Source organism: Perca fluviatilis, chromosome 3 (assembly GCF_010015445.1).
Source record: "Perca fluviatilis chromosome 3, GENO_Pfluv_1.0, whole genome shotgun sequence".
NCBI lineage: Eukaryota > Metazoa > Chordata > Actinopteri > Perciformes > Percidae > Perca > Perca fluviatilis.
In genome coordinates this window covers 14,544,210-14,616,298 of record NC_053114.1, presented here as the reverse complement: position 1 = coordinate 14,616,298, position 72,089 = coordinate 14,544,210, and the positions used below count along the sequence as shown (strand labels likewise).

The 72,089-nt window shown below is 39.2% G+C and overlaps 1 protein-coding gene and 2 long non-coding RNA genes across 3 annotated transcripts; 2 read left to right on the top strand and 1 right to left on the bottom strand.

Moving 5' to 3' along the window:
* Positions 1 to 36,287: 36,287 nt before the first annotated feature.
* LOC120556476 lies at positions 36,288 to 38,272 on the top strand. Its single transcript, XM_039796120.1, has 6 exons — positions 36,288 to 36,485; positions 36,643 to 36,733; positions 36,821 to 36,909; positions 37,193 to 37,315; positions 37,796 to 37,995; positions 38,099 to 38,272. The coding sequence occupies exons 1-6, from the start codon at positions 36,296 to 36,298 to the stop codon at positions 38,270 to 38,272; spliced, it is 867 nt and encodes a 288-aa protein (XP_039652054.1). The 5' UTR covers positions 36,288 to 36,295.
* Positions 38,273 to 38,513: 241 nt separating this feature from the next.
* LOC120556357 lies at positions 38,514 to 42,848 on the top strand. Its single transcript, XR_005638842.1, has 3 exons — positions 38,514 to 38,602; positions 38,731 to 38,781; positions 42,442 to 42,848. It is a non-coding gene; the product is annotated as an uncharacterized LOC120556357 (long non-coding RNA).
* Positions 38,596 to 42,102, bottom strand: LOC120556358. Its single transcript, XR_005638843.1, has 3 exons — positions 41,522 to 42,102; positions 39,519 to 39,602; positions 38,596 to 39,334 (listed from the first exon to the last, which is right to left on the bottom strand). It is a non-coding gene; the product is annotated as an uncharacterized LOC120556358 (long non-coding RNA).
* Positions 42,849 to 72,089: the final 29,241 nt, after the last annotated feature.

Sequence of the window (72,089 nt, the reverse complement as noted above, 5' to 3'; positions counted from 1 at the left end):
TTCACATAACTTTTCTTTAGTGAGTTATTGTACAAATGTGTTGCAGACTTTGCATTCTTTAAGACTGTTTTAGGAAGGAGTGTATTTGTAGGCTGGGCCAGAGTGGTTCATTTTACATGAGAGTAGAGCGCAAACAGTTCTGTTGTCCAACGTCTTCCTATTCTCTGGAACAATCTTTCGTACCATGCTAAACACCCTTTCTGAACTTGCATTGCTATGGGGAATGCATAGTAAAGCCTTCATAAGTTTTGGCAGCGCACCATCTCTGTCATAGCGTCCATCATCCGTCTCTGTTTTTTTTTTAAATACGGGAGATTTACGGGAAAATACTAATACGGGAGGACGGTGGGAAAGAAGGGTAAAATACGGGACTTTCCCGGCCAAAACGGGATACTTGACAGGTATGCATAGGAACCGGTTAATAAGAATATACATTGAATAGAAACTGGGCTGCCCTAACTGATCTCCCAATAGTTTACAATCCTTGTACTGTGTCCTGCACCAAATGTCCTCTCTTTACAGCAAATACATCAAACCCAAGTGTCTAAAAAAAAGACATTTTCTTGTGACTCTACGACCTGCCCCTCTGGCTTGCACTTGTTGTTGCATTCTTGACAAGGAATCATTTTATAATTGTTGTAAGATAGGTTTGGCCATGTCAGTACCAGCAGACATGCTCTGCTTCCATCGATTTAAATTGGTTGTCTTGGATAAATTGTATAAAGCTCCAGAAGGGACATGGGGTTGTGTTTTCACTGAGATTCCTGTTGACAAGTCAGGGAAAACACAGCGTGAAGCTACAGTTGTTGTTTTTTATTTGTATTCCTACACAAGAAAGTCATAGTGCATCAGTACACATAATTACACGTGTCCTATGAGACCAGGTGGTATGTGGATATGAACATTATAGATTATATTTGTCTACCACAAATTAGATATGCCTATTTTTTATCTAGTTCATCCGGTCGACCAAGATAACACATTAAAATGAAGTACTGATTATGTGTTTAAGTTGGTTTAACCTGTACATAAAGCTGAGACAACCTACAGCCACTGCAAGTACTGAAAGCAATGGGGATGGTATTAATGCTACATCCTCTAAAAGTAATGTCTTATTTCTCTTTTCTTTCTAAGTTTATTGTATTGATTATTCATGATTGTATTCCTGTCTTTGTTTTTTTAACTACTGCTTTCATTCCCACCATGTTTCCCTGAGTTTAAAGGTTCAGCTCATTCCAGTGTGCTCTACGGTTTTGATAGTTTCTTTCTGGTATTTATGAGTTGTTGCATTTTGCCTTTTATTGTTATGGTCTATTAATAATGTATTTATTTCAAAGCCCTCTGGCTGCACTGCAAACACTACCAGTGAATCAAATGAATCACTGATTTAATCATTGCAGGGTATGGTATGAATTTAAGTGTTTTCTTCTTCTTGAGATGAGGGATATGGCTCTATAAAATACGCTCATCCTCTGTCCCCTGAGAGGTAGGTACATATTAATGTTACAGAATACACTTTACTATTAATTTTATGTTATTATTTTGCAGTTCAGCAAGTGTCCTGTGGCATATTGAGCATCCAGTCTTTCTGCCTGTGTTACTGTAAAATACCATATCAATGTTTTTGCATGTTTAAGCCCATTTACTAAAAGTCAGATATACTTTGCATTACTGCTGAGCACTTCCCACAACAATCCATGGTGTATAGATTTCCCCCGGCTCTAAGGCAGCCAGTAGTTTACATTGCATTTGCATTTCTGTAAGGTGAAAAAATGCGCCTTGAAGCTTTCTTGACTAACTGTAGGTAATCCATTGTAGTGGAAATCATGTCTGCTTTTATGTTTTTACAAGTTATTGTTGTGTTATGACGCAGCACCGATTTGCCAATCAATTTGCACTCAATAAGTGCATGGCCAAAAAACAACAGTGTAACTAGATAAGGGCGGAAATTAATTTCACTGATTGATTACATATCTTTGCAATGCATGACACCAATGAGCTACAGCTGGATAGGAGCTAAGAAGAAGGCAGGGTTACAGAAATCACACAGATCAATGAGGAGGCTGTGAAAACTTACCCAACACAGGCCGCCTCTCTGTCTTCATAATGAAATGTATATGGAGCCTCAGAAAAGCTACACAGCAAATTCAAATTCAAAGTTAATTAAAAAAAAAACAAAAAAAAAACACTTCACACAGAAATGGGGCTGCATCATATATGAAGCACCTAACAACACAACTTCTAAACCACATCTCCAAAACATGGAGTTACATTGAGCTGTGGGAATGTTGTTGCTTTAGGTTGGCGGAATTTGCACATTGTGCTTTTTGTAATTGGCCTTTTGAACTGTACATGATTGCATATGATTAGACCCCAAACTCCCCCAATGTTTTTAACGTTTGTTACTATTGTCTTATTTGTAATTCATGTTGATTGTGGTAAAGCCAAAGGCAATTTTCCACATCATGGACAATAAAGTTTCTATCCAAGTGCCATAAAACACCTGAACTCATGACCCATATGGACTGCACTGCAATTTATGGACTATGTCTTCTTTTAGCTACTTATCAATTCTTACAATTCATTTACTTATTTATTTATTTATTACTGTGTTCATATGTCTTAATTCATGTTTCACTATGTTCTCTTGTCATACTATGTGTCACCACCAGTGGATGTGCAATTGAATTTCGTTGTTATATGCAATGGAAATGGAGCTCAGCGTAAATTCAGTCAGGGAGACTTCTATTCGTGGTCACTCCCCCTTTTACTGTCAGCAGGGCGGTGGGTGTTACGGTGTAAACCACTTAGAGTCTGGCACTTATGTTCTAACCAATCACGGCTGACTACCGTGTTTTAAAGCTGTCTTCTCTCCTGCTTCTGTCAGTTGTTTTCAGACTTCAGGCGGCCCGCCCCCTCCCCTTTCTCCTCCGCCTTTTGAGCGCGTTCTCGGTCCTCTCCTGGCTGTCGGCTCTTGTTCGTCTCCGGCTTCCCTTGCCGCCACCGGTGTCTGGTCTCCATTGGGGGATGTGTTTGGTTTTCCTAAACCAAAGAATTGTATAGATACCCTTCCAATGGAGACTAATCTCCAAAACTACTTATGTTCCAAATACTTATGTCTATGTACTTGTTTTCTTCTATTAAACGTTTGCATATCTGCAACGGAGTCTCTCCTGATTGAAATAAAGGCACTCTAACAACAAGGGTTGAAATCTAGAAATTTTCCCTTTGAAGTAAACAGTATCTCGTCCTCTAATGGACTCAGGGATGACCTCAATGCAGCTGCTTTGAGAGATTCAGTCTTGCCATGGAATATTCTTCATTACCAACAATTCTCTCCTTAGTTTCTTTTTAGTCCAGCCAACATAAAAACTTCCACAGGAAAATCCCAAGTGGTACACGAGGTGTTGCCGTTCATGAATCCATTTATCACGTTTATCTTGTTGGTAAAGACATCAGTGAAGACTTTGGCCTGTTTGATATTTCTGCAATATTTGGATTTTGGATGTTGCTAGTATTTTTGCGATCTGGAGTTATGTAACTTTATGCCCTCTTAAAAACATACTCTTAATGACAGGGCTGCACTGTAGAATTTGCCAATTATTCAACAGTACACGTAACCTGTTATGTTGCTCCTCAAGTGTTAGACCGTGCGTGTTCTAGTCTCCCCGACACTGTCACATTTATAAAATGACACAACTAACTTCTATCAGGAAACCAAACTTTTCCTTATCAGCGCACAATTACGAAAGAGATTTAAATATGTGTTGTGTCTCGTCAAGTATGTTCATTTTATTCTTGTTCATGTTTAGTGTTTCATGTTAGTCCTTTGTTGTCATGAGCACTTTATGTTAAGTTAAAGTCACTCATGTCTCGTCTCGTTGTGCACTCCCTGTTTTATTTTGTACTCATCTTTCCCTCTCGTTTCAGACATAGACAGTATATAAACTGGACCAACAGATCCCGTTGCTCTGGACGGAGACCAGTGAAGGATATTAGAAGCACTTTTCCGGTGATCGCCAGCTTTACTGCGCAGCCTCCAACTGAGAGAGACAACGTAAATGTGACGTGAGCAACCTGTCTGAAAGTTGTAAGTCTTCTGGTAGCTGTGCCAAGAGAAATCTCAATCATTCCCAATCTTGCAGAGACGGAGGGCATAGGTATATGTAAGGAGATAACATAGGCAAAGGCTAGTTATTGCTAACTAAAATGCTAGTTAACATTAGTAATTAAACTTAAACAGCTCATGTAAGTCGAAACTGCCTGCGAGCTTCTCCTGTACTGTACGGTAATTCCTCTACCATGCGACAGTAAGTCGCTTGGTTATGACACAATCGTTAGCCTATTTTTACAAAAACGTCTGCTACGGAGCCATAACATGAGGTACAAGGTAATGGAGCATTTTATACATTGTCGTGTTTCTTTAGAAATAAACAATGGACAAATAGAGTCTTTAAACGCTTCAGATGTAAAGTTATTCGCTGTCAAAGTGGCGTCAAAATGAATGGCAGTCAGTGGAATGCTAACGGCGGGTGATCGTTTTGTAGCATCAAAATGGCGCCATAGGAGGTTTGAGTTCTGAAGCGAAGCTTACCCCCTTGGTCTCAGACCGTGACTTCCTCCCTTTGTGTGAATTTCCCGCCATTGTGATTGTCTACCCCTGATTGGTTTCATCTGTTTTCCCCTACCTCATGTATAAATAGTCCTCGTCTCCCTTTGTCTTGTTGCCAGTTTGTCTTGTTCAGTCTGTACGATCGTCTTGTCAAACATCCCAGCCAGCTTTTCAGGTTATCAGGTTGTGATGGAAGTTTTTTGATGATTGCTTGATCCTCCAAGTGAGCGTTTTTCTATGTTTGTACTTTGATCCTCATTGTGAGTGTTGTTTTGATTGAACTTTGCCCAGTAAAACACTTCTGTTATACCTACTACTGCTTTAGAGTCGTGCATTTGAGTCCACCAGTTTTGTGTCTGAGGTCGTTACAATGTGAAATACACAGAAATATTCCACTGCACCTTGCATTCAAAAAAAACTTTCAATTACAAGGCATCAGCCTTCCCATAGTATGACTAACTATTAGTGCATACATGGAAAAGAACTTAATAAAAACCATACCGTCTCTTAGAAACATCAGCACATCTGTATGTTTATATTATCTTTATTTAGAAATTGTCCTATGTTAGTAATAAAAAAAGTGTTTTTCCATGTAGCTTGTTATATGTCACATTCCATTCTGTGACAACTGGGAACAAAGCCTCTCTAATCTGTTTTAATTGGTAGTTAAATTTGTATCATAAATTGTTACGGTGCTTTCCTTCTTGAAGATTTATCTGCGTGAACCTCCCTTGAACCAATCCTCCTCTCCTATGGTGCCTCTTTCTCATCTATCTGCTCTCACTTCATCGGAGTGAAAAGTGAATAATGTAAATGTATGTATATATTCTTGCGTGTCTTATTAAACCTTTAGAACATTATGAACTGAGCCCTGCTTCCTGTCGCTTTGTTCTCCGAGCGCTCGGTAGATGATAGGATACGAACCACAAAACAATCGTGATCGGGTAGTTTCATAACGTAGCTCTACAAAACTATAAAGCACTTTCAACAAAACAATCTCAACTGAGGGTTCTTACTCGTTTGTTCTAGAGTTTTCAACCAAATCATGGTCATTGAGATGCTCAATTGTCATGGGACTGTTGATATTTAAACCCTCCGTGATTCTAAGCACCTGAAAGACTTCTCATCCATCATGGCTAAAAAGTTTATCTTGACAGTTCACTGTTTATCTTGGAAGCAGCAGCTGACAAAACAGCGTCAACTCAAGGTCCTCTTGCTTGTTGCTGGAGAGAGTTTGAATGTCTTTCTCAGCTTGTTCAGGTGTCAGAGATGCAATGAATGAGGAATGAAACACAACTTACCATCAAAATGTACTTTACCATTTATAAATGTACTAAGTTGTTAATGCATTAGGTATTATTACTCTAGGCATAAAAGTGGGATTTGGCAGGTGGGGGAACACTAAATTCCAGAGTTGGGGAAGAAAAACAATTCAACATTTTGACACCACACCTTATTCCGTTCTCAAATGTATGTTTCCCTAAACCTACATTGGGTAATTTTTTGAGTTGGTTCTTAGCAAAAAAAAACTTGTTCTTTCACAAATATGTGCTCATTCATGTGTAATTACTTCCACCAACTAATCAAAGTATTCTCGTAAGCGTAGAATCTGCCATTCACAATCATTCAGAATACATACGGGCGAGTCGCTCGAATGACGACAGCCATGTAGCGCCTCCATCTTTAAAATACATTAACCAAAGAGGGACATACCTCCGCCTTTCGCCCTCGTAGACTCAGTGGCACCCTAAAAATTAAAACGACAATGCGACAGGCAAAGCAACAAGACCAAAGTTAATATTGGAGTGGCTAAGAACAGCTGCGTGTAAGGCCGGTTACACACTGCACGCGTCGCGCGAGCGTGTCAGCCGCGTAGCGTGTCAGCCGCGTAGCGTGTCCGTTTATATTTCGGCTCCCATGTTAACAGGTTAGAGCTTACACACTGCCGGCGTGAGACGCGCGCTCGAGGCAGCGAAAGGCCAGAACGTGCGCTGCTAGAAATACAACCGACGCCTATTTTTTCGCGCGAGGCGCGGCGTGTTGGAAGCGTTCCAGGCAAAATAGAATAGGAAAATATGTGTATATGTCATTTTAACCACGAATGCATATTAATAAATGACATCTTGATGTTTGAAAGTCTAGGTTTTGACATCAAAGTAGATATAAATGTAATACAAAATTTCAGAGAAAATATTTTCAAATGTTGCACTGGTCATACAGAACGAAATATTCTGTAACATATTTTGCAGTCAATACTGCCGATGTTGTCTTGCTTTAATCAAATCAGTAGGCTATATATAAAGGGTAGTAGGATAGGCTACGATAACAACGTGAGTGACGGTCCAATATCAGATAGGCTGTAGGCTCTTTACAGCTACACAGACAGCCCACTTACCCATTTTTCAGAGTTTGAATCTGTCGGCGCTATGTCCTGAGATCAGCCCTCCCTGTATCTAGCAGTAGGAGCAGCGCCGCGTCAGACACGCTTCTGGTGTGTAGGACACAGAAAAATCCACGCAGCTGACACGCAGCTGAGACGCAACAGAAACGCCACGCTCGCGAGACGCGTGCAGTGTGTAACCGGCCTAAACGATGGAGAGAGCTAATTTTGGGTTCGGCCACCGTAGGAGGAAGGGCTAGAAAGTAATATTCAGTTGGTTGTCATATACAATGTCACCGCTAGATGGGAGAAATTCTTACACAATGTAGCTATAAAGTTACTTTTAGAAATCACATGACCCACCTTCACATCCATTGCAATTATTTAAAAAAGAAAATACATCCCTTTTAAAGCCGGTTTGCCTGTTACTTCCATTATTTCCTTCTTCCAAAACAGTGGTGAACAGCAGGAGCCCCAGGAGTGGAGTTTTATTAAAACAACATGATGACTGGTGTGTTAACTGCATGTCAAATTAATCAGAGAACACTAGACCAAATGGTCTCGTGTGTGTTGCCCGCTATTTTTAAAAGGAGTTTGGTGCAGTGCTCACTCCACATAAAACACACCGGGGGACCATTACATACTTTCAGCAAACAGAGAACAATGAGGGCAAAACAGCATCGGCGATCAGTTTTAACTGAATATTCTCTGGTCTAGCTCAGCTAAATTAAAAACACAAAAACACGGAATCCATCCGTGTTTTGTTTACTACCAAGCCCGTTTGTAACCGGTACTGACAACGTTATCTTCACTTCATCTGACTTAAAGATGCAGTAGGTAAGCCTTATAGAACTAACTTTCTGTCATATTTGCTGAAACTTACCCTATGTTCGAGTAGACTACATGTAATTTAAAAAAAATAAAATCTGGCTCCCCTGGCACCACCTACAGCCTTTAGTGTGATTTGCAAAAATCCACAGCACCCTGTTCATCTGCACCAATCAAGGCCAGGGGAGGGGTGTCTAACTGCGTGTCAGTCACTGCTCATGCACATGCATTCATTCTCCCTTATGGGGGGAGGGGTTCAGGAGACCGTTTTGGCCTTTAGCGAAAAGGGGGGAAGGACTGAGAAGTTGTTGATGTTCAAATATTTTTTGCTACAGCACCTTTAAGCAGTTTATATAACAGACACTCAACTAACCAGAGATACTTGCCTCGTTCATGGTACAGTCCACGACTGTATGCCGCTGCAGAATGAAATACTGATTTATGAAACTGCGAATCAGATTAATCAAAGGTGGTCGAAGGCAGTTCCGGATCACTCCGGCCAACTTTAACCCCTTGGTACACCTAACTAAACAGTCCTGCAATAAATCATACATTCATTGAGGTTATAAAGTTTAGTGTTTATTGAAATTGTTAGACTTAATTTTATGGTCATTTTGTTTCTAATATGTCCACCATGTTTATATCAATAAGGATAGACTGAATGATAGAAACACCTGTTACCATATCCTGTCTGCCTAAAGGTGCAGTACGTTTCATGGATATTAATGTGAAACTCAAGTCACTTACTGTCACCGACTTCAGACTCGGACACAAAGTTGAACTGAATTCTTGGAAAAAGAAGAGACACGATTGGTGGTTCTCAAAGAGATTAAAGTCTTTCTGAGATATGAATATACAGAAAGTGCAAAAAGTAATAATCAACCCAGCAGGGTAGCTTTCACCATGTCCATCTGAGCAATCAAGGCTGTCATGGAACAGACAAAGGGAAAACGCTCTGTTCATTGCAGCGAGTGTTAATATGTGGAGTCCTCATCTGCCGACACTGACAACAGGAGCTGAGTGCTTTCTCCTTTGAAGGTAAAATTATGCTGCCGGGTGGCAGTGGGTGTTTACATCACACACTGCTGCACATAATGTTGGCCTGTAGGCCCATCTCTCCAATGATTAAGCGTTTTTTTGTTTGTTGTTTTGTCCGAGGCCTAAAATGTGGAATGGCAGACGGAGGAAAGCGGACGTTCAAGGCAGATGCTAAAGCTGTGATAAGACCATCATGGGCAGGGCAGATGTATTAATGGAAGCGTATCAGAGGAAAGTAGCTTGTGGCCATTTTAGAGTTGATTCAGAGTTCAGGACAATGTATGACAGGATGGGGAGAAATGACCTTCAAACAGTTAAAGTTGCACATTAACTTTGATTTCTATTCGACACAAGGTCTCATCATGCCACGCCGCAAAAACATTTTCCCCTAAAATACTTATATAATATCTTTAGCCTGTCCAATTGTGTCTAGCAGCTACCACCTTTATTTATTTTCCATTTAACTGCAGCACAAAAATGCTCCTTCAAAAGTAACTAATTTGAACAACAAATATGCTCCTGATTTGCTACATGCCAAAAACATATTTCATTCACCCTCCAAGTGGGAAAATGTAACCCAAAAGAGGCTCCTTTTAGAGAGAAACTTTCTTTCTTGTTATTTCTAGTCATGTGTAGTTCAATACTCCAATCATTACACATTATGCTACACTGCTGTGCCGAGCCAGGACTGCACACAAAGCAGGAAGCGCCTAAACCTGCTGTGGGATTAAAAGCAAGCTTTGCATAGCTAAACAGTGAGATCCCTTGAAGCTGCCAGTCTTTTCAATGTGCCATCCTCATAAATCAATACTGACATCAAATGTGACAGCTAGAGATTTAACAACTTTGTCCGGATCTCAAAGAAGAAAGTTGACTTCAATGTAGTTACCTTACTTTCCTCTTTAGTGCCTCGCCCCAGTATTACGGAGCTATTGACTGCGTTGACTCGGTGTGAACTGTTATTGCTATTCTTTCCCTAATCTTTGCTCTCTGTATCTTTCTGAAATCATCAGCACTTCTAGCACCTGCAGCTCCTTTTCTTAGGCTTCTTAGTTAATATTATAAACACGTCATCTATTGGAAATCTCTTTCACACGCTCTTTCTCTCACTCCCCCTTTACCCAAACTTGAATCATCCTGTGATAAATATGGTGTGAGGGAACAGAGTCCAGCGGGAGGAGAGGAAGGAGAGCTGGAAAAGATTACTAGAGCTGCTTGTAGAATTTTAAAGATCCATTATCTCAACCTGACCTGATTTAATAAGCACTAGGGGACACTGGAGTATTAAATCTATCTGTGCTTTAATGAAAATTCACCTAAATTATGTCGTTTTCAACTCAAAGTTTTCCTCCGTGTCCACAGGATACAGCCTCAATAACATGAAGTAAATCAGTCTATAGGAGGCTCATAGATATGAGACATTTCCACATCTGAAAAAAAAAAGACTGATTTTCTTTGCTGATTCAGCTGAGTTGACGCAGAGATGATTTTATAAGGATGTATTTTTCCATGTGCCTGTGTCAGCAAAGGTGGAGACCATAAAATAATGGATCCAATCTTTTATGGGTGTCTGGGAGGAAACTTTAATTTTCTTGCATCATTGACAAATCGTGCGTTTTGTCGATTGTCAAACATTTAAATCATACACAAATCAAGCAAGTACTTCCTTGCTGGCTAGTGTCCCGTCACATCTTTTCTTGCCCATTCTCCCTCGGCCTTCAGATCCACAGTATTACTGCAGAAGAGCGGACTGTACGCCCACACTCCTTTACATAAATAAAATAGTCCCGTCTTCAAGCCGTGTTAGCTGACAAGCCATCAGCATATGAATTTCCATCGCCGGGATGCATTAAAGTGAAGGGGGTAGCCTGCCATTTGAGAAACAGCAGTTATTCAAATGTTGCCATTTAAGGTTGTAATAAAAACAATTTATTGTGAAAACCGTTTTATTTCAAAATACTTCTCTGTGTCCCCTGCAACAGAATAAATATGTTTACTATTAATATTACTGGTGTGGAAGTCTAGCGATGGCAATATTAAATTGCAATACATTTTAAATATTCTACTTGTGTATTCGTGATCTTGGACCAGATGTGAAATGGATATGTTGAAAACCTCTATGAACCTAACACTGATTTTCCTCTAACCCATTCAAGTATTTATTTTTTTAAAGTGAAACTATCCAAAAGGGACAAAAGGACATTTAGACTTGGGCCGAATAGACCAGGAGAACTAAAAAAGTGCACTCAGTAGAGTGCAGATCTCCACCAGGTGTGTCTCCCTGGGTTAATTAATTAAACAAACTGGACTTTGGGGTCAAGTGTAGTCAGATCCGGACCCACGTCCAGGATGCAAATATTCCCTTACTGCATTATATTCCATTATATTTTTAAATTTTGAATTGCCACCTGCCTCCAGAATTTTGTATTTTCCTTGACATAAATAAAGACGGTTTCACAATAAGTTGGCGCCCAAAAATGTATCGGAATGCAGGAAATCAAGTATTTGACGCCCCAGACCCCCCACTTAATGTCTCCCCCACAAAGGCCTATTCTGAGGCAGGAAAAAAACGGCATAATGTGGTCTGTCTGATATTAAAGGTGGAGCAGCTATTAATTGATAAATATGAATTAAAATGGTTAACGATTCATGTTTTGCACGACTTGCGTTGGCCATCACCGATCCCACAGGGGATCCATGTGATTATGGAAAACATAGCCCAACCCTATTGCACCTGCACTTACAGAATTTCTGGAATATTCTTTGCCAAATCTCATCTACTTTTATGTTGAATATACTATGTGCTATATGTTGTTTTTTTTAAATAAAAGGATAACTTACTTATAAAGTAAATGAAGTCATGAATCTCGACTATTTTCTAAGCACCCCCACTTATTGGTCAAGCCCCTCCTTAGCACCACGAGAGAAAAAATCCTGGCGCCGTGCCTGGTCTCCAACTCTTCTCCCACACATACAAGAGTTGAATCTTACCCAATCGTCCCTCCCGGCTCCCTTACAGTCAATATGGTGGCCAAGATAACAAAAACAGGGATTTATTCATCTGGTGATTTTATGCCTTTATTGGATCATAACATAAAGGGTATGGAATTAATCTACAGGAGCGCCAGTTCAAAATGAGATTTGAGTATTTATGTCAGTTTTTGAGTCAAGACAAATGCCAAAATGTGGCCTGCAACAGACTAGGTAAGGCTTGATTTTAGCCTATCAGATAACTGGAAATGCCTTTTGCTATGTAACTAATGGAGCACAGCGTTAATTCCTTCAGGAAGACTTCTAAACTTAATCACTTTTCTCTCTCTTCTTAACTGAACAGCTGTTAGAGGTGTTCACTTTTATTTTAAACAATCAGAAGTGGCCGTCTTCTCTCTCTCTCTCTCTCTCTCTCTCTCTCTCTATATATATATATATATATATATATATATATATAGTACAGGCCAAAAGTTTGGACACACCTTCTCATTCAATGTGTTTCTTTATTTTCATGACTATTTACATTGTAGATTCTCACTGAAGGCATCAAAACTAGGAATGAACACATGGAATTATGTATTTAACAAAAAAGTGTGAAATAACTGAAAACATGTCTTATATTTTAGATTCTTCAAAGTAGCCACCCTTTGCTTATTTTAATAACTCTGCAAACCCTTGGTGTTCTCTCAATGAGCTTCATGAGGTAGTCACCTGAAATGGTTTTACCTTCACAGGTGTGCTTTGTCAGGGTTAATTAGTGGAATCTTTTCCCTTATTAATAAAAAAGCAAAGAGTGGCTACTTTGAAGAATCTAAAATATAAGACATGTTTTCAGTTATTTCACACTTTTTTGTTAAGTACATGATTCCATATGTGTTCATTCATAGTATATATTTTAGAATATTTAGAAAAGAAGAACTGGTTGGGATTAGGAAAAGAAGAACAGGGTTGGGTTTAGGAAACGAAGAACGGGGAAAGCAAACATGACTCGCAGGAAAAGAGCTCCGGTCTCTGGGGTACGCGAGACAACAACAAATGATTGGGTTAAGGAAAACAACAACGGGGAAAGCAAACGTCCCACGCGGGAAACTATCTCCGGTCTCCGGGGTGAACGTCCTGTGTTTTTCCCTCAGACACACATTCTTCCTCCACGGGTTGCTATTGGGCAAGTGTGCGGAGTCAAACGTTTAGCTCCACCCACACTGAGCCACACCTCGATCTGTGTACTGCAGTCAGGGCTTACTCACCCGATCTGGCAAACTTGCATAATGTAATGTAATGGACAATTCCGCTTCCAACCTGTAGGGAGACCGAAGCGGGAAAAGTTCTCTAGTGTTGCTTTAAATAGATTTGGATTTTAATATTGGACTTCAATGGACTGTTCTTATATGGACTGTTCTTAAATAGCGCTTTTCTAGTCTCAACGACTACTCAAAGCGCTTTAACATTGTACAGGAACCATTCACCATTCACACACATTCATACACTGTGGCCGAGGCTGCCGTACAAGGTGCCACCTGCTCATCAGATAATCATTCACACACATTTACACTCCGATGCGCAGCATCGGGGGCAACTCGGGGTTCAGTGTCTTGCCCAAGGACACTTCGACATGGGACTGCAGGGCCAAGGATCGAACCACCAACCTTCCGATTGGCAGGCAACCGCTCTACCACTGAGCCACAGTCGCCCAATGCAGCACTAACAGCTATAGTAGTCATATTATTTAAGGAGGGATTATAAAAGCACTGTCCATGAACAAAGAAGAATATCTGAAACTAAATATACATGTTAGCATTTTAATTTATATTTATTTTTATACTTGGACTATTACTGCACCTTGACTGATAGCGTTATAATTTGTCCCACAGGAACAATGTACGTACGGTGTAATTTATATTTCAGTGTAACTTTACATTTTGTCCATATTCAGAGTCCTGAGTCTCTTCTTCCCAATAGCTAAAATAAGATGTGATTTTCTAGTTATTTTCTCCAAACCTGCTGTGGGCTCTCTGTCTCCTTTACCTGCCACTAAAGGGAGTCTGTTTGTGAGGGTGTTTCAGCCAGTAATGGGTTTAGAAGACACCCTAACAGTGTAGCCTATAGGTGCATCACGGACTCCGAACATCTAGTTAAAAACATCCAGTTGTCTTTAACCTCGAGACCTTTCTTCTCTGAAGTGAAGTAGCTCCATGTGCAGGATTACATAAAGCGTATAAAAAAAAAAAAGTGTGTCGCATCCATTTTTGTCCCAAGAGGGTTTTTTTTGTTCTGAAAACCATCCAGTTTTTTCCTGTTGATTTTTCTTTTCTCTGTTGGACAGTCTAAATCACTCCGGAGACATTCAAAGTATGTTTCACTCTGCCAGTTGAATGCTGATGTTTCATAAGCTGTGAATGAAACAAAAGTGACACATCATCTTCTAGCACATGTATTTCCTCTATTTTTTTTTTTTCATCTGTTCATGTTTCCCCATATAGTCCCTTAATGCTGGTAATGGAAGACACTACAGCCAAGCTTCCCACATACATCCAATCAGGGTGCGAACTACGGGGGAGCTAGGGTGAGCTCGGCTCCCCTTAATAAGACATGGGCTCCCCTGAAAACGTGATTTGTGAAATTTTGGGGGGTCTCTAAAAATATTGACAATGTGTCATTTTGACGTGCAATTTCAGTTTTGTGTAATGTGATCATCGTGGATTATTATGTGTAAAACTGCAAAAATATCATTCATTCATGCATGATGGCGATTTAAACCTAATTCACTTCAATAAAGATAACTGTACATGCTATTCTTGTTATGAGCATCAAGGCGTGGCGGCAAAGTCCTTGAAATCTATTCTGCAGTTAGCATAATATAGCCATGGCAAAAAGAAAACAAGGCAGTTTAATTAATTTTGGTTTTACTATAAAATTGTGTAGTGATGATGTTAATAGCACGACCATAATTCACCTGTTGCAAGCCCTGTTAGCACGTCTCCCACCGGTGTCCCAACTCTTGCTCCTCTCTCTCCTGTTAAATTAGAACAGCCAGCAGTGGAGAGACTGGAAGAGCCGATATATATGGCTGTTTGTTAATGATGGAAGCTTGTGGTGAGTCGCCTAATTAAACGGAGGAATTATGGTATTCTTCGGTAGCCTGAGTAACTTTAACCGTCGTTCATGTGAAATCTCAAAGACAGCCTGATGCTTTGTTTATGGACTATTTGTGGCTGGCTGTTTGCTATTTGACCTATCTATTCCTTTCGATAAAGTATAATAGGGTCAATCCTGTAGTGCATACACTTGTAGCTGTTATGTATCTTTGTAAGTCATTGTAAGTCGCAAGCTCAGACACTCCAGGGGCCGGACTTTCAAATAAAGAAAATAAAATTATACCTAATACGCATCTTCTTGTTTGATATTTTCACTTTCTTACTAAATTAATGCTATATTTTTTACATGTATTAGCAAACCCCTAAAACATGGAAAATCCATAATGATAACTAGATAGGCTGCTTAACTAGAAAATGATCTCAGATTAGGGGGCAGTTCACTGAGGAGTGATGGTTAAAGTCTTGATTACTGAAACGTAATCAGTGTCCTGATTGGTGGAAAATGCTTACAGAAAGAAAGGCCTGTTGTCAGGTAAACATGTCACTGTCAAAGAACCTGAAGTGAAAAGTTATGGAAAACAGCAGCTGTAATGATGAATGGACTGATAAGCAGGCTAGCGTTCGTCCTGTATGCCTCATTTGAAATAAGACAATGTTGTTGCTAAATAATACAACCGGCAACATCATCAAGAATAAAGAACGCTGTGTCATTCACGTGCATATTAAGTAGCCACATGTATTTGTTTTGGTCTTATAATACATCCATAGGTTTACCGCTCCAGCGGAGAGGATGGCTCGTTTAGACAGCAGCTACGTTTACAAGAGTTTGTCCAAAGTTCAAGATTGGTTGCAAATTAAGACAAACAGTTAGACTACAAACTGACATCTTTCATTTTAGCTCGTTTGTAAAGTCGCTATTTGCAGAGTAGAGCTGGGTTTGCACAGCGCGGTGGACACGAGTGGACAGCGCAGACAAAGCAGACTGAAATATCGGTTTCTGCCTGTAGGTGGGTATTGATAAATGTAAATGGACTGTTTTTATAGAGCGCTTTTCTAGTCTTAACGACTTTAACATAGTACAGGAACCATTCACACACATTCATACACTGTGGCCGAGGCTGCCATACAAGATGCCACCTGTTCATCAGGTAAACATTCACACACATTTACACGCAGCATCAGGGGCAACTCGGGGTTCAGTGTCTTGCCCAAGGACACTTCGGCATGGAACTGCAGGGCCAGGAATCAAACCACCAACCTTCCAATTGGCAGGCGACCTCTCAACCACTTAGCCACAGCCGCCCCTGATAAGTATTGACTCTTTAATCATGGAGGTTTTATTGTAGGCTACTTACAGTAACAAGTGTAGCGTTAGTTCATCTGCACCATCGGCGGTAAATAATCCTCAGTAACGTTTCCAGTCAGTTACATGTGCTGCGTGAAGTAACGCACACACCTCGGCCCTGCTGTGTGTGTGCGCGCAGCGCGGGCATCGCTGTTCAGAATCCCATCTGTCTTCCAAAATGCAACGCTTGTATCCAAATGAATTGGTTATAAATTACCTGAGGTGAAAATGTGAAATGTTAACATTCACATGCTTCGTGCCACTCTCTATGACGTTTGCTGATGCAAACAGTCACTGGCTAATCAACTAGCCCAACATACGTTTTTACTGGCCCCTGGCCATCGGGCCATTGCTTATGTCGAGCCCTGAACAAGTTGGTGTCCATAACAGGCAGCAAATTATATGCCTATATGGTGTATATTCTAAGATAAATAGTTGTTTTAGCACCACAGCTGCATTTCATAAATGAAACTTCATTCAACAGCGGTAATGTTATCCTGATTGCCTTGACATGCTGAAGTGCCCTCAAATCATCTGCACACTTGATAGAGATGAGTCAAAAAAAAGCACAAAAATAACTCCACTACAGGACAAAGTTCGGGCACTTTGGAAATGTGCTTTTCTGTTCTCTAGTACAGTGGTTCTCAACCTGGGGGTCGGGACCGCCGAGGGGGTCGCAAGATCATTTCTGGGGGTCGCCAGATGGTTGGGGAGAAAAACATGAAATACCATTCTAGACTCGGGAATGGTTTTAACATTACTGTGTAAGTTTGGTACATTTCATGTGTTATATTCAGAGCTTCATTTGGAAACAAAAATTGGTCTGAAGGCGGGTCAGGGGCAGAGAAAAAGTCACAAACGCATCACTAAAGCAAAGCATTATTTCTTTGCATGTATTAATCAGAACATTCACAAAAATCACTCAAAATCAGCAGGGGGAGGCGTGTAGACACAGCAGTTTGCACCGGTTTGCAGCTCTTGAGGGGGACGGAGGTCGCGAACACCAACCTTATTATTCTGGGGGGTCGAAAAGGTTGAGAACCACTTGTATAGTAGAAATTGTTGAGAAAAAATGTTCTGAAAAATGATCAGTGTGTGAGTATCACAGTCATTGGAGCTCTTTATTACAAATCTTATTAAAGTCGGATAATATTACAATGGATGAGAGAATTCAAATGCAGATCTCTCGGTGAGAAATAGACCAACTGTAAGATGCATTAAATGACAAGGGAAATAAAAATAAATTAAAAGGACCCTCGGGTTGGATGGTGTTAGTGTGCGAGTGAGAGAATACGAAAGAGAGACAGACTATGTGCAAATACTGTGAAAAAGATAATATTCCATTATAAGTTTTTTTACTCTAATGCTCACTGATTTGGTTGAATAGTTGGCTCTCAAGTCAGTAATTTGAAGAGATTAAAACATCTCAGAGTAATAATTTTAGACGATTGAGGCAATAACACGTAGGGCAGCAATTAAAAATCATAAGAGTAGAATGTATTTGAAAGTTGCATAAAAAAACAGCCATGCTAGTGGTCCTTTTCTTACGTGGCTAAAAGTGAACTGTAGCCCGAGGATGATGCCAGAGGGAAGGTCATGTTGTTATCAAAATCACAAGTGATTTTCAGTCTGAGAAACTTAAAGAGTAGTCTGGCTCAACGAATGTACATTGCTAGGATCCCAGACTAGAAAGGCGGTGTAGCCAGACCATATTCAAAATGTATGACAATAAATAACTTCAACCAGTGGTACACAATCAGCTATAGTGGACATACAAACAAAGGATCTCCATAAATCACCGATATAACGCCTCAGTCACAAGAACCATCCAACCCGGATGGTGGAAGGAGATGCAGCAGCAAACAGTATTGGCATTAAGAAAACGAGCCGTCTATATACTTGACGTTAAACTTCCGAGATTGCTCGCGCGCAGCAGGAAATTCAGCCGGTTGCATGTAGGCCTATTTTCAACACAGTCTCACTCCCTACTCGTCAAATGTATGACGCATGGTCAAGGACCCTGGCGTCAAGTTTCAACGAAATAGGGGTACCCTTGACGTTATTTTTCGACGAGGGGGTCCGTCAGCTAGACATTCATGTTATTCCCTCACCGTCGGATATCGACGAAAGAAAAAAACACGCCCCTTAACTCGAAATCTGTGACAGTTATTATTGGTATTTTTAGCCCAATAACCGCTGTTTTAATCAACATTATTCACGAGATATTATCATGGTTTATATGTATTTCTTTTAATGTTATTATTTCGGCTGCAGGTTCCCTGGCCGAAATATAAAAAAAATATATATAAAAAATATAAATCAACATAAAAGCAAACCATGGTTTGCTTTTATGTTGATTTATATTTTTTAAACTATAATGCTAGGGAGACCAGGGACAGTTGTAACACTTTTTGCAATTTTTAGCAATACCTCAAAAACCATTTACACTGGAATAACCAATGTGTTACATCATAAACTTCAATCTGTCAATTGCTGAAAGAATGTATTTAATTGGTTTTATGAAATATGTACAGGTTGCAAAATGGATTTGAATACAGTCTCTCCGCTGTTACAACTGTCCCAGTGTACAGGGACGGTTGTAACACATGTCAGGGACGGTTGTAACATGTCTAAAATATACACAATGAATCAATCATATACTCAAAATGGAAAATATTATTTATCAGTCATGTTATTATGACTATTCATTTCATGTGTTTAAGTAGTGATTACATTTTTTTCATACTACATGACAAAAAAGAGGTAAAGCCATCAAATTAGAATGCAATAAAATGATTTCTTGGGTAGAACACCAAAATAAAGTTTAAACATGAACTCAAACATTCTTAACAACAGCGAGAGGGGGGATGGGGGGCTCGGTAGGCCTAGTCCGAGTCACAGTTGTGGCAAGTGTAGAAATCACGTCCATCTGTGCAGTCCTTGTGTGCCCAGGCTTTACAGGACCAGCACTGGAGCCAGACCTCCCTTGGCCTGGAGAAGCTCTCCAAGCACACAATGCAGTATTCATTTTCATCACGATCGAGTCCTGAATTTTCAGCTTCTTCGGTTTGGATTTTTTTTGTTGCTGAAATTCACTTTTCTTTTAGCTGCAGACCTGCTTTTCTCAGCCTCCAGTTGTTTTTTCACGGGAGTTTCTGTTAGGACAGCGGTTTTCCCTTCTTTTCCTGCCCTTTGTCGTCTGCTTTCTTGGCCCAGCTTTTGGGGTGTGACGGGATGGACACGGGTGAAAAAGTTGTGTCCATAGCAGAGGAGGATGGCTCAGGCTCAGACACCATAGGTGTGACAGGGGATGATGCTCTAAGTGGCATGGAGGATGCCACCGTTGCCACAATGGGTGAAGGAGTTGTAGAGGTTGACAGAACCTCTGGTGTCACAGCAAAATATGCAGTTTTTTTTAGCTTGATAAGTTTTTAAGATATAAATGAAAGTTGGTTGGTGATACTGGGACGGTTGTAACGTGGCGTTACAACCGTCCCAGTATCACCAACCATGTTTTCATCTCATGTGAGCTAGCTAAAATGCTAGTTTGACACTTGTTAGCCATTTCTATTTTTAGCTTACAAAACAGTGATTCTAATAATACTTGTATGAATTCATAGACACTTGATCTCATAACAGCATCCAAAAAAGTACATCACAAAGAAAAGTAGTTTTTTTACCTCAAAAACAACTTTTGTTGATAAGGCAGTCAGGAAGTTTCAAATGTGGCTCCCTCTTTGGGAGAATGGAGGGAAACTGACAGAGCACAAGCACAGTGAGTGTCATCACTCTAGGTTGTTTCTGATTGGAGGAATTCAAGGTGTTACAACCGTCCCCTGTTATAACTGTCCCTGGTCTCCCCTACATCTATCAACATTTATTTAGATCTTATCATGGTATTCATTTCTTTATTTTAATAATATTATTTCGGTCGTATTACCGGTGAAATATTACAGTATATGCTGTAATACAGAACATTACGATATGATCCTAGCAGGACGCATTCAAAGCCAATATCCCCCAATGCAATGCGGCCATTCATTTCAAAGAATCGGGCAGCGATCAGCGGGTCATTAACGCCAGGATTGCTTCAATATACAGATATACAGTCAGTGGTTGTGTCACCAGCAACAACACGATGCTCAGTTTTGTTCCAGTAAGTTATGAACCATAATAACGTTTAAACGAATCCGCGGAAAACTCCGGAAGTGACGTAATACGTCCCGCTCAGCGGATACGAAGATAAAAATACATAGGCCTAATATTCGTAATATTGATGTTTTTTTCTAACGTTGTACTTGAGGAGTTAAACAATAAAGATAGTTATAATATTAAAATACAGTTTCATGTATTTGTCTACGTTTAAACGAATCCCGCGGAAGTGACGTGGAAATTCCACACCTCGTCTGTGAAATAATGTTCCACGTTGTACGTGAGAATTTAAAATAAAAATAAAATACTAATAATGAAAAAATTGTGTTTTATATTTAGCACTTTGATTTGCCTTATATATACTATATAAAAAACCTACAGTTGAGTGTTTAGAAATACAGCCTAATGGCTTGTTTGACTAATTTGCATTTGTTTTGAATTGTACTGTTGTGAAAAACAATAAACTATACAAAGAGAAGCATTTTTTATTTTATTTTCCATGCATAGTTATTTAAAAACGCAATTTTCTAATTTTGCAGTTGATGAATATTAATAGCAAAGACTAAAGGAAAAAAAAAACATGAGTATATTTATGTGTGGGACTTAGTTTGATTTAAAATCACACTGCATTATTAGTTGTTTTAAATAAATTACTTTTTTGAAATATCAATTTATGGTAGGCCTAACATATTAATTATTATATTCAGAAGATGATCCTCATATCAATCACCGTGGTTACAGCTTGTAGCCATCCTAACCTTTGTAGCCTTTACTGAGACTACCTTTTCAAAATTAAGAAGGGACTAGTTTTAGGAAGCATTTTCAGGAAATTAAAAGGATAAGCAGATTTTTGCTGAGGATTTTGTTCACAGAGTAAGATGTATATAGCTTTGTTTGGGTATGTATACATATACAATATGTGTTTTGGCATTTTTGGCACACTTCTATCTCAGCCCTACTGCACAAAGACAAAACTCACATCTCAACCATTTCACAAGCTGAGAAAAGGATCATGACATGGGTCAGAGCAGTGGTTCCCAACCTTTTTTCCTTGGTGCCCCCCCTACTCAGGTCTAAGAAAAGCTGACCCCCCCCTTTGAAACTGAAGTTGAGGTAACTCTCGAGATAGAGCTGGGTCAGAGGATATCAGAGGTCATAAATGATGAACCAATCCATTGGCTCTGCTCCTATAGGCCCAATGGTGTTCATATGGACAACATGCACCTTTGGCTGGAAGGCCCGTGTTGAAAGTGTGTGTTATCATTTAGAGCAGACACCCACGGTGAATCAGATGGTTTATGTTATACAAGGCTGCATTACAGAGCATTTTATTATGACTGTCATGAAGGTTGTGTAAAGGAATAGAAACCCGTCTCTCCAGGCAAGCACACAGAATATGGTCTGCTCTATCTTTATTCTCCATGCCAAGTATGAGCTCTTATCCTCTGGCAGAAGATATGGGTAAACTTAACATTTCTAAACTATAGGCCTAATTTGGACCTACCTCAATTAAAACTTTAAATAATGTTGCTTGAGATTGAGGGTGTGCAATAACTTCATGATATGAACATGGTTGTGTTGCTCTTGTCACTGTTTGTGAAAGATGAGCAATAGATTGTTGCTGTGTGATGTGCTTCAGTCTAGCCTATATCACTTTGTTCATGTTGTTTTTTATCGTAAGTATGTCAGCTGTATGATAAAACAATATGTCAAGTCTTATTTGTGAAGCATTTGAACTCAAGGCAAATATCCCTCTGGGGACAATAAAGTATCTCCTGCTAAGTGGTCTCCATGATGTGTAAAAATTAAAATGTTGTCGTAGGACTATACCAAACACATCGTTGGAAAGGTCTCAACCTGGAGAGGAACATATGTCAGTCTGAAGAGGATACATTACTCCTGCTTTGAAATATTGACCTCTGAACCTTGAACCCAGTACATGTATGAAGGCTTGTCATTTAGCAACAGGAGGTGCTACACACATAAGACCAGCTGTTATAGAAAGCTCTGGACATCAGCTGTCAGGTAGATATGGTCACCAAATTGTACCTACTGCAAGCACTGTCAAATATGGTAATAAGCTATTTTCACCTATTTAACGATTTGATTTTTAAAATCTGATGACACCAGTGTGTTCTCCATACCAAAAAACCCCAGGGTGTATCCAAAATTATACACTGCCAACTTCTACTTATGAGAAATATACCAATATACTTTAAAACTACAACTCCCATAAGAAACGCCACAGAAGCTGTTACAAAGCTTGAGCACTTGTGGTTCTTCCGGGGTGGGTGGGGGGACTCGTTCGGCTCCTGTTTCTGCTGTCCGCCGTGAAATGGCTTGATTCCATTTCAGACTGAGGCCGCCCGCCGGCCGGCCGAGCACACAATATATGAGACAAACACATGAAACTGTATTTTATTATTATTGCTGTCTTTATTGTGTAACTCCTCAAATGCAACGTTAGAAAAAAACATCAATATTACGAATATTATATATTGTTTTCTTCGTATCCGCTGAGCGGGACGTACTACGTCACTTCCGGAGTTTTCCGCGGATTCGTTTAAACGTTATTATGGTTCATAACTTACTAGAACAAAACTGAGCGACGTGTTGTTGCTGGTGACACAATCACTGACTGTATATATGTATATTGAAGCGATCCTGGCGTTAAAGACCCGCTGATCGCTGCCCGATTCTTTGAAATGAATGGCCGCATTGCATTGGGGGACATCGGCTTTGAATGCTTCCAGCTCGGGTCATTTCGTAATGTTCTATATTACAGCATATATTGTAATATTTCACCGGTAATAAGACCGAAATAATATTATTAAAGTAAAGAAATGAATACCATGATAACATCTAAATAAATGTTGATAGATGTAGCATTATAGTATAAAAAATATAAATCAACAAAAAAGCAAACCAGCTTCCCTGGCCGAAATAGAGCGAAATAATAACATTAAAAGAAATACATATAAACCATGATAATATCTCGTGAATAATGTTGATTAAAACAGCGGTTATTGGGCTAAAAATACCAATAATAACTGTCACAGATTTCGAGTTAAGGGGCGGGGGCGTGTTTTTTTCTTTCGTTGATATCCGACGGTGAGGGAATAACATGAATGTCTAGCTGACGGACCCCCTCGTCGAAAAATAACGTCAAGGGTACCCCTATTTCGTTGAAACTTGACGCCAGGGTCCTTGACCATGCGTCATACATTTGACGAGTAGGGAGTGAGACTGTGCTGGTATTTTCCGTTTCCTTACGCTTTTTTTGAGTTGGAATTTTAAATTCGGTGGATTTATGAGGATTATTGTTGACTGCTCCTCAGATCTCTGCAGGGTAAACTGATACGGGTAGCTAGTATCTGTCCAATCTGAGTTTTCTCTTGCACAACTATTTTGCAGTGGCTCTGTGCAGAGCCCAGGATGATTCTGATTGGTTTAAAGAAATGTCAATAAACCAGAGCATGTTTTCCTCCCACCCCCGAATGCTATTTGGAGTAGCCAGACCTTCCTTCAGCACGCTTTGGAGGAGGGTCTGGCAAAGTGAGACTAGAAAACGAGTAATAGTGTGTATGTTTATGTGTGTATTCGTATGTGTATATATATATATATATATATATATATATATCTACACTTGTATTCATGTATTTCTCCGAATTATTTGTATATACGACTGGAAGATGTTTGCTAAATAAAAAAAGTTTGTTGTGTCTTGCAATCCCATGTGGGATGGGCCAAATGTTTAGCATGACACAAAAATGAAATGAAATGAAACCAAAAAAAAATAAAAAATAGTGAGAACCTACAGTTTGTAAACGCTACGAGTACATTTCTCAACTGAGAGCTGAACAAATGATGCAACGATGAGCTCATTTGAATTTGTTAAGCTATGCAGTTCTTGTCAAGTGCTAACCCTCCTGTTGGCCTGGGGACGTTGTAGACACTCAGAACGCCAAGTACTTCTTTTAAACAGCTGAGTCTCACCTGGAGGGCATAACACCGTCACCATATATTCCACCCTCCACTTTGTTAGCCCCCCCCCCCCCCCCCCCCCCACCCCACCTCCCCCACCCCCCCCCCCCCCACAAAAAAACAACATTATTCTCTTTTTTTTTTTTTTTTTTTTTTAACCTTGCTTTTTTTTTTTTTTTGAACAATAGACGCCCCATTTGCATGGCCATAATTCAATCATACAGTGAGCTTGACAATTCATTCTTGATCTTGGGAACAATCTCCATTCAGGGTCCACTTACTCGCCTCTGGGGCTTTTGACTGCATCACAGTTTTTGTCATTAGTTGAATGGAGCTGTAAATATTCAAACTTTCCATTTTTGAACAATTTTAGGAAGCGTCTTTTATGTTGGTTGCTCTGAAATATTAACCAAATGTATTTTGTGAGGACAGCATCGGTAACATTTTCGAGGCAAACAATAGGCCTTTTTCACAACTTGGCACAGCAGGAAGAGCACAGGTGTTACTAAAAAACGGTAGCTCCATTTTATTAAAGAGTCACAGTAGGCCATGTGACAGTGAGCCAGCATGCACAACCCCAGGACCTTAAAACTGAAGCAGACAAGTTGGAATTTAGCCTTTGATTTTCTATTATCTACAAACCTGCTGTCGGCTCTCTGTCTCCTTTACCTGCCAGTAAAGTAAGAGATATCTTTTGACATCATTCCTAAACCTTTGAAGAGATAATGAACAACTTTAAAACATGTCAGTGGTCAATGGAAGAAAGTTTGCACCGTACATTTTTGCGATTGGTAATAGCAGAGGGCCTTGGCCTAGCAATAGAAATATATTCACCTCCCATCAGCCTTTTGCATGTCATGTTAGAAAAGCTGTTTTTTAAAGATTATTCTTATGGACATTTCTGCCTTTAATGATAGGACAGCTCACACATTAAAAGGGGAGACATACAGGAAACCATCACAGCTCAGGCGCGAACCCTAGACCTTCTGCATCGAGGAATACACCTCAATATACAGTATGTGTGCCTGCTCTACCAACTGAGCTAACCGGCCACAGACAAGCTGTTTTGACGTGGCTTATGTTGAACATACTGAGGCTATAAGCTCAGTTTAAGGACAATGTAAATTTACACATAGTTTTTTTTCCATACGAGCAACATGATCGGCTTTCCGCTGAGTGACAAAACAGACAATGGCACTTGTAACCTAGCAACACCTCACTGCAAAAATATAAGTCTGCTTTGTGTATATTGTCAGAGATACCAGACACCTGTTACCTAGCAACAGGTCAAAATCACTCAAGAAACAGTGGGATTCAAAAGCTTAACTTTTAATGCCTGATCCTGATTCTCACTGTTTTCCTTCTCTGCCATGTCTGTCACTAGGCAGTGGACAATTTCCGTGATAATAAAACTCAGTTTTCATGGCCGAATCAGGGTTACACAGAAAAAGCAACTTCCAATAGTAAGGGAGAAAGTCTTATTAAAATAATTTACATTAACACAGCAAAATCAGGGTTTTATGGTATGCTGCTGAACTGCTGAATGAAGATTTGTACATAGATAATCTCTGCTGATTCCCGTTTGCATAAAAAATTCACGATACCAGATGAAACTTTATTAATAAATTGGAATTAATGAATTGGAATGTACCAATTGAATAGCTGTCATATACATTCTATCAATTCACACAGGCAACTTTTTCCAGGAAACTGCAAAATTGCAGACCTTCACAAATATAGACTACAATTTACTACTGTAGCAATAAAAGAATAATAAAGAAATATAATGACAGATATTTTAATCTCATGCTGATTGTTCTGCTGACATTAAATAAAACACTAGTCATGTTTCCATCTAATTGTCAAGCGAATTTTAAGAAAACTTTTAAAATGTCACAAAAAAGAAAGAAAAAAAAGAAAATGCGAATAATAAGCGTTTCCATCAACTGGTTTAGAGCGAATAAACTAGTCTACGCAAAGCGCAGTTTCGTCACAAGTTGACGTTACGGGGGGCTGGTTAGCTCAGTGGGTAGAGCAGGCGCACATATGCAGAGGTTTAATCCTTGACGCAGAAGGTCCAGGGTTCGAATGTGACCTGTGATGGTTTTCCTGCATGTCTCTCCCCCTTTCATACTGTATGTCAGCTTTCCTATCTAATAAAGGCAGAAATGCCCAAAGAAAAAAAAGAAATAACAAGTTGATGTCACGCATGGTTGTAGATTGCAAACTGGCTTGCTAAATCAAAGAGTTAAGTTGAGCTAAGTTATTTGGCCAAATGATGAGAGGTAGCATTGTTCAAGTTGGCCACCTGTGCAGTACACAGGGTTGTGGCAAAGATATTTGGTGTCAGCGAGACAACCGTTCACCGCTGTGTATACGCGGTGTGCAGGACCATACGATTCAAGCTGTTGAACCAATTTGTCAATTTACCCGACGTGGCTGAGGCACAGCCTATAGCGCACCGCAACTCCACCTTGTGCCACAAGTGTACACAGCACTGGATGGGACCCATATCCCGATCCTTCCCGCATCCGATGAATGCCGGGACTATAGTCATGTGAGTTACATGTTCGCTACGTCACAACTTATTCGGCAAAGCAGTTTCCATCTCCCATTTTGCGCATGAACTGTTTTTCGAAAAAAGGCAAAAACCACCTCAAGCGAGCGTCAAAACTTTTTTGCGAATTTGAGGAAGTTCTTTTTTCGAATTTTGCCGTTTCCATCAACATTTTCTAATGCGATTCTTCAAAATGGGCATAAAAATACGTTGATGGAAACATGACTATTGAGGAAGTGCATTCGTTGACAAAAGTGTTGCAACAATGCAGCAACGGTTGCATCTGGCCAGTGACAGCAGCCGAACAGTTTTTAGCACCTCCCTGTAAAGCACTCTCTTAGGTATTATTGTATAATTAGTTTGGGGGTTAACTGAGTGTATCTGCTGTAGTTTCTGCTGTTATTAGCAGTAGGCTGCTATAATGGCCTGTGGGAGTAATGCGTCATGATTCAGATGCACTTGTAAAATTCCATAAAGGACATTTTCTGATTCCTGCTCTTGACAAGGACAAATAAATACAAACCTGGACTATAATAAGCCACAGTTGATATGTTTTGATTCTTTTTTTGAGGAGAGGCTGAACATTTGTCATTTTGAAGTAATCCAAAACCTAATTAGAGAGAGCTATTCACAAGGAGCTAGCCAGGACCCAGAGTCCCCACTTCAATGAGTTTGGTATGAGGGATATCTGGGGGATTGGAAGTCAGCTTTTTATGTAAAACAGGATCCTTCTGGGGCAAATTGAACTGAACTGTAATCAATACTCAGAATTGGGCATAACATGAGGAGTAAAAAATGCTACCATAAAGGGTTGGGTTTTTATCAGAGTTAAGGGCAGAAAAAAAACAACAACATCAATTTAATGCAGTGTAGGGATGCACCAAATCCAGGATTCGGGTTCGGATTCGGCCGAATATTGGGCTTTTTGACAGGGTTCGGTTTCTGCCGAACCTTAGAACTTTTTTCCACCGAACCGAACCCGACTCGGCTGCTGCTCGTTAGCTAACGTTAGCTTTCTAATTTCACTCACCTAACATGACTTCTGTAGTGGAACGGCTTCGAATGATGACCAAAAACCCTAGTCTTTTACTGTGAACGTTTACTGTTCAATATGTTGCAGTTTTACACACAAGAAAGTGAACAACTTCGTACAAGCTCCGTAGCTATTTGTACAACTGGTTCATTAGAACAGCCGTTTGTTATGTAACCCTTTACCTATCTTGCATCTGGGCTCAAACCTTTTTTCTACTGAGCCATTGCATAAACACAACAAAACATCAATACAATGTGAGGTAGGAACTTGTTTTTCCCTTAAAATGTTGACCTTTTTTTCCTCCTGGTCTATTTAATGTTGTTGTCTGCTGCTTTTAAAGGGGATGTGAGGAGCAGATGTGATTGTCCATTATTGAAGTTTGCCCCCCCCCCCTTCACCTGCTGATGCTGTATTCCTTCTACTACATTTCTGGCCTCTTTTCTATATTACACTGTGCTGCACCAGAGTAGCTTTATATCACCAGTGGTCACCAAAATGGCTCAAATCTGTTGGTCATACCCATGCGCAATTTCGCTGGGGGTTTGCCCTTAGATATCATCTAATATATACAGTACAGGCCAAAAGTTTGGACACACCTTCTCATTCAATGTGTTTCTTTATTTTCATGACTATTTACATTGTAGATTCTCACTGAAGGCATCAAAACTATGAATGAACACATGGAATTATGTACTTAACAAAAAAGTGTGAAATAACTGAAAACATGTCTTATATTTTAGATTCTTCAAAGTAGCCACCCTTTGCTTTTTTTGATAACTCTGCAAATCCTTGGTGTTCTCTCAATGAGCTTCATGAGGTAGTCACCAGAAATGGTTTTCACTTCACAGGTGTGCCTTGTCAGGGTTAATTAGTTGAATTGTTTCCCTTATTAATAAAAAAAGTAAAGGGTGGCTACTTTGAAGAATCTAAAATATATACTATGAATGAACACATATGGAATCATGTACTTAACAAAAAAGTGTGAAATAACTGAAAACATATATTTTAGATTCTTCAAAGTAGCCACCCTTTGCTTTTTTATTAATAAGATAAAAAATGTCACTAATTAACCCTGACAAAGTACACCTGTGAAGTGAAAACCATTTCAGGTGACTACCTCATGAAGCTCATAGAGAACCAAGGTTATCAGAGTTTTTATTAAGGGAAAAAAAAAAGGTAAGTAAAAAAAGGATATTTTAAAATAAGCAAAGGGTGGCTACTTTGAAGAATCTAAAATATAAGACATGTTTTCAGTTATTTCACACTTTTTTGTTAAATACATAATTCCATATGTGTTCATTCAAAAGTAGCCACCATTTGCTTTTTTTGATAACTCTGCAAACCCTTGGTGTTCTCTCAATGAGCTTCATGAGGTAGTCACCTGAAATGGTTTTCACTTCACAGGTGTGCTTTGTCAGTGTTAATTAGTGGAATTTTTTCCCTTATTAATAAAAAAAGCAAAGGGTGGCTACTTTGAAGAATCTAAAATATAAGACATGTTTTCAGTTATTTCACACTTTTTTGTTAAGTACATAATTCCATATGTGTTCATTCATAGTTGTGATGCATTCAGTAAGGATCTACAATGTAAATAGTCATGAAAATAAAAAGGAAACGCATTGAATGAGAAGGTGTGTCCAAACTTTTGGCCTGTACTGTACATTAAACAGGTTCTCCAGCAGAGTTTTAGAGCAGAGGAAGTGTCGCTGACCAAAGTTGGCACAGTCCCATTTTTTTCTGTGCAGCTTTCATTCTCAGATCTGCTTTGTGTCTGTAAGCTCATAGTATATAGCAGAGTACTAGATACTCTCTAGAGGACAGCAAAGAAACCATGCACACCTCACTATCCACAACTCCCAATACATTCCGTTATTGTATATTATTTTGTGGTATTTTTAAATCGCCTCTCAGTTTTAAATACATTCTGCAGCATCAGTAGTAATGGTACTATTGGGAAACAAGTTAATGGTCCTCTGGTGTGACCTACACCCATGAACACTTCTAAGCCTGATCATTCTCTTTGCCCTTACAAACTTTTAGTACTTCTCAAGGCATAGCTTAACACATTGGTTGGTGTAATTAAATATCTTGCTGACACTAAAAGCTAAATGCTGACTGAAACAACCTGACACTAATATTCAGTGATGCAGAAACAGCTTCTCCTTTTCACATAAAGCACATTAATAGACTTTTTTTTTTAAAGATTGCCAGTGACAAAGAGGACCACTGGAAATAATCAGCCCTTTACCTCCAGTTCTGAAATAGTTTCTCAAGGTGGATACAGTCTTCAGGAGGAGATTAAAGATGACCATCCGGCCAGTGACAGCAGACGACCAGTGTCAGCACCTCCCTGTCAAAAAATGAAATAAATTGCCAAAGTGCTGATGCTCAAAACATTTTCTAAATATTTGGTCCTTTTCCACTTAAGAAACTATTTTGTCATTTACTACTGTGAACAGGATGTGTAAGAAGAGCATCCATAAAGACCCTAGATATGTCACCCTTGATATAAAAGTAACTTTAGAGAGGAAACTTACGGTAAGTGACTTCCCACTTTTCGTATCTTGGAGAATATGAATCATGCATCACATTGCCTTATCCATGTTTAAATGTCAAAAAGATGGAACAAACTGTAGTTTATGAATGAATAATGTTTGGAACAGTGACATATTGCCCAGAGCACATACACACAGCACTGTAAGGAACAAGACTTACAGAATTTTAAAACCATAAAACATATAAAAGTGGGAGAGTTCAGTGAGTTCAATGTTAACGATCAATGATGGTATTTTAGTTGAATGAAATTGATCTTTGAGTGGAACATGTTTAAATATGTGAGATCTTGAGATTTTAAATGAGATATATGATGATGTATTTGCTATGCCTGCTATAGAAACTGAAAGAAAAAGTATTCCCTGTCATGCAAAAGATGCATTTTGGTTTATACATTTTTGGAAGAAAAGTAAAGGTAAATAATATAAAGTTTTATGTCACATGCCACCAATTTCAAACCTTGTCATGTGATGAGGAAACTGTTCTTACCAATTCAACCAAAGCCAGAAGAAAACAAAAACCAAGAAGACCTGAAACTCTGAAAATAATTTAAAAAATATATTTATTTGGTGCCGTAGACACAAGTCCTCCAAACCATACAACCACATAGCTCATGTGTTCCTACCCTCTAATACGACCCATAGCAGCGTTTCGTAAATTAGTGCCCTCCTAGCGGTGGCAGGAAATAAGAGCTACAGGATTGTTTTCCGTCCTCATACCCGGGGCTTAATTTGAGCCGGAACATCCGGCACCTCTGACGTTGGATCCGGAACCTTTTTTATTGGATCCGGCAGCTCCTGTGTCACTATGAAAAATGAATCGCCTAAATGAAAAAGAAAGTTTGTGTAGTGTTCAATGTTGTTATCTGTCTTGTTAGTCTTTATTCCCCATTGAAGTTCCACAAAAATCTTGTGTTTGCATTTTCGATGTGTTTTGAGGGAAATTTTGAGGGTAAGACAGAGGGGGGAGAAGGACGGAGGGAGGGGAGACACTTCAAGTGACACATGCGCGTGTGCTCTTTGAGATTGCTGTTATAGCCTCGTTTCACTCAGGGGAAAAATGTCAAAAACACAACAAAGTTTGCTTAACGTGTTCAAATACACTGGCCAGTCAGATCCCAAACAAGCAAAAATCGTTTCTGCCGATCAAGAATGTGGAGACATTACATTTCGTACCCATGCAGTGCATGTTCTGAAATTAAAATAAACATTAGCCTGATGTAAGCTACGTAGGCAGTGTAATTTTTTTTTTGTTCCATTACCCCCGTTTTGAGTCGCTGGATTCCCGACCTCCCACTTTACAAATTAAGCACTGCTCATACCTAAAAGTGAAACAGTCACAGTTTGGTTAGATTTAGGTACATTTTGTGGTTTGGGTTAAAATCAGTACATCAGTCTGTTTACTTTTCTTTTCAAATGGTACATGAACACCAGTCTCCTGGGTGAAAGTCAGGTGTTTCTTTGTTAACGGACTTTCTGGACTTCTTAAAACCACATTACATGACTTCCTGCTTTGCTCCCGTCATAATTACTACGGCCACTAGAGGGCGCCGCCTAACAATAAAACGTAAATATGGGTCGTAATTTTTGCTTGTACCTATGGGGGCATTTTTCGGGGAGGACAGTCTCTGTAGACATGTTTGTTTTTTTCTGCTTTGCTACACTGATAATCAACTTCATCACTCATACTTGTCTTGTGAGACCCCTGACCCTTAGGTTGGCAACCTAAAATCAGACCGCTTTTACCATATAAATAAATACTGTACAGTTTATACTCCTGCGTGCCTTCTGTATTTCTGGGTATTGGCAAAAAAACCACTGTTCTCTCGTTCACAACCAAGGGGGTAAGCTTCGCTTCAGAACTCGAGCCATCATGGCGCCATTTTGTTGCTAACTGGCCATCACCTCCTGTTAGCATTCCGCTTACCACCATTTTTTTTTACGTCACTTGACTGAGAATAACTTCCCAGGTAGCAAACAGACGTTGGGCCAACGTCAATATTGGTTGGTTACGTTGGCCCAACCTATACAACAGAAATACAACGTTGGGCCAACGTTGGCATGGTCAGCTGCGATGGCCCGACCTATCTGACAGAAATACAACGTTGGGCCAACGTTCGTATGGTCAGCTGCAATGGCCGAATTACGTTACTTCAAAATATATGCTAGCAGCATTTCATGTTTTATCACTCTTCCCAGTAAACATGGCGAAAAGAATATTTGTCTGGCTCGTTTTTATGACGTTTTTTCCAAGCAATACAATGCATCAAATGTGTGAAATCAGAACAATGTATTTATTAAAGATTACAAAGAAATGACAGGACATCATATGACAAAAGATGGATGAATAAAATAATATAAGAATAATAATTTCCTCTACATTCACATTTTGTGTAAAACTGAAAATGTAACATAAGGGGGTAAAATGAGGTAACATGTTCAATCTTTCCTTATTTTAAGTACTTTATTAAAGTTTATGCAAAACAAGTTTACTGTATAAATACAGTATAAGTAATAACATACAAAAACAAGATAAAACATGTGCAAATCATTGCATAATGTGCAAAATATAATAATATGCATTGAATGCGTTTTAAGTCCAGAATCTTTCATTAAGTGCTGTGACACAGTGGCTGTTTATTACAGTCTGCTGTAAAAACGTTACATCTGGTTTTAAATAAATTTTCCTGGGCTAATCCCTTATCGAAAAAAAAAGCTTTGCTACAGACAGCAGCCTCATATCTGCGCCCAGTGTGTTGACAAACAAGTCACCAACACCGACACTTACTTTTTAAACTGGATTTCCATACAATACATTTCAGAAACATTTACTTTTTAATCATTGTTTTATTTGTCTGACAAGTCATCTAAACAAACCTTACCCAGCAGCAGATCCGTTTGACATGTAAAACACCGTATGTAAACAATGTACAGTTTATTTATGTAAACACCGTATTTTATAGGTATCATACCCTGTCCTCGCTATATTACTTACACAACATGAATACCATCTAAACGTCTGGATGCATCGGACCTAAAGATGAGCGCGAGCTCATTCTTACAAGAGAACGGTGAGTGTGTGATATAGAATTGTATACCGTTATTTTCCGTTATCTTCTAACCGTTAGCCTCCACTTCAGCCGTTAACGTTAGCCCAGCCAGTCCAAGGTAATCTGCTCGATTAAATATATTGTTTTGTTATATAGCTATTTGTTTCAATATGTAATCAATCTGTTATCTAGTAAGGCTCGATCTGTTATATGGCTTCACGTTAGCAATCTGATGTAAATTTCGCCTTATAATTTAGCATACCGGTAATTTAGCGACAGCTAGCATCTACATCTAGCCTGCTAGCTTCTAGCTAACAGTTAACGTTAGCTAGCTATCGAGCCATAGCTAGGTAAACATAGCTTTCGTAGGCATACGTTAGCTAGATTAAACAGAATCGAAATCAGCTGTAATTAACGTTAGTTATTTGTTTGGCAGCATACTTAGCCCTACAGAGATAGCTACGTAACTACACACTAGCTATGTCTGCAAACATTTATTCAGACAGAACACTTAAACGTCAGGCAAAGCGGAGGGCTTACAACGTCCTTAGTGAGGTTCATAGTGAGGTTAACGTCAATGCTGAATCTGACGCAGCCGACGTAAATATATGCCTGGCAAAACGCCGCTGATGATGTGTGGTCAGACGCTGTATCTGATTGGCCCATGTCCTATGAATCAGACGAGTTAGAGACTGAGTTTAATGTTGACGATAACGTGATTGGTGAATTTTGGTCAGATGCTCTAACAGAAACTGACTCAAGTGATACGAATCTGTTGAGTCTGCAGAGTGTCTTGGGGAGGAGGGAGCTCAGAGGTTGGGCAATAGAACAGCCAAATACCACAATGCCACCTAAATGGGCTCTTGGGCATCCTGAGAAGATATCATCCATATCTCCCGAAGGATGCCCGCACTCTTTTAAGTACTCCAACAAATTATGAGGTCCAGCAGATTGCTGGTGGCACCATGCATTATTTTGGAGTTGAGAAAGGCATTAGGCATGTGTTAAACCAGATAGACCCTCTCCCAAAAGCCATTCATTTACAAGTGAATATTGATGGACTACCTTTGTTCAAAAGCAGCAATCAGCAGTTCTGGCCCATTCTAGGCTTGGTAGAAGAAGACAAAACAAAGCAACCATTCGTCATCGCTTTATATCTTGGATCTAAAAAACCAGAGAATGTCAATCTGTTCCTGGAAACATTTGTGAATGAATATGGAAAGCTTAAATTAGAGGGTGTGGATGTAATTGGCAAATGTGTAGATATTAAAATTTCCAATTTTGTTTGCGACGCAAGTGCGAGGGCTTTTGTAAAAACATTAAAGCCCACAATGCATACCACGGCTGTGAAAAATGCACACAGGAGGGAACATGGGCGGAAAATCGCGCGACTTTTCCTGAAGTTGATTCACCCTTAAGGACAGATACGTCTTTTATCAATAAAGATGATGAGTTTCACCATAAAGGGACCAGTGTTTTGACAGGGGTTGGAATTGGTATGGTTACCCAATTTCCATTAGATGTTATGCACCTGGTTTTTCTTGGGGTTATGAGAAAGTTGATAGGTTTTTGGATGAGGGGACCACTTCCAACTCGTTTAGGTGCTCATCAGATAGGCCTAATTTCTGCAGCTCTTATGTCCTTTGCCATGACACTCCCCAGAGAGTTTGCACGGAAGGGGAGATCACTTGTTGAGGTAGATAGGTGGAAAGCAACAGAGTTCAGAACTTTTCTCCTGTACACTGGTCCAGTGGCACTGAAAGACCATCTGCCAAATGTTCTATACCACAATTTTATGCTTCTGCATGTAGCCATTCGGATTTTATGCTGCCCCTCACTGTGCCTCCAGTACTGTGATTTTGCTGAAAAGTTACTGATCACATTTGTTGAGCATTTTCAATCTGTTTATGGTAATTACGTTGTGTATAACATACACGGGCTGACACATCTTGCCAATGATGCAAGGCAGTTTGGTGTGCTGCATAATTTCTCAGCTTTCCCATTTGAGAACTTCCTCTACACATTAAAAAAAATGATTAGGACCCCTACGCAGCCCCTTCAACAGATCATCAGGAGATTGTCAGAAAAAGCAAATGTCAGAACTAAAAAAAGGGTGTGCAAGGATGGTTTTTACCAGGAACATAAGAATGGGCCTTTTCCATACAATGTGACATCTCAGCAGTTTACACAGTATAAGCAATATGTAAATGGTGGATCTTCAATTAGTTTATCAGAGGGAGACAACTATATTCTGTTCAATGGAGATATTTATATAGTGAAAAATATTTTAAAAGACAAGGAAGCATCGCATCTAGTCTGTCTTAAATTCCAAAACAAGTCATCTTTTTTCACCTATCCCATTGATTCATCGAGTCTTGATATATCCTTTGTGAAACAACCCGGGCAGTCATTGACTATTGTTCCTACGCAGACTGTTTCAAAAGTCCTTCTTTTACAGTATAAGGATGGGTTTGTGGCATATCCTTTACTGCATACTGCTTGATTCCCCCCCCCCCTTCTGCATCTGACAAATGTACAGTACTTACCAATCATAACGAATAGTAATAATAAGATTTAGAATAGTTTAGATCATTTCCACAGTTAGGGAAATTAATAGAGTTACAATAAATGTATATAGTTTGTAACACTAGATATTTTTTTAATTTTTTTTTTTATAGATGTATTCAATAGTTGTTTTTACTGAAAAGAATGAGACCGAGGTTATACCAAGTGACTGGCTGAGCATCGACAAAAAAGTTTCCTTTTGGCCCCCATATAACGGTACAAGATGTAGAAAAGCAGTTGAAAAAAATGAAACTCCTGATGAAGAATGGGACGAATATGAAACTGAATGGGTGGCTGAGTATGGTAAGTTATTGAGTAAGTATTAAGAAATATAGAGAAATAACTATTCAAATCTATTGCTCAAAATTAAAGATGCTCCTTGTGAGCTATGCCTAGACAAGCAGTTCTTTTCAAATGTTCAGATAATAGGTTTAGTGATGTTGTTTGTTTCTATATTTAGGTTCCTATGAAAAAGCCAGAAGAAAGCTGGTGAAGTTCTGTGAAGGCAACAGTTTGGAGTCTACAGATGAGGACAGTGTACGGAAAAGAGTGTATGTTTCCACTATTCTCTGTTCTCCTTTTATAGCCTACTGCTTATTTGCAGTATAAAAATTGATTACTCTTAATGTGTCCAACAGACCATCGGCAAAATATGTAAATGGATTTACATCTGGTACAGCCTCAGGAAGACCTCCAGTGCAGGCCTCAACAAGCCGGCTCCACACAGGTACAGACGAAAACATTCAGTGGTCATTGCACCAGCCTTGAGGAATTATTTCCCCATAATGGTCACCAAAGATTCCTTAAATCCAAATTAAAGATTTGGGAATATCGTCCCTAGAGTTGTAGATAGAATGTAAATAGAATAATAATTCCAAGGGGACGATATGTTGAAAGGAACTTTTGAACAATAGTCACTTTCCTGTTGTATAAGATTGCGGCGAAACTCTGGATGGAAGTAAATAGATTGTACATTCTACTGATTCTGTTTCTTACTGTTTCATATGCAGAGACAATGGAAAGACCAAAAAAGAAATTCTGCAGTAATGGAGCCAAAAGCCTGACCTTGCCAACCATACCTCTATTTGCACCATCAGCACCTGCTGTGACAGTCCCTGAACCAAGACAAGATGGCACGTATAACTATTCCAAACCTTTTACAATAGTTTACTTGGAGTTTTTAGCAATTACCCTTTTAGTCTATAACATGAATTAGAAACTGTTCAAGTAACAAAAATAAAATGAATGTAACCAAAAAGAACTTTGCCTGGCTAAGTTTTACTATTTTCAAATGACAAACCCTTTTCACAACCACAATTAAAAAAAAACTTGGGATGTTATGTAAAATGTCCAACTCTTGTAAACCCATATTTAGGACATAGACAACATATCAAATGTTGAAAATGTCAAATTTTACTAATTTATAGGAAATGTAAGCACATTTTGAATTTAATGCCAGCAACATGTCTAAAAAAAAAAGCTGGGATGGATACAACAAAAGGCTGGAAAAGTTATGTTATGATAAAGACAACAAAACAAGAGACACAGTCTCTCTCTTTATACGTTCAGTTCTGTATAGTTATAATGTTGCATCTTATGTTTGTCTTATTCAGAAAGAGAACTCCGGCTCTATCAGATGCTGGAAGAGATAAAGGGTCAAGTCAGGCAGAATTCGCTCCTCCTTCAGGCCATACTGAGAAGAGAGAATGCAGCTGAAGTTGTAAATGAGGAATTTCAGTTTCCTTTAAGGAGCATGACAGGCATAAAAGATCTGGAGGATAGGCTGTCAAACAGAGACACACAACGTTCTCTAGTAAATTCTAATGATGTTCTGTAACTTCACTTAAAATAATACTAACATATTTAGAGACCTAGACCTGATTTACTGCTGCTTAACACATGATTTGTTTTCATAGACAAGATATCTTACCAGCTTGGGTGGAACATCTGCCAAAGACATTGTCCACAGAATCATGAGGGAAATTATGACCAATGAGTTGGCCAACAATTTTAATTGGCCAAGGAGAGGACAGAAGAGCCCCTTTTCTGCGCTCTTGCTGGCAAAAGTTGTCATAGGTGATATGTTTTAAAAAACATTCAAATATTCAAAACTTAGACATAACTTTGAAATAGCAAAAGAGAGAAACAACCCCTTACAGTCTCACATAATGTGTCATTGAATGAAATACAAGTCAATGGAAGAATGCCAATGAATCAACTAATCGTACAGAACTCTACAAAATACAACTCAGATGATCTGTCGTACTACTTTCTCTGTTTAATTTTCTTTAATTTCATGCTGACAGATGCAGCCAAAAACAAAGGCACAAAAGTGGTGGAAGCCGAGGAAAAAATTAAAACCTGGCTGAAGTACAGTGGAGACCGAAATGGAGGAAGAAAAAAAAGAGCAACAGAAAAAGGTACACAAGGCCTTTAGTAAGGCCAAGTAATGGTGATGTTTTTTTTTTTGTAAGACTGATCAAATACCTTTGCAAATGGTTGGAGTTTTAAGTAATTTACATTTTGATAATTTTTTTCTTCAACACAGAAAAGCAGATGCCTCCCCCTCATGCAGATTCCAGCAGCTGCGAAAGTGAATGTAAGTGTCTTCCAATGATTGTTTTTTCTTCCTCTGTCTAACCTACCATTAAACAGAGGCGTATTTCATCTTCACTAGGCATACAGCCTTATCTTCACTGCATGAAGATGTATAAAATATGTGCTACCCCAACATGACCAAACTTTTTTTGAAAATGTCTTGCTGGCATCAAATTCAAAATGGACGTTAAAATGTACCATGAAATACACTGTTAGACTTGTTATGTAGATATGCGGAGTCACTGTAACTACCCCCTTACAATACCATAAGTGTACATGTTTTTTACAGTATGATGCCCTTACCGCAGTTCCATTGTACAGTATGATACTGTAACTTGTATGAAAAATGTGGTGTGGTTGTTTACCACAGAGCTGAAGTTGATGGGCATTTGGTTGGGGAGGGGAAGGAGGAACAGTCTTGTTTAGAAGCTTTAGAAGATTTGTGAAGGATGATGGAGGGGCCGAACCCATGGTACTTCTGCTTGCTGATCCACATCTGCTTGGGGGTCTCCAATCCAGACAAGAGTATTTATGCTCTGGTGGGGTGGTCCGTACTGAAGAGAAATGGTCATGAGTTTATCTCATCTAACTGTTAACCGACTAACAACTTGTGCAAAAACATAGAATATGACAGTATACATTTCTTTTGAGCAGGCGAAGTGCGTTAGCTGCACTGTTCTGTCTGTGAACATTTTTCTGATGTGTGAACTATAGTACATCACACAAGAAAATGCTTACCTAGTTTGATGTCTTCCACTCAAATTCGGTGAGCCCTTGGAGGAAGGTGGTGACTTGGGCGATGCTTTTCACTTTGAAGTGGTTCTGAAATAATACTTACTATGAACATTGGGCCTCATTCACCAACCGTTCTTACGAAGAAATGTGTTCTTAAACCCTTCTTACGAACTTTTTACGAAGATTCTGGCATTCACTAATGTTTTCTTAACTTGGATTTGTTCTTAGCTAAGAACAAAATCTACGAACACTGAAAAGCACTCTTACGCACATTTGAGTGATGACAATTTGCTCCAAATGATTGCTTACTGCATTTTATTTAATTCTACAGTCGTTTACAATGATAGTATTGTACTGTAATGTATTTCTGATCATTTGTTGAAAAAGAAATCATATTATGCAAAAAACACACTAACACTATTTGGTGATTGATCGGTATTTATAGGGCCAAAATGCAGTGGTAGAATGTAACAAAGTACAAATTCGTCCTAACTGTACTTAAGTACATTTTTCACGTATTTGTACTTTACTTAAGTAGACTCAATAGTGCATAGCCTACTTTTGACTTTTACTTTGTTACATTTTGCAGCAATTATCTATACTTTGTACTCCACTACATTTCTACAATGTCCCGTTACATTTTCTGATCAGTTTCCCCCCTGCCAAAACGTCTTCCTGACTGTCACACGTTTGTCTCACCAGTGAAGTTTTGTTGCCGTAGATACGGTATATATGGGGCACCGCCGATCCAAGCCGGCTGTGGTGCTGCAGAGCCCGGGCGCAGCCTCGGTAATACAGCCCCGGTAAAAGTGAAAACGTTTGTTTTTATTATTCCCGTTTTTAAATCATAGTTGCTATATCTATTTCTCACCACAGCGTTGTTTACTCCTCCGCCAGGCTGCGTAAGACGCGTTCATATCTTATTTATTTGGCTGGACCTCTTCACATCTCCCCATTTGCGCTGCTTCACACATTTTATTTGCTTACTTGCATGGTTAAAGAAAATAAAATACATCCATGAATAAAACCAACCGCATTCCGATTCTAACACATTTCCGTTTTATGCTGGTTAGGATAGGAACTTTTTTTAAAAAGCCAGGCCTTGTTTGTGGTAGTGGACACCTTATAATTTTACTAAAGTAAATATGTCTCTTGTTATTTGTACTTTGAGATTCAGTACTTCCTCCACCGCGGCTCCGACAATCTCCGAAAACCTGTCTCCCAGGAGGTGCACAGGAAGTGTCATGTCCTTATATGGGTATTTGCGGGGCGTTTTCTTATGCTAATTAGGAACAACTGGCACGCGCTTTCAGTTACAAAGACGTGGGATTCATCAATCCTAAAAGAACACAGATGCGAACAAATCGTCTGTTTAAGAACACGTCATGAATCCGACGTAGTCTTTTCTTAGAAACCTTCTTAAGAACATATTCAAGAGAAAACTTAGGAAGATATTGGTGAATGAGGCCCATTGTTTACCAAACTAAATATTATTGCCACCAGCATATAACAACAAACAATACTAAGAATTGCATTCATTTCTCAGTAATAATTAACATAGATATATGTTACATTGTAACATATTGCTCAGTAACAAACTAAGAATAAGCCACATCTATTACAGCACACATATCCTTGATGGAGCAAACGGTGTAATACACTTGTAATAACTAAGCACGTGGCTCCACAGCGCTGGTCCGTTTATTGGTGATTGCACGTTACTAGCAAATTGCCCTAACACAACCTGAATATTAACACGTGGCTACACAAGTAGGCCTAATAAAAAATATATCAGCTACGCAATAAGAAACACAGCAAGAGCAATATTATATCTATAATATATCTCTCTCCAAATAAATGTCATGTCGTAACACGGACGAAACTTTCGAATCCACATAGTAGCCGAGTTATTGAAATATGAATAAACGTACTTTTAACATTTACACAGATAACGAGGTAGTAAAACCCACGACAGTTTAGCAAAGTACTGAATAGTTTAAACTTACGTTCTCACGTTACACACATCACTTCAACAAGTCTGAAAATGGGAAAGAAAAGATAAAGAAAGGTCCTTTTTGCAGCTGCTGCAGTCTGTGCCTTTCTTCTGTCTGAGCGCGAGTGATTGGCAGGAGATCAAAGCGATGACTCTCATCACTGATTGGTCAACCATCTCAGGAGCGAGAGCAAGTGTTACTATGGCCTTTTTTTTACACTGACTGTTATTATACATATGAAATAATTAAAATGTATATTTTTAAGTGCATGCATGGGGTTATAAAACACAATAACAAGATTAAAAAAAATGCCATGCATTAGTATGCAGGGAACCAGTATGATGTAGATAACTCTTATATTGTTAGAATAACAGATGTATTACAAGTTAATGACATAATATATAGCTAGATAGCTAACAACATTATGTTGTCAAGAAAAACTTAAAGCCATATAAAAGAGTCCTTTAATCAATTGTTTAACGATTGGTCAAATTTAAAGTTAAGCGGCTAGGGAAATAAATACATTTTACTTTCCCCCCATAAACCATGGTAGCTATACATTCAACTCCTAACACCATATTCTTTGAGTTACACAATCTTTAGCTTAGGTCTAAAAAAAAAAACCATACAGTAAATCACTGTAAATCAAATTTTAATACCCATAATGCAATGCATATTACAGTAATGAACCGGGAAAGAAAATTATGGTACTGTAGAAATTACAGCAAAGTCTAACAGTGTAGTCAAATGTGTAATTTGTGTAGTGTGTAAAAATTTCCTTTTCGCAAATGATCACATTCTGTTTTTCTGTTTGCTGTTTATATATTTTACACCACACCCCAATTTCTTTCTGTTTTGGGTTGTGTAATTAAATAGAACGACACATCTTAAATGTTCTAAAAAGTTCCATTATGTTTGTTGTTTTTTTACAGGAAAAGATGCTGCTACTTCTCCTCCTCTGCTCCGTCTTCATCATAAGAGCCACACACAATCTAATTTGCTTCAAATCTGCAAAAAACTGCAGAATACAGAAGAGAATCTGCACATTTTCTTAGTTTTCAGCTGGGATTTTTTGGCCTTCTTCCGCATTTTCTTTGCCGCCTTTTTGGTTTCCTTGTTGTTGATTTCTTTGACTTTATTTTTTACTTATCTTAGCATTTTTCCACTGACTGCCTTTGTGTTGTTGTTTTTTTCAACTATTTTGTCAATCGGCTCACATCCTGTGTTATTTATTTATTATGTGCTCAAGTTTTTCCAACAACAGCACCACAAGACGTGAACTGCATTAAATTGTAATGTTAATTTTGTTACCAATAAATAGGTTTATTTTTATAACCAATTCAGTTTGTCCGTTGTGCCTGTCGTCTCTTAATGCGTAATGAGAAGGCCATGTCACAATCTTAAAATTTGAGGTAAGGTTGGTAAAACCTATTTAAGTTTAAGTTTGCAGATTTACTATTTATGAAGTTGGCAGATGGTTAAAATAGGCTATATTTTTTAATTTGTTAGAAGATCTGCTGACAGTCTAAAAAAATGGTTGACCCAAAGTTGGCAAAAGGTTGGTAATGTAAATTTTTAGGTTGGCAGAAGGTCGGCTGTCTAATGGTTGGCCCAATGTTGTTTTAGTTTTTTTTAAGTTGGTAAAAGGTTGGTAAAGTATTTTTAGGTTGGCAGAAGGTCTGCTGGCCATCTAATGACATGGTTGGCCCAACGTTGGCCCAACGTTATTTTAGTGGTTTTTGGGTTGGCAGAAGGTCTGCTTGCCATCTAATGAAATGGTTGGCGCACGTTGGCCCAACGTTATTTTAGTGGTTTTTAAGTTGGCAACAGGTCTGCTTGCCATCTAATGACATGGTTGGCCCAACGTTGGCCCAACGGGACAAAATGTCGTTGGGCCAACGTCAGCACCCAACGTTGGCCCAACACAACAGCAGACGTTGGGCCAACGTTGGCCCAACGTCTGTTTGCTACCTGGGTTTACATCCGAAGCGTTTAAAGACTCGATTTGTCCATTGTTTAGTTCTAAAGAAACACAACAACGTATAAAAGGCTCCATTACCTTGTATCTCACGTTATGGCTCCGTAGCAGACGTTTTTGTAAAAATAGGCTAACGATTGTGTCATAACCAAGTGACTTACTGTCGCACAGTAGAGGAATTACCGTATAGTACAGGAGAAGCTCGCAGGCAGTTTCGACTTACGTTAGCTGTTTAGGTTTAATTACTAATGTTAACTAGCATGTTAGTTAGCAATAATTAGCCTGTGCTTATGTTATCTCCTTACATATACCTACACTCTCCATCTCTGTAAGATTGGGAATGATTGAGATTTCTCTTGGCACAGCTACCAGAACACTTACAACTTTCAGACACGTTGCTCACGTCACATTTACGCTGTCTCTGTCAGTTGGAGGCTGCGCAGTAAAGCTGGCCATCACCGGAAAAGTGCTTCTAATAGCCTTCACTGGTCTCCGTCCAGAACAACGGGGTCTATTGGTCCATTAATATATATGTCAATGTTCACAACGAACTGTCAACCTGTTCTCAATCCCGACTCGTCAAATACTGACGCTTGGTCAGTGGCATCAGAAACAAACTGAAATTGGATTGACTTGTGGGTTGGTAAATTTGCATGTAGGCCTACTGTCTGTTTTCCAATAGATCATACCCTTTGATCAATTACATATAAGATGTTTGTGGCCAGGGCTGGACTGGCCATCTGACATACCGGGCATTTTCCCGGTGGGCCGACGGACTTTTATGCCCGAATCGCCGATATAAATAGGCCTTTTTTTTCTTTTTTGGCCGGGCCGACCCATAAAGAACTCACAGCGGCCCATTGGTTAATTTTCTTTATTGGCACTGGCCTGACCCAATCAAATCCAGGAACCCCCTTCCCCACTCCGGGCCGCAAATTTACGAATCCCACTATGGCCACGCCTCCCGACCCTGAGACACGAGCTGTAATAATTATGCTGGAAGTTTAGCATTCACATTAAAATGGACAAACGACCACCAAAGTGCAAGGGAGGTGCAGATAAATTAGAGGAGAAAAAGATTAAGAATCTACAGGCGGATTCCTCAAAAATTTCGGACATGTTTGGGGCTGTAGTAGCTTCTTCAACATCAGCATTACCTGAAGTAGAGGAAGGAGGAGAGGTGGCTGGCTATAGAAGCAGAAACAACGATGTCAGGGAAGAAGCCGAGGAGGAGGAGAGTGACCATGACAGGGCCATGGGAGCGAGTGAGGAAAAGATGGAAGAGAGAGTAGATGACGATGTGGTAAGGAGTAGGCAAATTAACAGGGACTCTCAGGGAGGGAGGGAGGCTGTGTGTGTGTGTGTGTGTGTGTGTGTGTGTGTGTGTTCGTGTGCGCGCTTGCGCGTCACGTCATAACAATAACAAGCAGTTTGGCTGTAACATTAAAGTTAGTGGCTGTCAGGTAACCTAACTGTTTAAGCTTACATTGAAAATGCTAGCGGTTAGCCTGTTGGCTAGCTGCAAAGTCTGTGTGATCTATAAAGTCAGTGTTGATACAAGCATCAGTGTTCCTTGAATGGGTTAATTAGCCTCTTTTGTATTGGTGCTCTTTTCCAGGGCATATACTACTCTCAGCTTTACTGTAGCTTTTGGGAAATTAACAGTAAACTGTTTTTAAAGTTGCTAAGCCAATATTAAGCAAAATAGTAATAATAACAATATTGACAATACATTATCAAATATCACTAATAAAAAATTATAAAAATACCATAAATATACAAATCATAACTCTAAGAATTAATGAATTATTTAAGTGTATGAGCAACAGATAAGTCTTGAGTCCCCTCTTGAAGGATCCAAAACGATCACATGAACGCAGAACACTAGGCAACTCATATCATAGAATGCACGCATATTTTAAGAGGACTGTCTGCAGGGAATGTGTCTGACCAATCACGGTGGGTGTGGGCCACCTGGTCTAAAAAAGCCACGGCTGATTTTTTTGTCCCAGTCCAGCCCTGTTTTTGGCCCTCGCATCGTGAATGGTGAATGAATGATTCATGTCTTCACATCACAGAGAGCTGTGGTTGTTTGGTTTTTATCTGACTTTGTGTTATCCCCCCAGCAGCTTTGGGACTTGCACATACACATCTATAGAATGAGTTATGGCCCCTGCTTCAATGATCAAAACCTCTGATTCCCCGTTAAGCCTCCTTGACGTGCCGTTTGCTCCGACCGCAGCAACAGGAATCACATTAAAGAATCACATTTTTAAACATTTCTTTCCCCCAAAAAGCAAATAAACAAATCTAGTCTAATGGAGATCAGACTGTAAAGAGCCATTTCATTCTAGAAAAGCATTTGCATTTGTTATGGACACATTTAGATGAGATTTCTTCAGCTCTGTGACCTCCATATCAACAAAGGTCCGCTGCTGGGAATCCACAGTCACAACCAAAGGCTGTGCAGATATTTTTCAGTCTTGCTATACATACTTAAAGAGAGATACTACATTTTAAAGGTTTGACAATGAAAAGCAGCTGAGATAAACAAAGGGAACAGCATTAGCATACAATAAAAAGAGACTGAGCATCTTAAAAATGTCAGTTTTTCCTTAACAAAGAGAGATAGCCTTGTTTTCACCATGATGACAATGTAGAGTTGAATTATCTGATGAGTTTTGACATGGTTCAACAAGCCAAAGAGGCTGGAGAGTCATCACAGAGGAACTAATTTGAGGATTCAAATGAAGTGAAGACATGAAAATCATAAAAAAAAAAAAAAAAAATGTAGTCAGGAGGTTTTCACACAGCAAAACCAATCCACTGTGCACATATCATGAAAATGGATTCCAGAGTCTTTGATATCATATCATCTTTCATTAAATTTCCAAAATTAAAGCAAGCAATTGCCTTTAAGCCCAGCAGCTGATTGTTAATGGAAATTAAAGGTGAAATGTGAGCTGGAATGTAAAAATCTGAAACTCTCCTTCAGCAGTGGGGTTTAATACTGCCAGAGACACTATTTTTCATGAGTTCACAATTTTCAAGCTATCACACCTGAATGGTCCATCATAAAGAAAAATAATTGGACTGACCAGAATGTAAACCTGCTGTGGATGTGAGAGCAAAGAGAGAATTGCTGCTTTAGTTGTTGTTGCCGTCTCATTTCATCTGACCAGTGAATTATGACATAAGACAGAGGCTGACCTTGGCTAATTATTTAATCCAAAACATACTTCAAACCACTCTGTGTACATGTTCAAACCGCTTGGGAATGCATAGCCAATTTATTATTGTAGTGCGCAGAAGCAATCAATAGATTCATGTTTTCCCCCCTCCACACATTTTACTGTCCAATCAATTTTCAGGCAGATGCGCCTGCAAAGGTGCTTTTATGAAAGCAAAGATGGTCAAGGTGCTTCTGTTTTGAACTTCAATTTGCGGGCGGTTTAGTCGTGAGACGCAATGCTTTAACAGCAAAAACAAAACAACAGAAAAAGAAAATATTCATGAAGCATGACTGGAATTTATTTGTTTGAATTCAGTAAAATGAGGATGCTATTAGTTTTTTGATTGGAATACATATTCCTGCTGTGCTCCCCATAATAATAACCCCACACATGATTATGAAGTCTGAAAACAACAATAGCTGAAGGAATTCATTGTGTGTGAATTAGCTCTATGGCTAAACGGAACACTGAATGAGTCAATTAACAGTACTAGGGCTGCCACGAATGGCGTTCTTTATTATTAATCAATCTGCCAACCAATCTTTATATCTCAGAAAATTGTGAAAAGTGTTCATCACAGTTTCCCAGAGTGTAATGAAATTAAATCATTATCATTATATTATTTCAAATCTTGAGTGAGAAACTGGAACAAGTGAGATATTTTCTTGACAAATGGCATAAACAATGTTTGTTAATTTTCTGTTGAATGACATTTCTTCAGCACTACCCTGCACAGTACATACGGTGCAGTAAATGAAGGTATATTTAATAGATGGAGCACCTCTAGTGTGGAGTTACTCCACAGTAGTTTCCAGATTTTGATCATGTTGAGGTTTTTATACACGGAGCATAGAGAATCCTGGTTACTCATATCCCTGCATATGTGATTCTAATATTATCCAGGTCTCTGATCATATGAGCAGGCGTCTCTTTGACTCCTCCGCATCCAGAAAATGTCATATTTCTACAGAATACATTCAACAGTTGAGGATAAGCCCACTTTGGTTGCTGGTTGCATGGACTGCTGCACTAACTAGAATATACAGCATTTAGCAACAATATGTTTTATTTGTCAGAGTTTACCTTTCATTTCAGCATGTAATAAAAGCTTCTTTTTTTTCATACAGCATTTTTATGAACAAAGTTACAAAGTGCTTGTAAAAACAATAAAAAAAATGTTTTAAAGGTATAAACTAGTAAGTATCGCTTACTGTTTGTAAACACAGCGTTCAAAGTTGGCCTCTCCTCCCCGACTCTAAAGCCAGAGAGAGAGAGAGAGAGAGAGAGAGTAAAGGTAAAGCGCTGAACAAAGCAGTGAATCGGAGGATTACAACATTCTATTCTGATGGTTTTAAAGTGGTTATGTTCTAGAGCACAAATAAACATACACACACACACACACACACACACACACACCTCTAAAGCTTAACACTAGAAGTTAAGTAATTGCGATATTGTATTATGTATTGTGTTAGGATATCTTAAGAAAAACGTAATAACACCGAAATGTACATTTTAACGAGTTTAATTATACATTTGAGTAGTAATACGTGTTTCAATAATTCATATCATGGCATAGTAAACCGTAATTATTTCATACATTCATATCCCGAAAAATAGGGTGTGGAAATTCATTCAACTTAACTCATAACAGCCAAGTAACAATTAAAAGTATCTTATTTGAACATTTAGCTATAACCTAACCTGGCACTGCCTCCGTTTTGGCGTCTGCTGCGGTTTTTTTATTCAGCAAAGTTATTACACATATAAATTTCAAAACGGTCAAAATCACCGTCATGGCCGTTCTAGTGTTAATCCTGTCTGTTTCTGTGTGCGTCTGTGTCAGTTAAACTTGTGCGTCGGTATGAGAAGCTGAGGGGCAGAGCGGCGGTTGGTAATGAGAACAATCTGCACAACCTGCGTACTGTTAATGGCTGGGGGTTACACACCCACATGGGACCCAAAGGCTCTTTGCTGGTGCCCATAAACGTCCCACACTTACAAAAATAAGAACAAAAGAGAAAATACTGTACAGGCAGAGGGTAGGGTCTCTGCAGATACAGACACCACCACACACTTCTACAGTGGGTCATAAGTGAGGATTAAGAGGGATTGTTTGTGTCCATACATTGTTTTTTTTGGGATAATACCGCATTTTATACTACAAATATTAAAATACTTAATCATGATTAATCGCATGATTGTCAATAGTTAATTCACTTTAAAAGGTCCTCAACCTCAAAGGTACTATATGCTCAAAAAATATGCTGAAAGCATCACATGGCTCGCTCTAAATGATCCCTTACGTAGTTGCGATGCAAATTATTTTAAGCAGACCGTAGTTGTTCGTTATCTGCGGGGTTAAAAAGGAATTTGCGCTAACCCTTTTATTATTGTATTGATTTTGACATCCCTATGTTATGCCTTATCCTAAGGAACCAGCTGCACCCATGGCAGAGAATGGACAGAAACCTGGACCAGTGCTCAGCTAGGCAGTGTTGGGTACATGAACTAGTTCAAAGTTCAGTTCACAAATTTTAAAATGAACTAGTTCAGTTCATAGTTCAAACTTCAAAATTTTGAAATAAGTTCACAGTTCCAAAAATGAACTACTTCATAGTTCTTTTTTTCCATATGTTGCTGCGAGCTATTATTTTTCAAAATTATTGCTACACCCCATATAGAACCACAGACAGCAATTATTTTGCACTGAAACTATGCATCAGATTTCATCTTCATATCCAATCAGTTCAACGTGCCGTTTCAGGTTTGCTGTGGATGTGACTGAAGTGCGGATTTTCTTTTTGAAATTTTCTTTTTTCCCATTCTCACCGACCTTGTCATAAAACTTGTTTAAATGATCATACGACGCTGCTTCGTCGCCTCCATGCTGCTTTTTGTTTTGATGACGCATGCTGCGGTGCGACACTGGTGGCTGGTGTTGCCAGATTGTTTGTTCTTTCCGCTACATATTAAGGCCTGTTTACTGTGTGTTTTAGCCGGTTTTTCGCCTGGAAGGCTCTATAGAAATCTGGCACCCTATTGAACGAAGTTAAACTGAGACAGCGTGCCGTTCACAGACACCAGAATGAACGACTTCACAGTAACGTTCATCAAGCAGTAAGTTCAGTTCACGTTCGCCCAAAATATGAACGAGTTCATGAACTATTGTTCAATGAACGCGTTCAGGCACAACACTGCAGCTAGGTGCCATGATAAGGGCCAATCCAGGTTTCTAAAAGCAGGATCTAATGTTTAAATGAATGATATGAATCCAGGATACAATACTTCAAAAACAGATCAAAATCCGGAAACCAGGGTGCACAAAAAAACACACCCACTGTTTTTTCGTGTGGACCATATACATTAAAACCAAGACTTTCTCTGATGAACTCTATTTTTATATTCTGGCCATGACATACTGTCGACAGGTCATTACATTCTCAATTTATGTCATTACTTACCCATAAGATGTAAATTAAGTTTCATTATATTGCAGTAATGCCATCACTAATTGTCACTGATGACTCCAGTTTGAGGACATTAGGATTTTATTAAAACGTCAGTGAAGACAAACACTGTACATTTGTATTTCTGTGGAGGGTAGACGGCAGGCAGAATCTATTCATCGCTTATTCTGTTTCATAGTTCATAGCCTCACTCTCTCTCTCTCTCACACACACACACACACACACACACACACACACACACATGACTCCACCTTGACTGTCATCAAACATGCTCTTTCTCAGCCATCTTTTATTGTCTATATTCACTGTCAAGCTGCCATGACACGGTCTAGTATGATGCACTTTAAATATGCATTGCATGGGCGTCAAGTTGAGTTCAACGATTTCAACGTGATGTGAGAGCTGCAGCAGAGACTAAGGAATCTTGAACAGTATATGTACAGCTATAAACTGATCAACAACTCTGAGCTTTAATAGCTAACAAGACTTCAAAGTTTTGAAGGCACGTGTGTCATGCAGCAATGGTTCCCGTTTTATTCTGGGATCAACAACAGTTTGACTTTTTGTGCGACACTAGGCTTGGTGTTTCTTTTTAATCAGGGTGCAGGTTCCCATAGCATCTGCGGCACCTAAGCGGCTGAGAATAGCAATGGAAAAGGTGTGATGCTTGCCTGACAGCAGGTTAACTCAACTCATCTCGAAAATCCATTCAATCCTTTTGTGTTTGACATCTAATAAGCCCAGACTTAAATTAAAAGCCCATTATAATGCTACCTAATCAGGCTTTGCAGTGCTCTCTGCATCACCCTCCATCACACTTCCTCCATGAGGAATTAGACTGCGCTGTAAGAGTGTAGATTCCCTACAGTAAGCACTGCACAGTTTCACAGTTAACTCCATTAAAAAGTTTCAGGACTAGATGGAAGAAAGATTAGATAGTTCTGTAATGGAGAGCCACAAATAAGACAAGACTCACTACTCTTTTTGCAGCATACCGTACTTGCTATTTTTTTATTTTATTAAACACACTGGTTGTTTTTGTTGCTCATTCTGGCATTATTATCACATTTACATCCAGTATGAAAAATAAATCTGCATATCTTATCTGCATAAGGAAAAGGTGTAAATGCATGCAGAACACATTGTGATCAGCATGTGATCGGGTTTGGCCAGGCTAAATACTCCCATCATGTTGAAACTCTGCCTCTTCTCTTAATATAGCAAGTCCACTGAAAAACTGCAGACAACTACTTCCTCAGCAAAGAAAAATAAGAAGAGCTTATACAGCAGCATCGCTTCGGGAGACTCTCACGGGGGCCGCAAAGACGTGCATGAAGAGTGACCATTAGGGGTTGCTGAGTTACAGCAGCGCTGGTGCTAGCGAGTTTCTCCGCTGTCACTGATTTCTAGCCCTCCTTACAGAATAAATAACATTAGCCTAGTTAGCAAGCTATAAAAAAGTAGCCTTCAGTTGCATTTTGCTGTCTCCATCTGTCTCGTGACCCTCCGCCTTCTCATGTCACAAAACCCACTGAGAGTAAATCTTGTGTTTTGCATGTTATTATCGTACTGTTGGTGATGTGTCTGCCCGCCTGCGCGTTGTCATCCATGGCTCTCTAAACCTCTGTGCGTCACCGCTGCCTGGCCAAGACGGTGTCGGCGGCACAAAGGTTGCGTTCCCAGGGAATAACCTTATATTTTTAGGTTCATAAAATGTACCTGAATTTGATGATATGTAGGATATTACTGCAGTTATTTATTTATAGTTCCTGTAATCTTACGTTGCAACATATGCTGTATTAACCTTCGTTGATACTAGCTGGTCTGACCAGATAGAAGGGGCCACCAGGAAAATCCAAACCTATTACACAAATACTAGTACGCCCATGCAGATAAAGACTGTAGGCAGTGCCTTTTATTAAGCATCGCAGACTACTGTAATAATGTATGTTTATTTGAGAGCTAAGGCTACTGATCCTTATGTAATGTTTTTAAAGTTCCAAGGACTCCAAAGACTGTACCTACCATTAAATAATCCTTTGAATTACTTTTTGTATGACAGATTAGAGAAGCAGAACTGTTCGAGGACAAATCTGCTCTTCTGTTCAGGAGCGGCTTTGATTAGGTTAACAAAAAACGTAGGGTAAAACAATAAATAATTGAATTGTTTTACCATATTTCATTAGGTCTCTGAATGAGAATGCAAAACTCGAGTCCACCTCAGGACCTTGTTCCAGTCGATTCTCCATCAGATTTTGAGTCGTACTGAGGAAATATTTTTCTATGAGTTTCTCTTGGTGCAAGACAGTGATGACAAAGTGCCTCTAAACCTATTGCTTTGAAACACATCAGAGAAAAATAATGCTTTGTGGCACATCTAATTCATCAATGCACCACTGCACCCCATTTTTGCCAGCTTCAGGTTTCCTCTGCAACAATCAATCTGCAGAAGAGTCTCTCAACATGTTCCGTACCAACTCAGTCGATTATCTGTCAGCTCAACTTATTAGCAACACTTAAGCTTCAAATGAATCATTAAAAATGCATTTTCATAATTCAGCTCGCAGAGGACTCTTGACCCACATGACAACATATTCTCCAAACATTACCTCTCCTCTTGTCCACAATGAGCGCCCCTTAAACTCACCTCATGCCAGTAACCAATCACAGACGTGTTAACTTGAAAACACCGCAGCAACCACTCTGACACAATGAATATCCTTGTTAAACCTTCCATGTTCTTGGGCTCCTGGCTGCCCGCCTCTTGACACCCTAAATCATTAAGGGTTTCCACCATCTCGATGCCGCACTGCCTGCAATCATTCGACCCTTCTTGCCACATTACAACATTTGTCTTTAAATGAAATCCAGGGTTTTGTAGAACCGACCAATAGAGAGCCGAAGTCCCGCCCCTTCCAGTGGACCTCATGGGACCTTAACTCAGAAAAAATATGAACGGTAGAGAGGCAAATTACTTTGTGATCCTGTTTGAATTGAGCCATGGATTACAAATATGATGTTCGTCAATTTAAAAGATAATTTTTCAACCGAAGAAAGTCTCAGTTAGCCGTAGGTTTGTCATATGACCACTTAGTTTTGTGTGAAACCACTCAGTGAACTACATCTCACACAATCTACCTCACCTAGCTTGATGCTCGGCTTGCTTAGCTCTGTTAAACAACACATGTAACGTTATCTTAACTGCTGTGTTTTATCCAGTGAAGTATTTTCAGCAGATAAGCAAAAGAACAAGCGAGATCCTCTGCTCATTAGAGTAACGTTACATCCCCGGTACGATACACACAGACATCGAAGCTTCAGCGAGACGTCATCCATGAAGTGTGTAGTCTTTCTAATTACGTATTTGCACAGTCTTATACTTCAACAGTTTAACAATGAACTGAGACTTTCTTAAATTGACGAACATCATATTTGTAATCCATGGCTCAATTCAAACGGGATCATAAAAATAATTATTATCTCTCCATTGACTCTCGTTCATATTTTTTCGAAAGATAGGTCCCATTGGCCGGAAGTAGAAGGGTTCTCTATAGGGTTGTGTCAACCGGTTGCCAGTTTTGTATTCACCGTATGACTCTGGTGGCCTGAGGTTTCCTAACTTTGATTATTATTTTATGCCATCTCATCTTACACGGCTTAAATCATGTTTTTTAAACACTTCATATTCATGGAAAATAATACAATCCTTGCACATTTTTATGTATAACTTGGAACGTTTACCACACATTGATTTCAAAGAAAATCACTCCAAATCATGTTATACTGAGTAGCCTCCGTATTTGGAAATTGTCTCATAAATTGTTAGGCTACAAAAATACCCTTTCCCCTTTCTCCCTAATTCAGAGAAATCCAGGTCTTTTCTGCTGTGCGGACGATATGTTTAGACTTTAATATGATAAAGGTATAAGGGAAATGTTGCACTTTCATTCACTGAGCTTAAGCAGAAATATAGAGTTCCTTCTTCCCATTTGTTTAGATATTTTCAAATAAGGCACGTAGTCAATTCAGAGCACGACTCTTCAGAACCTTAGCCATCAAAGATTGATGTCATAATTAACAATAGGAAAAGAACAAGGATAAAGTTATCTTAAAGATTTATAGTGCCCTTATTTCGAGCTCAATGGTAACTACAGACTACTACTACATTTGCTCACTGTTTAGGACAGAAGTGGGAACAAGCTCTTCATATGGAAATACAACCACAAGGTTGTTTTTATTTGCAGGAAAGTACTACCCTGGAAATCCAGAGTTCTCACAAGAGCACAATGCACAATTTGAATTTGCTCAGCGAGTCATGCTGGCATTGAGTAATGATGCTCATTAACTATGCCCTTGTAGCTGAGTTGCACCAATCAAATCGGTGTATCTGATATAGGCGGGCCAGAGGCGAGCTAATCAGATGACGACAGTTTAATCTACCAGTTAGCTCCGCTGGTAGCTAAGCGTATGGGGCTCTGGATACGTCACCCTGTGTATTGTTGTGATTGGTCGTAGTGTTATCCAATTTCGTGCAGTGAAATTTTCAAATGCATGCTTGGTGCCGCCCCTCGAGTTGGGCCATTTTCATTACTCAATGCCAGACCCTTAAAGGTCCCATGACTTGAAAATTTCACTTTATGAGGTTTTTTAACATTAATATGAGTTCCCCCAGCCTGCCTATGGTCCCCAATTGGCTTGAAATTGTGATAGGTGTAAACCGAGCCCTGGGTATCCTGCTCTGCCTTTGAGAAAATGAAAGCTCAGATGGGCCAATCTGGAATCTTGCTTGTTATGAGGTCATAACAAGCGAGGTTACCTCCCCTTTCTCTGCTTTGCCCGCTCAGAGAATTTGGCCCACCCATGAGAGAGAGACATCATGGCTTTCAAATGAGCAAACTCGCAGTTGGTCAAGGCCACACCCCCACCCTCCACCTTGCCCCTCTCTCCTCCTCAATAGCTACAGACAAAGAAATGGCACGTTCTGAGGAAAGCTCATTGTGGGACTGGCTCTAGTGGCTGTAATTCTGCACCAAGGCTGAATTTCGGGAAAGAGACTTCAGATACAGTATTAGGGGACCACTAAGGTCTATATAAAAGCATCCAAAGAGCACCATGTCATGGGACCTTTAATCTTTCGGATTTGGGTCTAGATTTTCAGGCTAGGAAAGAACATAAATACTTTCATAATTTAAGACATAAACTAGCACTATTCAAAATAATGCATAGGGTTTATTATACTCCAGAGAAATTAAATAACATGAACATTGAGATACCATTCCTCTTTTGGCGAAATGTAAAGGTACTTTTGTCACGTGAACAAGTTTCCTTATTTTGGAAATTTGTGTTAACATGTATCAGTTGCTCGATGGTGTTTTAAGCCTCCAACGTCGCCTTCCAAGGCAGCTAACCCTAACCTTAACCCTAAACATAACCATTGCTGCGCTGCCTGGAAGGCTACGTTGGGGGCTTACAACACCAAACACCGTATCAGTTCCCGCTTTCACCTCTCAACTACTTTTGTTATGGACAGCATTTATTATAAGAGTAAAGACAGAACCTAATGTCGGGGACTATGACAACAGTGTTATCTGAGTGCAGTGTTGTTTGATCTGTTTGTTGGGTTTGTTTGTTGTTTTGTGTTTTTATTTTATTTGAAATATGAGGAATGAGATTTATGTATGAAATTACTTCACATTGTTAACTTTAAAAATAAAATATGGCTGTTTGAGACTGACAATATGGGTGTATTGTACAAAAGGGAATTGTGCTGCAAAAGTGAATTTAAAAAGAAAAGTAAACTAGTGAGTGAGTGTTTTTTACTTTACACAGGTCTTTGCTGTAAGGCTGGGCTACATTATATTGTACAGTTTTTTTTTATATCTATCTAACTTAATCTCTACAGATGAGCAGGAATAATTGCTGCACTACATCACTAACAGAACGTATTGTCTAACACAAATCTCTGGCCCCACCTCTCCCTACCTCTCCTGCTACACTGCTACTACTGGCTTTTTATTGGCAAAAACAAAGTCTAATTTTCACATTAATTAAACCAAGTAAGAGCTAGCTAATTCAAACACAAATTCAACATAAATATCAAGAAAAAATGCTATATATAATTAACAAAATTTTGTTATCTGTATTGCATTTTTGTTTCTAAAAAGATATGAAGCTGTTTGTTCACTACAGCACTGTCCTCTACGGTGGCCGACAGGGGCAAATGCCCTGCAACTTCAGGAAACACAAGCAAATTAAGAAAACAACTTCGTTAATTTGACAACACATGCGCAGCATTCAGCAAACGCGATGCAAATACACAACACAACACTCTTTTTACTATGCAGCCATACCCGACTCTAATAAAAAGGCAGAAAAGGGGTCGAAAATCCAGCTGATCAGCTGTTCCCTCTAGAGGTCTGGAGAACTTCCGTTGTGAAATCTGGATGCAGCGTTTTTCTTTTGCATTTGTTTTCGGGGTTTGTGTGCTTTTCTTTTTGCATCGTTCTTTATTCGCATCGCGTTTATGTATTTGGTTGTGTTGTGTATTTGCATTGCGTTTGATGAATGCTGCGCATGTGTTGTCAAATTAATGAAGTTGTTTTTCTTTTTGCATCGCTTCTTTTTTCGGGGTTTGCTTTTCTTTTTGCATGGTTTTTTAAATGCAGCGCGTTTTATATTTGGTTGTGTTGTGTGTATTTGCAGCGCGTTTGCTGAATGCTGCGCATGTGTTGTCAAATTAATGTAGTTGTTTTCTTAATTTGCTTGTGTTTTGTCTATTTGCATGTGTTTCCTGAAGTTGCAGGGCATTTGCCCCTGTCGGCCACCGTAGTCCTCCATTGCCGAACAGCTGAAAATGAGAGTGGAAGGTTGGGAGTGTTGTAGTTAATAGTTTTTGACCCAAAGCAGAGTTCAGGCCAGCAAGTGAGTTTTGAAAGCCAGTAATCCAGGATCTGGCAAAGGAATTGTTTAGTCATTGGTATTGACACAACACGGCTTTCAAACCCTGCAGATGTAATATATTAATTTGCTTTTGTCCAAAGGGGCAGCAAAACATTATGCCCCATCTGCTGGATGTTGAGTATATTTAAACATACAGTATTTACAAATGTTTCACTCATCAAGGATGCACTGTAAGTTTACAGTATGTGATATTTGTATATATAAAGTTACGAAGATAAATCTGCCCGTGACTCTTAACACACTCATTTTCACTTGGAAGTCTTTAAATACAGTTAAAGGTGCAAAAATGCAATGAATGACTTTAGGAGGCATTAACTGGTGACACATTTTTCCAGTTTGGGACTTTCCTCCTCATCAAGGGTATTGGGTGTGGAAGGTGCACTCTAAAGACAATCTTCCCCTCAAAGCTGTGCAGTTGATAAATACACTAAAATCAGTCAATTTGAATTGTGGAGCTGTATAATGTATGTGTTTTTTCTTTTGCACTTATTTCCTTTATGTTTGCACTGCTGTTGTATGCGGTGTACTGTCACAGTCATTCCATCTGTACTGAGATTAATTCTACCAGTGTAGCCATGTGGTAATGAAAGAAACTTCAACGTGAAGACTTCATGAAACAAAATAAAGGAGCACACACATATTTAAGTTAAAAGTAGAGTATGAACTGAATAGTGGTCAAATTATATAGTCCTATTATTCAAATTGCAAATTAACTATAGAAAAGAAATACAACATAGCTTTTAGTAAACATTATGTATCTATCAAGTAAGTAAGTATGAATTGTGATGTTCTACGTCATCACTGCTTAAACTGGTCAGAAGTATTGATGGTCTAACTGCACCAAATGCATCAAAGGCTTAATGCCTTTTTTCCCCCCTCTAAACTTTTGTGACACATTATATTATTATATTTCCTTTATTTGCCAAGTACATTTATACATACGAGGAATGTATTCTCTGCATTTACACTGCTCCTAATTAGTTAGGATGGGCTATCCTAACTAATTAGGAGCAGTGGGCAGCCATAGTCTGGCGCTCGGAGACCAACTCCAGTTATGTCAGTGTCTACGTCAATGGCAGGAGTGACCTAGCATGCATGTCATATAAATTCTCCAAAAGTAGAAATACTCCAGAAAAGGGCCAGCACTTCATTTTTGTAATTTGGTCCAGCGCTGGAGTGTACTTAGTTACGTCACATCTCTGCCAATATGTGCAGATGCTTCAAATGTAAATAGAAATATCAGTAAATGAACAGCAGGCTAAATATGCTCTTTGGTTTTTGAGCAAGCATCCTCAAGGAGATCACGTGTGATCACCCAAGTTGAGAGCAGGTTTTCTGTCAAAACAACCAAGAGGAAGACATGTGTGACCCCTATCTCTTGGGCTCTTTGAAGCTCAGAGTAGATCGAGTCAACATACATGTGAGTTTCAGGTTTGTATTAAATTATAGGGCTCTCATGAGCATTAACAGGCGCATCTCGTCTCCCATGGCACCGCACTGCAAGTGTATTTTACTGCATGGAAACAGCTCTATCTGTTTAATTATCCTCCTCTGAGGCATCAACACAGCTCAACTGCCACCCCCACCACTCATGAATTAATGATGCACATCTCTGGTTGTTATTAGTAAGCTGCACTGGGAAACAGACTGGTTGTTGTTAATTTGAGATTCAGCTGAAAATAAAAAAAACCTGAGGTGGTTGTTGTTTTCCACTGTAGTGACTGTTAAAACAACAAATAGACTCCTTCATTCGAATCAACAAGATGTGCAGCCCTTCAGCTGGCAATGATCTTGTCTTAAAGGTTGTCATGCTGGATAAACATGTAGTGTGAATGAAAAGCGGAGTTAATTAATAACACCATAGAAGTATTGTGGTTCAGAAGTGTTCCTGGGTTAATTGAGGACTATTTCTTTGTCAATGTTTGTGAATGTGCGCATGATTGAGTTTGTACGTGCACAATTACAATGGCTATAATTAATGCATGATGATGTTGTTAGTTGTCTTTTTGATTTGAATTTGAAATGACAACTGTTGAGGTAAATGATGTCAACATGCAGGACTGTTTCTTCTTTAAGCTTGAATACACACATTTTAAAATTCTCAAAGGAATTGCACTTTAGTCCTCTTGAGACTTAGTTGGTCAAGTTCATACCGAAACACTTGCCATTCTTCATGCTGATTACACATTAAAGTTAAAGCTATAGTGCGTAGTTTCTGTCGCCCCCATGAGGAATTCTCAGTAATGACAACAACAATGTAGGCACGTCAACATGATACAAGCCTTACGTGATCGCGCACGCGCCCCCACCCCTCCTCCACGCAGTCGCTAGTAGCCAAGGAGGACAGGAGGATTAAAAAAAACACGATGGACTCTTCAGAAGAGGTAGTTATCGTCACCTCGAGTTTCTGCGCACGAAAGTCACCGGACAAACACTGGAAGTGAACTTGAGGACCTGTATTGCTAAAATGAACTTTGGCATTAACTCCAGTAACCACAGATGCCACCAATGAGTCAGGAAGGTCCTGAAAACAATCAGCTTCTTACCTCGAGGAATAGGATCCAACATGAACAAATTATTTTTGGCCAAAGTTATATGAGTTTATGTTATTTCACATCAACTATTTCTATTTTATTTTATTTTTCCCTGTGCTCCTACTTCTTACTGGTTTGACGGAGGCAGGCTCAGTTGGAAAATGTCAAAGTCATGAATCACCACCAATTAGCAACATTTGACAGTTGTCACACAGTCCTGATGAAGCCCAAGAACTTAGTTTTTTAGAGCATAAAACTCTAACAGCTAAAAAGGTTTTTATCTTTGATTGCTGCTTATTAATAATAATTAACGTAATAAAGAAATGCTTAAAGGCTGGGTAGGTAACCATTTCCAATATGCAAAAATGGTCAACAGCAACAAATTACTTATGGGCTCTGAAAAAAAGAGCAAAAGATTTGTCATCTGTAGCTGCTCTAATCCTGTAAAAAATGCCCCCCCAATTACTGCCTCGCGGTCCGCTTGAAAAGAACCAATGAAATGCCTCCTTGCTCCGCTGTGCATACTCTACCCCTCCCATGTACGAGCCTGAGATCAATGGCGTCGTCGCCACTTCGCTAGCAAACATAACGGTAGTTATGTTTGCTTTAAACATTCAGTATGATAATATTAGATGTTTGCCTAACGGTGCTATGAAGCAGAGATGCAGCGGTGCCCCTGCACGTCTGTGTGGGTCGGAGCCCCGAGGGCGGGGGGAGGGCTTAGACGGAGCCCAGAGGAGATGCTAATTTTTTAATCTTGCCAGCTTTTCAACATAACCAAACATGCTTTTAAGATTTAAAACCAGGTTTTAGGGGGCTTTAAAGAAGACATTAGCAAGAACAGGTCATCTACAATCAAAAGAGCAGTTATGAGCAGTTCTGATGATGTTAAAGAGGTATTATCACGTTCTTGTTTCTTGATGCTTTCAGCAATTGTCATTGTTGCTGTGACTTTCCTGGGTTTATTACCTTGAACACAGCTCTGTGTCAGCTCCACCCAGTGATAGGTTCAATGTTAAATGCACACAATGTCACAGACAGGCACAGCTTGATAAAGTCTAATCGATTCTTTTTAATTCACCTCTTTGTTTACATTTCAGAAAGCAGCACATTGCCCCATCAAGATTAGGTCCAATTGAGCGCTACCATAGAAACTGCAGTCCTTCTATCATCTTGATCTAGCACAGCACTCCTTTGGCTTATGAAAAGGTGTGGAGTGATACATTTGTCAGGATTGCTTGGTCACTCTTAACACAGGCAGATCTTATTCATTACAAATCCAGCGTACTTTAAATAAAGGAGAAATTACTAAGGCACAGTGTGAAAAAGACCATCACTTTAAGCAGATTGGATTGGCTGTAGACATTGTCCCCTTTTTAAACAAGCAAAGAGTTTCATTTTATTCATACTCATAAAAACAACCTACAGACAACACATTGGTCCACATATTGGCAAATAAACAAAACAAACTATTGTTTGTCTGTGTCCACAATGATATTGGACCAGTGAAATTATCAGTACCAACATTGTCAGTATACCAAAATGTAGGGGCAGGGGTGTTGGACTAGGAGTGGAAATGGGACTGAGTACCCAGGGCCCTCATGTGAGGAGGGCCAAATAGATGCTAGAATGAATAGGTGGGTGCGAGGAGGGGCCCATAGAGAATGCCTTTCTAAAGGGGCCAGAATTTTGTGCTATGCCCCTGTATAGGGGCACATAAACAAATAAAAGTTAGATTTGATCTTTTTTGTAGGAACATTTTGACCAAATAAGTCAAAACAAACAATGGAGATACTGATTTCTTAAATTGTAGAGATAGTTTGACTATTTTTTTTATTTTTTTTTAAAGCAACACTAGAGCACTTTTCCCGCTTCGGTCCCCCTACAGGTTGGAAGCGGAATTGTCCATTAATGTCTCAATCGAACTACAGATCCGCTACCCGATCTGGCAAACTAGCATAATGTAATGTAATGGACAATTACGCTTCCAACCTGTAGGGGGACTGAAGGGGGAAAAGTGCTCTAGTGTTGCTTTAAAGCTCAGTGTTTCCTAAAACAGCTGGACTGTAGTCTTTAGAAAATATTGCTCAAATAGGAATATAAAGTGCATTTGTTAGGGGCTATTTTCAGCTGTGGATTAATAAACAGTTGGCGGTCTAGTTAGGAGGTATTGTCATTGTTGGTTTTGGTATTTAGATTAGATGAGATTTACATCATTAACCCACACACCTGATCATTTACACTTTTGAGTATCAGTTTTTCTATAGCTTTTATGCAAATTAAACTATAATCAATAAAGACAGTTTATCTACATGAACACTATTACCAATAAAGTATTAATTACTTAAAAAAAATAAAAATAAACATGACCTGCAAGAATATTTTTTGCCATTTTGCACTGACTTTAGCGACTCTGGGGTAGCGAGGCATACACAGACAGTAGGGGTCCGTGGTATTAAATCCGCTTTGAACTGATACACTGAGCTTCTCCCTCTCTCCATCTGTATGCATTCATTTATGCCTTTTACTAACTGAGCTTCTTACCCAGAGTCCATGTGCTTTCTATCTTCACAGTTTTCCTTGGATGCGTTGGTTCAAACAGGTACTGTTAAAGGTTTCTATCTGTTAAAAGGACGTTTTTCCTCACCGCTGTCGCACCAAATGCATGCTCTTGGGGGAATTGTTGTAAATCATAGATTAGTCTAGACCTACTATATTTGAGATAATTTATGTTATTATTTGACACCATTAATACAATTCAATTGTCCCTGCTACAGAGCTTGAGTGACTAGGGCTTTTCTTCCCTATCATTTCACCCAGATATAAGTAGCAGGGAAAGGAAAAGGCTAAATTCACTCATGCCTATCTATTTTTCTGTGTGCAAGACACATTACAATTCAAGGCTGAATTGGCAGCCTGTACCCTTGATTACTTGTTCTAATTTCAAATACACTGCAAATCCTTACAATTAGAGCTCTGAAGTTGCACTTGAATATTAAAAACCTGGTGACTTTCCACTTCCCCAGGTTATAGGATGTTCCACCACTCAGCGTGAGTCTGTCTGGGTCACTTTAATATATTCTTACTTCTTTTTTTTGGCTTCACTTTAATCCACACAGTGACAATGTCACATTCATATACGTGAAAGTTAAGAAACATGACCTTTAACCAACAAATTCCTTAGATGCAGATCATCTAGGGACAGACTGTTACTGTGAAATGATAGAAGTAAAAGGTCAGAGCTAATATTCTTGCAACTGATTTTAAACTCCTCTGTTACTTGTCGTTATAATGAAATTCACCTAAGTTAACTCCTCAAAGTGTAGACTTCTACCGGGGGGGGGGGGAGGGGGAGGAAGGGGGCCTCCCTCATCCTATTGATCGTGAGAGTTGTGGGGATTCTCCAAAGCATTTTCACAGCACTTTTCACCGCATCAGCACTGCCTTGGGGCATCAAGAGTGAAAGCAGCAGACTAGTGTAGCTCTTGAGGAGCAGGGTGGAGGAACTTGATACAGGTGAAGGGAATATAATGACTTAGCTTTTGACATACCAGGGAGACTGGAGCACTTCAGGGCCCGGTAACAACATCCCGATGCCTTGATCCCTTGTTATAGACCATCGATCCGATATCTGAGCTTCTGCATGGAGTTTAAAAGATGCCAAAATGCATTGTTAGTTTTCTACTGTATCCGTTTCTCACCGTTGAAGCATCATAATGGTTCTGCTTATTTTATATTTCCTTTGTTTTTACTGCACTGCAAAATGTGTATTAATTAATTATCACATCTTGGTGCCAGTGGCCATGCCACAGATTTTATTTTGCTGGTGCTATGGAATTGCTCCACTTTTCAGTGAGGGTGCTCTAAAATTTAGGGTTTCCCATCTCTGCTGGTTGCCACAGTTTAATTCCTACTGCAACACACATCTGCATTAAAGGCAAGGCGAGATATTCAGTTAAAGAGATACAGATGTAAGGTTTAAAAGCCTGCCTACATAAACAGACCTGTGATTATAGCATTTTGCACAGTTATACCACAGACAAGGCTTGCACACAAGCAGCAAGAAACAGACACAGGTTTGTGCACATGTCAGCCTTATTCTGAAATCACAAACTCATGCTGCCAGTTACCAACAACTCAACTAATGAATCAACAGTAAAAGAAAAAAAAAAATAGTATCAGGAGCGCTTCTCGTATCCTTTTTAACCACCGGTGCTCATGGAAGGGAATAAAGTTAATGGAGAGGAGCAGGAGTTATGACCAAAAAAAGTCATAAAAAAAGGAATCAACAGTTTTCTGTTCCATAGACCTAATGTTGTATGAATGATCATTCCAATATAGATAACTGTAAGCAATCAGGATTTGTGCCTCAACTACTGAATGCATTAAATTCGTAATAAATGTAAATGGACTGTTTTTATATAGCGCTTTTCTAGTCTTAACGACTACTCAAAGCGCTTTAACATAGTACAGGAACCACTCACCATTCACACACATTCATACACTGTGGCCGAGGATGCCATACAAGGTGCCACCTGCTCATCAGGTAAACATTCACACACATTTACACTCCGATGGCGCAGCATCGGGGGCAACTCGGGGTTCAGTGTCTTGCCCAAGGACACTTCGGCATAGAACTGCAGGGATCGAACCACCAACCTTCCGATTGGCAGGCGACCTCTCTACCACTTAGCCACAGCCGCCCCTAATAGGCAACAACGAAAAAATATCAAGGACTCATAACCATTAGACATCTTTATAACAAAACAATGCTAATATCATCTAAAACAATGCTAGCATCCAAAGCAGCAATCCATGTCCCCTTCCCTTCTCATCTCTATCCTCCAGCTCAAAGCACTTCTCTAACCTCTTGTGCTACCAACCACCCAAGTTGCCCACCTATTTTTTTCTACCTGCCCACCCTAATATAACAGGCTAGAACCAGCGTTTCACCGTAGCAAAACGGTGCACACTGTTTTGAGAGTGAATGTGCCCCTGACCTATACTCCTTCCTGCACACCTGTCCCTCATGTCCTCATCACGCCACACCTGTCCCTCATTAAGCCCTTTAGTGTATGAATAAAAAACACTCTCCCAGTTGCCATATTGTGTATATGCTTTGTGTTCCAGCTGTTTTCCCGTATACCTGTCTCCTAACTGTTACCAATGTTTTTGGCCTGCTGTAAGTTTTTGACCAGACTTCCTGCCTATCAGAGTTTAACATTGGGGGTCTGTCCTGCGCCATGAATCTTCAATACTCATCAGTTTGCACTCCTCCTCAAATCCTTTTCTAATGTAAAAGTGAAAAGTATTTTTTTTGTTTTGTTGAAAATAGTAACAATAAAGCTTGAATCTAACCTTTTGAGTCGTATTTGCATTATGTACGTATTATTATAATTATAATAAAATATCTTGTAAGTAGCCATCAAACATGTATTTAAGACATATTTCGATGTAAGGAAAACAGGCAGTGTATATTCACTTTATTTTGTAAGAAACATTATTTCCTGTATACCGTCATATCCACCTACCTCAAATATACAAGCAACCGGCTATATTAATATTTCTTCATTTATTCCAGCACCATTTGCACTTTTGCATTCCTCTATTATCTTACTGTCTACAATCCCCATAGAGCTGTTGGTTTGCATGTGTGTATGTGTATGTACATATGTATGCCTATGCATGTGGATATGTATATACACTTTTTTATATACAAATTTATATCTGTGCATAGTAGTCAAATGTTTACCTCATGCAGCTTTGTTTTTCTTGTTTTTAGTCGTATGTCCATTTCTGTGTGTATACTTTACAAAAAGCTCGAGTCAAATTCCCTGCAGTATGTGTTCACAATTACTTCCCTGTTAAAGCTGATTTTGATTATGTATTATTATCTATTATTATGTATGGTTAAATGTTGATTTTTCAATCCATAGCAGCAGCAGCAGCAGCAAAAGGGATGTATATTTGTAGTTGTATCCACAGTAGTAGTTATAGCAGTATTATTTAATGCAAGAGTGTTAGTAGTAGCATTAGTAAAAGCCAACTAGTGAAAGTAATATATTCACAGTAGTTACAGAAAGATAGCAGAAGAATTTCCAATAAAAAAATGTTGTAAGTCACATTAAAACTGCAGGTCTGAGTCAGTCACCCTGCAAAGAAGCTAAATTAAGCTTCATATTCCACCATATAAGATTAGGCCTAACTTTATAGTGGATCTCAATAACACAGTGTGTTAATTGAGACTGTAAAAACAGGGCATTATTAGAGTTGAGTAGAGATGATGTAAAATAGTGCTTAAAAATACATAAAGCTCAAGACAAAACCAGAGTAATCAGTGTGCCTAAGATTGGTAAATCCATGTCGGAAATAGATTTGTCGCCTGCTGCTAAGGGTTTAAACATTTATTAAATAATTCTTCACTTTGATAAATGGATTTAAAGGGTTATAAATGACAATTTAGTTTTTCTAGAAATAACTTTAGAGCAGACAACAAGATTCTCACATTTAGAACAATTATCTCCTGACATTAGCTAGACAGTCATTTACTACTGGTATCTTGCAGCTACAAGTTGGCACTGAGGACTGCTGGCAAAGCAGTTAAAGGAAAAGCTTGCTGACAAATACAACAGGCCAAAGGTTAAATAAATCATTTTTGGCAACCAGGACGGAGCATGAAGACGCATAATCACCAAAGGAGACTAAACATTTTCACTTTAGAACAAGAACCAGCCCATCGTAGCCCTGGAAATATCAAACCCAGTTTATCAATTAAAATGGCATGATTAATCACATCAGAGGGTGGGCTTAGGTCAAGCAGCACTACCACTGAGCACTTACTGGAGAATGCATTTATCAGATGATAATTAATAGCCTAGAGAATTGTGGTTTCAGTGCAAAGGGTTTTACAAAAGCCTCAACCTTTAGTGCTACAACCTGCACGTTTTGGAGGTGAAGACCTTTTTAAATTAAACCAGGACCTGTAATTTCAGGTGTCTCATATTCGGATAAAATCCGAGTTTTCTCGGGTTACATGCAAATGTAACAGCCTGGAAATGCGAGATAGAAATGATCACTCAGAGAACGATGTTTTCTCTCCAGTAGCTCCACCGCGAATTGTTGTATTTAAAATAAATGCTAAAAGATATTTGTATGTACAATTACTCGTTTTACAATTACTCGTTTTCAGGTGAACATATAGTATATAGTATATAAACAAAAACTTACATATACACTCTTAAATATACTATATATATATATAATATATATAAAAAACATTATTTAAACATTCATTTCTCTGTAAAGTCTCTTACTTACAATGAACAGTTTCCAAAAATAGCAACACAATTTACGGTCATTTTTACTACACACATCCATATAAACTTTCAAGTTCTGTGTGTGCCAGTAATTTAGAGTCTGTGCATACATACACCATGTGCACCTTTCATGTCCCACCTGTGCCACTCTGTAATGGCCGCTAGGAGTCCCGTTAGACTAGGAGTCACGTTAGACTGGTAATATTTCACTAAGCACTTAACATGAATATACAGCTTCTAATACATTTAAAACAAAACCAATATGCACAAAGAATTTCGCTAACACATTTCTTGCAGTTCAAGCACATAAACATTCATTTTCATACCTGGAAATGCGAGATAGAAATGCACAACTCAGACAACGCTGTTTTTTTCTCCAGTAGCACGACCGAGAATTAGGCATCGCGCTGAATGCTCCCGCGTCCAACCTTGCAGACATAACTAATCAATCACGGATCACTTTTCTCAAAAAGGTTAAACTAACAGATCACAGGTCCGAAATCTTTAACAGGTAGCTATAGCTTACATATACAAATGTTCTCAAATAGTATTTACTATGTTAAACATTCTTGAAAGGAAACAGTTTAACAAGCTTTTAATATTGTATTTCAAATAACTCTATTACACAAATCAGGGTAAGCACTTGTCCATTCCAGAGGGAGGTGATCAGCTGAAGCTGTTTAGTAAGTGCCACAAACCCCAGAAGAAAAATATACACTCTTTAGTAGTTTAGTTACAACAATAACAGTTTAGCTAGCGTTAACAACTATCCACTCAGCGAATGGATTAATCATATTTATGAATTACATGCGAGTCAAAAGTTTTACCATCTTCACAGGCTCTCATGTATGTCGCTCCCTCAACCATACAGATCATTCACTCGTTGCACCAATCAGGGATCAGATAAACACTTCGGTTCAGTATGACCGTTGAAATCTCTGGAGACCTATATCCCATTGTTTCAACAGAGACAGAGAACAACGGCTATTTGAGTGTAATGTAATTGTAACTTGAGCTGCTGTTAACGCCCTGTAGACAATATTTCCACAAAGTGCTTACTGATGGTATAGCTTACATATGCATATTGGAGAAACAGATTTATTTATTTTCAATATCTGGCCAATATGTGTCTTTTCAACAATCAGATTTCAATCTGTCTTGAATGCTTCTTCATAGTGATGGTCAAATGAAGCTTCGTGAACCATTTTCTTTATTTTTTGAGGTCACTAGATGGCGCTCTCTGTTCGAAGAAAAGGGTTAAAGGAATGGCAATTCAACGTGTTTTCAACCCTTTGTTGAAGAGAGAGCTCCATCTAGTGGGCTCAGGAAAAAGAGAAAATGGTTCACGAAGCTTCATTTGGCCATCACTACTTCTTCGATGCATACGCAGTTACACAATGACATAACTAAATGTAAAAGGGATTCAAAGAGAAAACGAATGAAAAGAGTGGCATGGAACAGTTAGTATAGAAACAGAGAACTGTTGACGGCTGAGCAAGAAACTGCCTACTCCAGTATATCTCATAACCTTTAAGAAGGAGCCAGTAAGGGTAGAGTATCTCAAAAAAAAGAGTGAGTGTCTAGGCAACTGTGGTCTTTCAGTAAAGTGGATGGAAAGTGTCTCAACAATTCAGCTTGGAAGTAAATTATGAGGAAACAGTAACCTGATTTGCACAGTTAATAATTTCTCAGTGTTAACAATCAGAGCAGCAGAAACACCTGTCGGGGCTTCTGTGATCAACAGAAGTGAATAAAAACGTTGAGAGGTAAATTCACAAACATTTAATCCAAGTCCAGATGATCTGATTGTTGATTGTTTCGTGGATGGAGCAGTAACATGCACAGCTGGGTGAAATCATTAACAGATCCATTGTGGGGGAGACTGCACCATTTGCACTCAAACTGACAAAGAAGAGACAATTCAGTGGGATGTTCATTAAAGATATGAGAGCACACAGCGTGCTTATGATGTGTAATGGCTGCTATAAAAAGGGATAAAATAACAATACACCAGTGATCAAAAAGAGAAAGGGCCTCTCCCCTTTAAAAGTATTAAGACACGGAACAGAAACGAGAATTTGGCACGGTTTTTAATTTAAACACGGCATATGAGGATTTTATTTAGTGTACACTTTACAATATGCAGGGCCAAAGGGACTCAGACTGTCAGTTGTTTACACCAGCCTATAGGCACCAACAAGTAAAAAGAAATGGGCAAAAGACGAAATGGTAGGCTTGTTTTATTAACCTATTTAAATGAGCTGAAAGACATAGTAAGTATTTATGGTTACAGACACTAATATCTGAAATAAAACCAGTAAGTCAGCACTGAAGGGATAAGGCTGGCTACTCGCCCTTTACACTCACTGCACTGTACTGTCACAGGCCTGAGGCCAGTGTCCCACTGTTGATAGCTGCTTCCCAGACAGTCCTACTCCAGTGACCCATGAGCCACATTACTTACAGTAGATTTTCTTTGAGCCACACCACTGACTAGGCTAGTTTCCCACAACATGCGACCCTCAGGATAGACCGCACTCCCAAGAACAACAACAGCATCATCGAGTTTCAGCCAGTGCCCAAAAAATACGTCTTAATTATGATGGGGAGCAAAGAAGGAAGTACAGTGACGCTATTATAAAGCAACAAAGCCCACAAAGGAGGAAGGTCAGGGTGGAAGAATGGGTCAAAATATTGGACTGTAACACGGTAGATAGGTCAAGTGGTTCAGTTCAGAAATCTGTGTTGTTCTGGAGTTCATACACAAACAACTGATTTTGGTTTTTAATTTAGAAGGCTTACTGCTCAGCAAGCTCAAGTCCTTAGCTGTCTACAGACAAAAGCATTGCAGCCAGCCTCACACTGGACAGACCAGAGTGATCATTATGCTGTGTGTCAAAACTAGCATTAACAATTAATAATAATAGGCTATATATAGTTCTTATATACTAGTTCTTATATACTAGTGCCCCTACAGCCAGAGGAGCAGCGAGAACCTGCGAGAACAGTATCAGTGTTTACATATATGCCAGACAGGTGAAATCACCCTTTTCAGAACCTGAAATTTCATTCAGAACATGGCAGTTTGTTCTGACTGAGGTGTTTACATGAGGCTGTTTTACTTTGATTAGGTTGCTATTTATCGATTACTAATGGAACAAAATGTTCCACATAAATGCTGCTGGTGTTTGACCATAGCGTCACTCTGTTAACTTTACACATTTTCCAGATCGCCTTGTGGCCTCAAAAGCCCTAGGTTCACTGTGTGGCAATGGGTTTGTGGTAACTTGGTTAATTGTAACTTCATGTGGGAATATGTACTACTAAAGCATAACATCAACTGGCGTGATAAGGTACTGCATGTGGGGCCTGCTTTATTAACCTCTTTCCAGGCTCTGTTTCGAAGAGCAGCCCTTTATTAAAATCAAGTTCCAAGACCTTCATGTGCACTCAGGATGTTTGGACATAGCTAAAGAAAAATTCGTAATTAATTTGGAACATTACGCTTTAATGAATTCACTGGGGTCGAATCAGTGGTTTGCACTTTTTGTCTTTTTACTATTCTCACAACCCGCCGTACTATTAATTAAAAGGCACCCATGACAAATGAAAACAAAAACATAAAACAGAAGGTTTTCAAGATGTAAAGTTATTTGATTGAATGTGCAAGTGTAGTTAAAGATAACCACATCATCCTCACATGACTAACGCATTAAATTAAGTTTCAGACATGCAACACATATCTTAAGTTATTTCCATTAGGGTGCAGTGCTGTACAGAGGTTGTGAACGTGATAGAATTCCAACTTGTGCAATTTCATGTCGCTGATAACAGTGGAGTGCTCACCAATTTTCTCTTTTCATGACACACTAGGTTTTCTCTGCAGGATTTTCTGTGTTCTGCCCCAAGCAAGATTTTAGCTTGGCAATTCAAGAGGAAATGGAAACCGTGTATAGAATTTCAGCTCCCTCTTTCTCGCCCAATAAATCTGTCGCTGTAATTTCCATGGGACTCTTCTTTTGTTTAGTGATTTTTTTATTATGTGTTTCCAACCTATTGTTTAACTACTCGATTTCGTATTAATGTCGCCACATGCAAATGCCACTCCACCATTCTATAATCTTAAGGACTCTGCAAAAAGGTGCACGCTCATTATCCTCCTAGTAATTATGTCACTTAGAATTACATGTCTTCTAATAGTCCAGGATTTATCACTGACAAATTATCTAACCCAGCTTTGTCTTCATGCACCTTGAAGCACATAGTGTGGTCGTCTTCTCTACCTCACTTTTACCAAAACATGTTTTTTCTGTCCTCAGGTGATTTTTACAGCCAGCCCTAAGAAGATCATCCCCTTCCCGACAAAGTCAGGAAAGAGTTTCTCATTGCTTTCACATCCCTTCCCTTAAATAACCCTCATATAACACTGCAAGGTCCCATCTCAATCTGCTGCTCCTTTCTGTATTGTGTCCCTGGAAAGTTTGCTCTCAATGCAGCAGTGGCCAAAAATACCATCCTCATAGAACCTGATGCCCTCTGTAATCTGTGACTTTGTCCCTTTCAGTGTCAGTCAGACCAGGCAGGTGAAATCATCTGTCACTCCAACACGCGTCTTCTTAATATTACGCCTATATACCAATTTTGTTTTCTGCAAATAGGTTTTGCAGGAAATGCGATTGCTGTCAGCTTCATATGCAATGTCTTTCTCCAGTGAAGGAAGTGCTATGTTTTTGTACAGCATGCAAGTTGTAAGAAGGATGCTGCTGGCTGTACAAAGCACAGGACTTTAATTAAAACCTTAGACCACGCATCACATCCTGAGCCCTGCCACGGGTTAGGTTTACAAAAGCTCATGATGCTTTCAGTTAAATGTAATAAAGTAACATTGTGTCTCGTGCTTCAAGTCAAAATTGTCTTTCCCCATGTTTGACCAAGATCAACATACTTCTCTTACCTAAACCAAGTGCTGTGACAACCATTAAAATACCTCAATCAGTTGCTACGACCCAATATTGTATTCCATGAGTGATATTGTTGGAAAAAAATGATTAAATACATTGTCAGTGAACGTTCTGCATATTTGTACATT

Coding starts and splice junctions, on each gene's coding strand:
- LOC120556476 (XM_039796120.1), top strand. CDS start 36,296: ATGTATTCAATAGTTGTTTTTACTGAAAAGAATGAGACCGAGGTTATA. Junction 36,734..36,820: donor GACAGTGTACGGAAAAGAGT/GTATGTTTCCAC, acceptor TGTGTCCAACAG/ACCATCGGCAAAATATGTAA. Junction 36,910..37,192: donor AACAAGCCGGCTCCACACAG/GTACAGACGAAA, acceptor TTTCATATGCAG/AGACAATGGAAAGACCAAAA.